Here is a 54,433-nt window from a genome sequence, read left to right as displayed (position 1 = left end):
GAGCCACCCTTTGGTACAGTCTGCAGATGCAGGATCCTTTCTAAAGCTGCAGTACAGTAGCATACTTTTTCAAAAACCTGTTTTTATTTTTTCCTCTAGAACGAGAAGATGACTGAAAACTAGCAGGTTTTGAAGCTGACATTGTAGGGAATCTGCAGTTCAAACAAGTAAAGTACCTGAAGAGTCTGTCAGATTCATGACGTGTTAATCATGCATTTAAAGTTCAAACTGCAAAGTTAGAACTCTGAAAATATCTACAACATCATGCAAATATATCGCACTAAATCTGGTTAAGGATGTTATATATTTGTTTCTTTCTCCATCCTGATAGGCTCAAACTAACAGGTTATGAAGTCTTTGTGTTATTTGACAGTGTTCGAGGTTACATTAGGGAATGATGAGTCTTATTCATTTCCATAGTTCAGGCCTCCTATGTGGCTTATTAGAAGAGCACCCCTGATACGCAGCCTCAGAAGTTAAAGAACCCCTGAAAACAATCCATAAAAATAAAAACATTAGAACTTATTTTATTTGTCAAGCCAGTCATTACAAAAGCTGAAAAATATCAGTCTCCATATGTGTTTTTTCCAGGTCATTGCAATCGAATTTCACAGACACTAAAATGTTTTCTTGGCAGAAGACAAAACGTGAATTATTGTCCCGGCAATTATTTTCTTCTCCTTTGTCAACTTCAGACATTAATGTGGTGGAAAAGCTGTTACCTTTTGATATACACTCGTACTACCAGAAGTCGTCAACATGGGTTTATGTCGAAAGTGACAGGAACACCTGATCGTAATTTATCTTTGAATTAACAGCCATGCTTTTCTTGAATTTGCTTTTAGCTCGTTGCACCATCTTACCGAAGGGAAAGTGTCATTTAAAGTTTGAAGCGACCATGAGATTTAAAAATAGCATAACTGCAGTTTAGGTATAATGATGACAAATGGTGAAAGGCAACTGTAAAATAAATCTTTAGACTGGATCTAAAAACGTCACCACCTTTGTCCAGTTCATGTCTGTGAAACTGCCCTCCAGAACCCGGGGCAAGTTGAATATTTGACTGTTCGCAGGCCCTCTCCAAGCACTGCTGAACCAAGTGCAACGTAATTCACCAGGCTGTGATTCACTGGCTGATCCTGAAGTCAGAAACCCGGTCATTAATAAATAAGTTATGTGGTGGGGTTTTATCTTTTTTTTTCTTCTTTTTTTTTTTCTTTGTAAGTATAACTCTGTATTCCCATGTGGACCAATCTCATGAGTCAAAACATGGTATGTGTGATCTTTTATTGTGCAATAAAAGATGACTTTCAACTTTCTGTTGTCCGTGGAGAGTAATTAACTAACTAAACATGGATATTTTAGCTGATATCCTTATGTAATTCTGGTGTTTTTGCTTTTCTTTTTTAGTTTATAGACTGTTCTTGCTCAGCTTTCTGCACATTGTGTACTCGGAAAGATGCATTGGCCTTGTAATGCTGTTGTATTAGTTAGCAGCAATGTGAAAATATGTTTGCTGCTGGTGTTGTGTAAGGGAAGACCTTCCACTTAAGTCATATCTAAAGGATTCAATAGTGAGAAGTACTTAGACTGATATAGGAACAAATATGTAATCAGGAAAACAACATTTTGACATTGTGACTTTGGGTATTAGTAAAAACCCTTAAAAATATTTACAGCAGATGAACACTATCTGGATGTCATATTCTGGAAAAATGACCTGATACAGGACCTGAAAGATTTATCTGGCCCTTCATGGTCTAAGTGGAAAATTGGCTGCTGAGAAGCAACACTTAAGGAAAAAGCAGGAAGAAAAGGCTGAGGTTACACTAGAACTGGACTGAAAATCAGTGGCAACAGGTCTTATGGAGTGAGGAGTCCAAATTGGAAACTTTTAGTTCAACTTTTATGAAGGACATCAGGAGAGAGTTATAAAAGTGAGTGCCATCTTTAAAACACGGTGGAGGCTTTGTCATGGTTTGGGTTGCATGGCAGCCAGGAGTGTTTGGGATCTTGTCAAGATTGATAGAGTTATTGTCACAGAAAAGTACTGTCTGATCCAACATGCAGTACCATCTGGAAGGCAACAGTTTCATATTTCAGTCTCAATCACACAGCAGAACAGATAATGGAACACTATCAGTCATGGTTTGGCCTCCCCAAAGCCTGGACCTTAACATTATTTAAGCACTTTTTGATCATCTCAACAGAGAATGGAAGGGAAAAGGTGGCCAACATCCAGAGAAGAGCTCTGAATGTCCTTCAAGAAGCCCGGAGAACTGTTCCTGTAGACAAAGAGACTTCAGTCTGTTAAAGGTGAACAATATAACATGAAGATTTCTATTAGATACTTTGAGTGGACAAAAGATCTCACTCAAACAGATCAACTCAATTTAAAACTGCACAATGGATGCCGCATCAAAATAAACATTTATTGAAAGGTACACTCGTGCTGTGGATAAAAAAAAAAAAATACCACTTTGTCCTTGAAATATTGATAAATACATGCAAGCAAGCTGTTAAAAGACAAAGCCATTTATCAGCTCTGGAGAAAAAAGAAAAAAAAACAGAAGAAATACCCACATATTCAATCTTGCTACACCAACTATGCATACCAAGGTATACTTGTGCATATCAGACAAGCCAGGGGAAAATAAAAGAAAGAAGCTGGCATATAACTAAATAAAATTCATAGTGTGAGGTTAAACTCTGTAGTAACAAGCTTGAATATGTGGGACTTCTAAAGCTTTTTTAATTTTATAGAGATAGTTTGGTTTTCATGTTCAGGCTGCTGTGACAGTAATTTCCCAACTGCTGAGATAAATAAAGCAAGTCTTATCATTTTTAGGTTCACTGGAATAGCAACTTTAGAAACTGCAGAAGAAAAAGAAGCAAAGAACAATTTGTGCTCTTGCTAACATTATTTTCTGTTGGATACTGACAGCTTTGTTGTGGTTATCGTAGCTATTTTCTTAAACTGATTCAAGTTACAGTTATATTAGTTTTATCATGATAATGAATAACAGACACTTTATACACAGTCTTCAGGAGCTCAAATGCAAGTAAAGTAAATAATTTGTAGGCAATGTTAGCCTAAACTCTGGAAATAATGCCCATCACTTTTTTAAAAAGCCTGATATTTATGTCATGCTTTTTGCTTTTATAACATCTGTCTTCAGTTTTTACTTTGTGAGCTTCAGAAACGTCTGGGTTGCTTCTGCTGCATTTGGCTAAATATGAGTAGAAAGTACTGCTCTACACACATCAGAGTTCAGTAAATACTGATGACCACGGGAAGCAAAAGCACACCTTTTGCACATTATATTGCAGGTACACTTATGAGCCATTCCAAGCTTTTGACGTGCTCTTTTCTTCACAAATTTCATATAAATAAAATTGAACTGAATATTTTTGCAGTCCAATTTGATCCAAGTTTCTGTCCGGTCTGTCTGTACTAGAGCTGCTCTGGCTTTTGTCGTCTGTCTCTTCTTGGGGCTGATGGGTAGTTTCTGGTTATTTCTCTCATGTAATCTTCTCTTTGTGCTTGGATGATGATATGCCCACCTCCTGTTCTTTACTTAGCTGGATGCTGTTTGTCTTTACTATTTAATAATCCTTTGCTCACCAGCCACTGCTCCTTTCTATGCACGACCAGGACTTTAAGCTTCTGAGTTATGTTGGGGGGGGTTGGGGGGTTGTTTGGGGTAGGGTGTGATTTATTTTTAAGCCCCTTAATTTATTAATAAATACTGAAGAAAAGTCAAAACTGTACATGAAACTTAAACCTACATAAAATAGGTCATCTGTAATTCCTATGGTATTTTACTTCAACCTCTAAAATTAAATCTGCACTCAATATTAATTATATAACTGTAACTTGAAATTTCTGCTAAACTGATGAAATGACCAGAGAAAATGTAGCTGTGAAACAATCTGTGGCTATAAAATCACTAAAAGATAATTATTTGAAAATCTGATTGAGAGATGGTGTTACGGCCCTAGCAGGGCCTCCTCCTGAAGGTGCCTGTGTGGGCGTGTCACACTACCTCTTCTGCCTGAGGTGCCACCTTTCCCTTTTGTGCAGCTGACTCTCGTCAGTAATCAAGGAGATTTAAGCCCAGGGAAAGGTGAGCTCTGGGCCAGAGTGCCATTTGTGTGGTTTACAGCTAGTGAGCTGAGTGTTTTTGTGGTGTTTCCAGCTGGTGAGCTGTGTTTTGTGGTTGTCAGCTAGTGAGCTGCGTTTTCCTTTTGACTTTTTGCCTTACTGACCGACGCCTGAGTTTTTGTTTGTTTCTTTTATGGTGATAACGGCTTGTCCGTCTCTTTTAGTTGAATTACTTCAATAAAACTGTTTTATTTAACTGTTTTGCCTCCCTGACTCCTTTTTCTGACCCGGTCACTTTTGTTACTTCCCCCTCCCCGCCTAGACCCCTCAGGGGAACGTAACAGATGGTTCATATGTTGCTCCTGCATGGGAAGCTTGAAATTAGCAAATTTTTTTTTTTTTTTTTTTTTTTTTTTTTTTTTTTGGGAGGATTTCAGTCCAAGGAGGCAGGTTAATGGTTGCTTTACCTGGTGAAGGGAGAGTTTTCCTCGCACCAAGCTGCTACTTTAGACAGTTTTAATACACTAGTGAAAAGCACGACCTCTTAGGAACTTTTAGTTCAGTCTCGATTTATGCTTCTGACCGCTTGGAAACGATACGGATTTATGACATATTTTCATATATGTTCCATGTTACATCGTGTCTGTCTCCCCCTCAGGGATCTCCATGATGTCTTTGCTCCCCTGTGGTTGTTCTGTTTCTTGAGTTGCCAACGCTGTCGCTGGTGTGCAGTCGTAGCCGTTTTCGTTCCTTCTTCTTTCCAAGTCCTCCTTTTTTATTCCGTCTTCTTTCTGACAGATAAAAAATATAAAACAAGTCAACATGAAACATTAAATATCACACATGGCACATCTGCATTTCAGATTAGTTGTCTACATGCATATTTTTTTATCATAATTAAAAGAAAAACTTTATTTAATAACATATATGCATGTGTATATACATATTTATGAGTATATTTAGTGAATAACACACTAGACAGCTAAAGTAAATGGAAGGATTTTTTTTCTCCTGTTCATCATAATTTAGACATTTATAAATAAATCCAGTTATTCAGTCATAGTCTGTGTTGAAGGTGAAGAGAATACTTTTAAATCTATATCAAGCTAATTTTGATGCCTTATTTAGATGAAAATGTCATCATGTTTTTATCTTAAAACACACTAAAGTAACCAATAACAGTTTTTGCAACTCCTGAATCGAAAGGTTAATAATTCCATTATAAGACACTTACTAAACGTCAGCATTGTTTTAGTGAAAAGTGTCTAAATAATACTGCAATAGAAGAAATAAAACTTGAAGAAATCTGAGCTTGGTGATTGGAAAAAGAGCAGAACCTAAAAGCTTTTACATCTAATAACTTTTTGCACTCCTAAATGTTTCAGAACTGTTTTCCATCTTTCCATCCATTGTGTTTGGTTTAAAGTGAAAATTAAAAAAAGGCTTTTTGAGGTGTCCTTAAACACAATCGGTTTGGAAATCACTACAGTAAAAAAGAACACTTTTATGTTGCAGTGTGACTTATCAGACAGTAGTTTGTCTTCTACCTTAGAAACCCATCAGGCTGTCTTAAACCTAAACAGCTTGATTCATCTTCCCAGTTGGTCTCCACTGGCTAACCCTTCCAGCTTTGTTAATAATTTACTTAATGTGTGTGTAAAATGTTCTGGTCTTGGACAATTACTGTATTCTGTGACCTGATGCTCTGAGGTTCTGTTGGCTGACGGTCCACATCAGGCAGGTTTCAGTAAAATGTTCTTAGTGATGTTTAGCTGCTTTGATAATGGGCCGTATGTTTACAGAGACAGGAGAAAGCTTTTAATGCTCTTCAGCACTGATCTGATGCATTATCTGCTGTGGACACACATGCATCATATGTAATGTCATTTATTTTAAAGACCCGAGGACTTTAAATGAAACTTCAGTGGGTCTGAACACAATGAACAAATGTTTTGGTATTTCAAAATACATCATGACATATTAGTTTAAAACTTAACCATAGATCTCATATAGCTGTCTCATGCTGTTAAGGTAAAGTTTAGCTTAGATAGAAAATGTGGTTTTAATGTTCAGGAAAGGAGAGGGGAGCTTCAGTATCTCTGGCATAAGCTTAAAGGTGGAATCATTTTCTGTCATATATAGCACTGATGTTGATTTAGAGCTTGGTTGGACATCAGAGTAAAAACAACTGCACGCAGAGAGGCAGTAAAAGAAGAAAGGAAGCAAACCCCAAGAAACATACTCTCGTGGTCACACCAGCGTTTATAAAGAATCTTTCTGCCCCACCTGCCAAAAATAAAAAATATATCTCTAACTTAACAAGTAATCCATTTCATATCTATTAATATGTGCTCACTAGCCAATCTCTAATGAGCCACATGGTCAAGAAGACCTGCTCGAACTGATCATCAGAATGAGGAAGAAAATAGATTTAAGTGACTTAGAACATGGCTTGTTTTTGGTGACGGATGGGTTGCTGACCTGCTGGGATTTTCCCGCACAAACATCTTTACAGAGAACGATCTGAAAGGATATCCAGTCTGCCTCGTTGAGGAGAATGGCCAGACTGCTTCAAGCTGATAAGAAGGCAACAGTAACTCAAAAAACCGCTTATTGAAACCAAGTTATGTAGAAGAATGTGTCTGAACACACAACATGTGGAGCCTTGAAACGGAGGAACATACAGGCTGCCACAAGCTAAGAACAGGAAACTAAGACTACAATAGAAGCAATAAAAGCATTAAGGCTTCAGTTGGATTTCTATGGGACTGCATATAACAGTGTTAAAACGTTCTTTTTTTATGTGCAATGTAATTATTCTGCACTACTCAGTATAAACCCTGAATCAAAGAGACATTTTTAATTCATTCACTTTATTTAACCTCTTGAGCTCAACATTTATAAAGACAGACCGACCACGAAAAGACGCCATTACAAGGATGCAAAACTAAAATTAAGCAGTGACATGAAAACTGAGTGTCAGCCATATAACATACAAACCTGTTTATAATTTTATGTTATAATAAAAGTATTCCTTAAAAGTCAGTGAAACAAACGGGCTGTTTGTCACTCACTTCTAAGCAACTGTTTTTGACGCAATGCTGTTTGCTCCTTAATAAATCTGGCATGTCAAATAGCTGGTAGAATTTCCAATTATTAAGAATTGATTTTTAGTAGAATTAATGCAAAAGAAAAGTATTTTGGTGGGTTAATAAATGTATTTCGTAAGGCTTGGTAAGGACTTGTTTTTAAATTTGAAAGGTTTTTCTTTTCTCTTCTTATTACTTCATTGGTAAGTTGGGTTTCACGCTGGGTTGAAAAAGGCTAAAGTGAACTCGAAAACTGATGCTCAGAAAAAACACAAACAATTCAAATAGAATTACAATTCCTTTCTTTTCTTTTGGCCGTCGTTCCTTTTGTTTTCGCTCCATCTCATTCCATCCAAAACATTTGGACGTGCGCCGCGCACATTACACAGATGAAGAAAATACAGATGGTGCTTTCACTGTGTCATGCACACAAAATCACATCCATCAATTCAAACTGCTGGTTGCCTTTGCGCAGCTCCACAGCGGCACGGTGGTGTTGTAACTGCCTTGTTCAGCAGAACATCCCTTGCATTTTTGGGGCAATCCTGGAGTTTCTACTTTCTTCCCACAAACCAATCCAGATATCTCAGACTGGCGGTCTCTAAGTCAGCTGTGTGTGTGGTGTTTTTGAGGCAGTGGCAGTGAAACCAATTCATCTTCGTAGGTTAGTTACATATTGACGCTCACACTTTGTTTTTACTGATATTTAGTTATATTTCTGTCACGTCAACAGCTAAAGTGATGAAAAGAACGTTTAATACTGTGTTCAATACTTTCACCCCCCACTGCTGTCATCTGCCCCTCATTAGTAATAAGAGCGTATCCTCACAGATTGGACTTTTTAAATCCACACTGTCTCTTCTCCTTATATTCTTCTTAAAACTCAATTCCTCTTTCCCCTCTCCATGCACTTCTTCTCTCCTTTCCCCCCCTTGACATCTCTTCATTTTTTTAATCTGTCCTTCATTAGTGCTGTCACAAAGTGTTTTATTTTGGAAGCTGTGTTGATGATTGAGAATAAGGGCAGGTTGTCCCAAAATGCCTCTGTACTATCTGTGTGTCTACATTATACACACTAATTCTTAAAACTGAAACCCTGTGGTGACTATTAAAACGTGCATATGAACATGCACGCGTTACATTTGAATTTGTGTGAGTGATAATGGTGTAAGTTCACAATCCAGACTTACTTTTCTTTTAATAACTACAGATTCTATAAATCTTGGTAAGATAGGAGGTTAACGGCTACATTGACTGAATCAGCTGACTTGGAATAGTTTGCATGCGAGCTTGTTTCTGCTGCTGAAACGTTTTTATTTTTTTCCACCCATAACTCGAAATTTCAAGTTAATACGTCAAGATATAATAACTTCAAATTTCACGTTCCACTCTGCCTATCAGGAACTGCTGTGAGGTTACATCATGTCGTTGCTTCAGATGGTGGAAGGCGTCAGCTACCAGTGCTACAGCTGCAAGGTCACGAATGAACGAACTGCAGAGTGCTTTCAGTGTGGTGGCACAAATGATGAAATCCTTGTGCTACTAGCTGAACCGTGTGGCGTTGTTATCAGTACAACAGCAATTTGTTCATGTTTACTATACATTGTTAGCTCACTGATGCGATTTTGAGTCTGCCTCTACATCCGTTTCTGGGTAACAAGGAAACGATGTAATTCATGGAAGAAAATAACTCAAACTATGAGCACTATAGTAAAGTCTGAAAAACATATTTACTTTTTGGATCTGGGATAGTTTTATGTTATGGATAAGGGTGTGCATCAACTCTACACTGAGTAAACTTATAGCCATAGATGATTACACAACAGGACTATCTATCATAACTATCATTTTCCTGGACCCCACTTCTTATCTTCTCACTGTGCTTCCACACTTAAAGAAAGACCTTTTGGTTGTAGCTCTGCGAGAAAGATCACTACTCGCCACATTTATCCAGACTATGTATGAAAGTACCCAGATAATGCACCACTCCATTACTATTCCTCTGCTTCTGCAGAGCTTGGACATCATCTCTGTTGCTGTGAAGTGTTTACCTTTGACTGTAATTACTGTGGATTATTTATTCTTCCAATATTACAAACAAAAATTGCACTTCGTTTTCTCTCCCCCCGGGCTTTTAGCACGCAGAGCTGAGTCAAAGTGCTTTCTGTGTGAGTATCTCAGAACTTTTGATCTATTATTTTAGTGGTTGCTTAGTTTTAAGCTATCTTGTTTGTTGCAATGTAAAGTACAGAATCAGCTGCAACCTGTGATGTGTGCATCATAACCCGATTCCTGTAAGCGCAGAACCCTCAGCCACACACACCTTGACCACATATGTGAGTTGGAGAAGACCTGTTTCTGCCTGCAAGTAAAAAAAAAATCTTTATATGCAACAGCGTTCACCCTTTTTCTCCTGCTCTAGGTGTTTCTTTTCTCTCTCTCTCTCACACACTCTCTCTCACACACACACACACACACACACACACACACGCACAAAAGAAAAAATGGAGACAGCGAACCACATGTGTTGGAAGCTGGTATGTCATGAGAGTGGAATATCTCCCAGCCATCTTAACTGAATCAAGCATAGTGCTGGAAAACTCCCCTGCTCATCCCATAACAATCTGACCACAGGAAGACTACAAACACACACGCAAACATAAACGTTCACATTCACAGTTAGTGTGCAGACACAGAAATACAAATGTTGCCCTGGTGATTATTCTACTGAATTCCATCTTTGCACTAAAACCATGACATTAAAAAATGCGACCACATCACAAACTCTTTTGGAGAATTTCTCCACTTTTATGTTAAACAATGAAAACAGACATCAAACTCTTACATGTGTCGCCAGTAAACTGTTGACCTGAACACACCAAGCCAAAACTTCTGAATGTCTCCGCTTCATGTGGGAATTTTTACACTACAGTTTTTGGGCACAGTTTCTTGATTGTTTTCCCAAATTGACAGACTTTTCTATGAAAAATACCAGATTGGATTTATTAGTGATGATATCATCAGAACACAGACTGATGGATATTGTTTTCCTGCATTAGTGTAAAATAAAGTATACTTAATTCTTCTTCTTCTTTTTTTGTAATTACAGATTTTTAAAAGGTTAGATAAAAAATGTTTTGTCATTTATTTATTGGAATGTGTAGCCTTGAAATGACTGTAGTTGGTCTAAACTTCCCGTGTTGGGCCCTGGGTCATTAATCAAACAACCTAATTTTGATGAAAGTGGCAGCGCCGAGCTCAGATTCTTTTTTAGCCAAACCACTAAAACGAAGCGATGTTATTCACAAGATGTTTACCATCAATGTGGAACACAAGAACAACATGTCAGTTCATTTTAGAATTTTAGTTTTGTGAAGTGATGACAATCTATTCTCCCATTTTGGTATGAACACTCATGTGTGAGTGAGGCACAATGACTTTGTTTACTTCGGGTCTGTAAGAGAAAATGTGTAGTGGCCATTTAAATCCAGATAATATCCCAGTGAGATGTGGCCATATCTCAAATGGCTCTCATTTACTAAACAAGGATAAAAAAGATCAAATTTTATGGTTTTATGCTCTTGAGCCTATACTGACTCCTTGCACAACTCGGTTATAATCAGAGCCACATGTTGTGAAAGAAAAAAGAAGCACATACATCAGCATAATGGATGACAAATCAGCATGCAGCCCTTTTGGGTGTGCACACATCCTCAGAATAGTGAAACCAACTAACACGTACAAGTGGTACAGCTGAGCAATGACACAAGTTACTTAAAAAATAGACGTTTCCATGCTTGAATTATGGTCGAAAATATCTATGAGGAACATTTTTGACTGGAGCTTCACTGAGACTGGTGAGTGTCCATTCTGTTAGGAAGATTCCAGTGGTGACAGTATTACTGCATGACTTTGTATGATTGTGAAAAGGAATGCTTTAGTTTTAAATTCCTCACCAGATGGAGGGTTGGATAACTATCCAATGTTAGTTCAGTCTACAAGTGGTATGTGGAACGTCAACATGGTCCAATCAAATGCAGTCACGGCAAACAAAGGAATAAACTCAAAATGAGACGGTAATGGGTGGTGCAAGTAGGAACATCCATCCATCCATCATGAATCACAGAACCAATCTCGGGGTCCATGACCCCGCGCTTCACTCGGACTTTCTGACCACGTCATGATCCACCTAATCCCCGCGTACAGACAGAGGCTGAAGCTCTCCAAACCTGTCGTGAGGACTAAAAAACTGTGGAGCAACGAGGCTGTGGAGGAGCTTCGCACGTGTTTGGAGACCACAGACTGGGACACATTGAAGGCTGCTTCTAACAGCTTGGACGAGTTTACGGACACTGTCACCTCCTATATCCACTTCTGTGAGGACAGCATTGTGCCATCACGCACCAGGGTGAGTTATAACAATGACAAACCCTGGTTTACTCCTAAACTCAAAAAGCTGTGGCTGGAAAAGAGAAAGGCGTTCAGAAGCGGAGACAGGGACTGCTACAGAGAGGCCAAGTACAGGTTCACTAAAGAAGTGGACATTGCTAAACATCAGCACTCTGAGAAGATGCAGCAGCAGATCTCAGAGAATGACTCGGCCTCTGTGTGGAAAGGTTTTAGGAATATCACAAACTACAAGCCTAAAACCCCCCACTCCACTGATGACTTGCTCTTAGCCAACACCCTTAACGACTTTTACTGCCGTTTTGACGAGCCATCAGGCAGCCTTCACACCTCCAACGGCCCCAACAATAAAGGCACTTTGGACACTAATTCCCCCACCTCTCCCCCCTCCATAGAGCCATCACCACCTTCAAACTGTTCACCTACAACACCCCCCTCCTCACCCCACACAAAAGAGGATTTCACACCACCTCCTCCCACCACAACTCTTCATATTCATGAAGCAGATGTGAGGAAGCAGTTTAAGAACCTGAATGCTCGGAAAGCTCCCGGCCCAGACGGCGTGTCTCCTGCCACCCTCAGACACTGTGCAAACGAGCTGGCCCCAGTGTTTTCTGGCATTTTCAACTCCTCACTGCAGGCATGTCATGTGCCTGCCTGCTTCAAGTCCTCCACCATAATCCCTGTCCCCAAGAAACCTAGGATCACTGGACTAAATGACTACAGACCCGTGGCTCTGACATCTGTGGTCATGAAGTCATTTGAGCGCCTAGTTCTCTCCCATCTCAGGACCCTCACGGCCCCCCTCCTGGACCCCCTGCAGTTTGCATATAGAGCCAACAGGTCTGTAGACGACGCCATCAACATGGCCCTACACTTCATCCTGCAGCATCTGGACTCCCCAGGAACCTACGCCAGGATCCTGTTTGTGGACTTCAGCTCTGCCTTCAACACCATCCTTCCAGACCATCTCCGAGACAAGCTTTCCCAGATGAATGTGCCTGATCCCATCTGCCGGTGGATCACTGACTTCCTGACGGACAGGAAGCAGCACGTGAGGCTGGGATAGAATGTCTCGGACTCCCGGACCATCAGCACCGGCTCCCCTCAGGGCTGTGTTCTTTCTCCTCTGCTCTTCTCCCTGTACACCAACTGCTGCACCTCCACCCACCAGTCTGTCAAGCTAATCAAGTTTGCAGATGATACCACCGTTATTGGACTCATCTCGGACGGGGATGAGTCTGCCTACAGGAGGGAGGTTGAACGTCTGGTGTCCTGGTGCAGCCACAACAACCTGGTGCTGAATGCCCAGAAGACAGTGGAGATTATTGTGGACTTCAGGAAGCACACAGCCCCACTCCCCCCCATCATCCTGACTGACACCCCCATCACCTCTGTGGACTCATTCCGCTTCCTGGGTACCACCATCACCCAGGACCTGAAGTGGGAGCCCACCATCACCTCCGTCATCAAGAAAGCCCAGCAGAGGATGTACTTCCTGAGGCAGCTGAAGAAATTCAACCTGCCAACACGGACGATGATGCAGTTCTACACTGCAATCATCGAGTCCATCCTCACCTCCTCCATCACCGTGTGGTACGCTGGAGCCACTATCAGGGACAAACAGAGACTGCAGCGTGTTGTGCGCTCTGCTGAGAAGGTGATTGGCTGCAGACTCCCATCTCTGCAGGACCTGTACACCTCCAGGACATTGCGGCGTGCAGCTCGGATCTCAGCTGACCCTTCTCACCCTGGACACAGTCTGTTTGACCTGCTCCCCTCAGGCAGGAGGCTCCGGTCCATTCGCACCAGAACCTCTCGCCATAAGAACAGTTTCTTCCCCTCTGCTGTTGGACACATGAACAATAACCATATGACTGTCCCCGCCACTAACACATGACCCTACGCTGTGTCACTGCATCATTCCATGTTTGGCACTGATCACCATCTGCACTCATGTATATATCTTTCAACGTAGCACTCTTAATTCTTATTCTCATGTATATATCTCATGTATATCTCATGCACATATCTTTCTACGTAGCACTTTTAATTCTTATCCCTACTTTTATTTTTTTCATGTCTATTTAAGTGCTATTTATGACACTATGTTTGCACTCAAGCACCGCAGCAATTTCCTAATGTTGTAAACCTGCTCAACATTTGGCAATAAACCCCTTTCTGATTCTGATTCTGATTCTTAAACCATATCTTAAACAGCTATACTGAAAAGTAAAAAAAAACACTCTGTCGCCTAATCCACAGCTTCCACATACAAATCCCCTACCCTATAGCAAAAATAGGGAAATATAGCTACTGTCAAAAGTACACCGAAAGCTAAAAAAAAAGCTTGAGTAAAAGTTGAACATCAGGTACAGTGAGAACAATTGCGTGTGTAGGTAGCTTTAACTTTCAGGCACATCGCGGAGGATGTCGTGCAGGAAACTGCTGTAGATCCTTAAGGACAAAAGATGCCTGCTAGTTGCAAAATTAGTACTGAAGCGGAACATTGGGGCATCTTTGATACATTCACTGTATACAAGGACCACCTGTGCAGCTCACTAGATGTCCAAATCTCAATAATCTTATAAAGATGTTAGAAAAGTACATTGAAATTGGTTGAATCCTGCCAAATTGAATCAGTCACACTAACACAAAACCTCATGAAAATGTTTGGAAACCACCTAAGAACACACTTTTTTCATCTCTGCCCACAGACTGAAGGGCAGTCTGAAAGAATGCGTGAAAGTTTCATTACTTGCTTTCTTCACTTTCTGCCTTTAAAAATGCTTTAACCTCCTAGGACCTGGCATCCACATATGTGGACATCATATTTTGGGTTACTTAGACCAAAATACTCAATTTTGCTCTACAAGGGCCTGATATCCACTTACGAGGACATTATACTGCTACTGTTCTATCGAAATTTTAAATGAATATCCTCATATGTGGCTCTCATTTTTCTTAGAAACTAAAATTAGGTTAAAAAAAAATAAAAATCTGCTAATTCTTTGTTTTTACATTTATCAGGCCCCAATCAGCCCATATATCAAAGAGAAATTAAAAATGCATGCCGTGGAAGAGTTCGGGGGTTAAAGACATCTAAGAAATGAAAGTGAGAGAATGAGACACTGTGGAGCAAACTTACTCCTTAAAAAGTACCTGTTGTCCAGGGTTTAGCTGCCCCGAGGCTACCTCTGCACTGTTCAATGTGCAGTAACTTAATACATGTGGTACTTGGAAAAAAGCACTTTAGCTCACTGTCTGTGTTGGGTTACACTGCAACTTTACCCAGATCCATATGTTATGGGATGAGAGGGCACACTGAGTTCTGTACTGTACAGACCAAAGTAGCAGCGTTTGAAATTGAAATCTAAAATAACTCCCTCTGAGTGAGGATGGTATACAATCCAACGCATCACAGCTAGAATTTTCCTTTTATCCTCAAAAAATGAGAGAAAAAACAAACTGAAAGTCTGACAATTGAATACTTATAAAAGCCTACAGAAGTATATTCTCAAGTGTGTTTGGTTGAAGGTAAAATCACACATTACTTCAAAACGTGTAAAGTAAGAAACATGATCGGCATGTGTGAAATTTCACGATGAGGCTGCTAAAAGAACATCGCATAAACAAGCCATACTTTCCATTTTAACAAATATAATTATCTAATCTGAGAGGTGTAATAATACCAAACTGAAACTAACGATTAGCCATATAATGATTTTGTTTTTCATTTGACAGCGGCTGACAGGACGTTTGTGGTCTTTTTGACGTCTTACTTGCATCACAATTAGCCAAATTCTCTTGTTGTGCCAGACCAGTAAATGAGCTCACATCCTGATATAAAATGATCTGGATAATATCCCCGTGTCGCCTCAAAAGTCCCTTTATAAATGTCACACATGGTCTCTATTAATTGACAGTGGGCCCAGTCCAGAACATGTCTCTTGTCAACATCATGGAGTAGAAAAAAATGTTTCATTCCGAAAGCGAGCAAACGAGTTATAGATGGGGTCAGCAAACCACTTTGGTTTTATAATTATGTAAAGTACTGCGGCACTGATGGAAAAATAATGAGAAATGGACCTTTGACAGGGAAGTTCAACCACAGTTGTTTTTGTCTGTTGTAATACAGATGCAAGACAGATGCATGCTGCTGGACTTCAACCATAGAAGTTTCCTTCCAGTTTACATTTGCGTTGCACTGCATCATAAAACACTAGCTATGCAGCCACTTTCAATTTTACGGCAGAGGAAATACATTAAGGCCTAAATAGGGGCTATGCTGCTGCTTTCCCTTTTTTAAATGCAAGCTGAGTAAATCAGTCTGACTTGGGGAGATTATCACCACCATAAATACAATTTAATGTTTTCATGCTAATGGCAAGCATGTGTCTGTAGCCACAAAGCCCTTTCACAAATACATACATGCAGACCCAACTTATGGAAAGATTGTTTGAGTTATCCACATGCAGATGAAATACAGATCACTCAGCTTGTGATTAGATTTTCCCCCCTCACTCATGCAGGTTAGGGTTACAACCAGCTGATTTTCGGTCGCTTAGTTTACAAGTTGATGCAAAAATGCACAAAAATACCTCGACTATTTTTGGTTTCTTAAATGGTGGTTAAATCCTGGTTAATTGAAGCACCCACACATAATCCACACTTTGACTGGGGAATGTGTACAATTAAGTGATAAGTAAAAACTCAAGGTGTACTTTTAGTGCCTTGGGTGTTTGTGAAGTACTGACATGATTTTCTCTATGTAGTACTTGGATCATCTAGCCTCATTTTTGTCACATACATTTAAGTTCATGAATATTTGGACAATAAAACACTTTTTTGTAATTTTGCCTCTGTACACTACCACAGCTGATTTGAAATCAGACAATCAAGATGTTTCACGGGCTCAAAAGTAAGTGGAAAAACTAACATAATAATATAAGGTCTGTTTTTAATACTTGATTTGGATAAAAACTTGGTTGGAATCTCTTGCAGTTACTGACTGCCTGGCATCTAAAACCTATGCACATCACTATGTACATGTCCTTCATATGCTCCGCAGGCCTTTAGTGTAACTGCCTTCTGCAATTCCACAAGAATTCTGAAAGCATGCTCTATAGAACCACAGCTTTTGACCATGCAAGAATAATCCATTTCCTTACCTAGATTCTGTGAAGGTTCTCAGTCATCCAGGTCATCGTAGTCAAAGGAGCTTGCAAAGAAAAGCATCTGGACTTCTTTAAGTTGCTTGAAGACGTTTCACCTCTCATCCGAGAAGCTTCTTCAGTTCTAAGGTCAAATGGCGGAGAGTCCCAGATTTAAACCCAGTGGGAGTTTCCCCCCAAAGTGGGACAAAAGGACGCCCCGATGATCCATTGTTAAGTCTGTGTTTTGGAGTTTTGTCTTTCGGGTGAACCAGTTTTTGTCTGAGTGTGTTGTTGGGTCTGAAGTAAACTGGGATGTCGTGCTTGGAGAAAAAAAAATAAAGTTATAGCTTGCCTTCAAGACTTTGAAAAGGACAAAATCATTGACCGCCTCACATATCACTGCCTTTATCCAGGGGATGCCATACCCTGCATTTATGGACTTCCTAAAATCCACAAGGAAGGGGTCCCACTCAGACCCATAGTCAGTAGCATAAACTCAGCCACTTACAACATTGCAAAACACCTTGCTACCATCCTTGGACCTCTCGTGGGGAACACCCCACACCACATCAAGAACTCCACCGACTTCACCGACAAGGTCCAGAAACTTACCCTGGATCCAGATGAAACCATGGTGTCCTTTGATGTAGTCTCTCTCTTCACTTGCATACCCACCACGGAGGCAGTGGAGACTGTCAGAAAACGACTACAAGAAGACAGCTCCTTGGAGGACAGGACCAACTTCACACCCGATCAGATTTGCACACTGTTAGACCTCTGCCTCACCATTACATATTTCAAATACAACGAAGGCTTCTACAGACAAAAACATGGCTGTGCCATGGGCTCCCCCGTGTCACCTATTGTAGCCAACCTTTACATGGAGGAAGTGGAAAGGAAGGCTCTTGGCTCTTTCAAAGGAAGAGTACCCAGCCACTGGTACAGATATGTAGACAACACCTGAGTCAAAATCAAGACACAAGAAGTGTAATCCTTCGCTGCGCACATTAACGCTGTGGATAAAAACATCAAGTTCACCAGGGAAGACACAAAGGACGACTGTTTGCCTTTCCTGGACTGCGCTGTGCACATTGAAGAGAACGGCAACCTCAACATTGAAGTTTACCGGAAGCCCACACACACGGACCAGTACCTCCTGTTTGACTCCCACCTCCCTCTGGAACAAAAACTTGGGGTAACAGAAAAGAAGATCAGACACCAGCGAGGGAGGATAAGAAAGACAGATGCAACAACATTGTCATCCCCTATGTGGCCGGTGTATCAGAAAAATTCAGGAGAGTTTTCTCTAAGCACAACATCCCAGTTTACTTCAGCAACACACTCAGACAAAAACTGGTTCACCCGAAAGACAAAACGCCAAAACACAGACTTAATAATGTAGTGTATACTGTACAGTGCAGCGAGAAATGCCCAGACCTCTACATCGGAGAGACCAAACAGCCACTTCATAAGCGCATGGCACAACACAGAAGAGCCACCTCCACAGGACAAGACTCAGCAGTCCATCTGCATCTTAAGGTTAAAGGTCACTCTTTCGAGGATGCCAATGTTCACATTTTGGACAGAGAGGACAGATGATTTGAAAGAGGAGTGAAAGAAGCCATCTATGTCCACTGTGAGCGACCATCTTTGAACAGAGGCGGTGGTTTACGACACCAACTGTCTGCCATCTATAATCCAGTTTTGAGTTCCCTTCCCAAACGCCTTAACGCCCACTCACATCCTGGGCCATCTGATCTCAGGAATTCGCATGATAGGGTGGGGCCAGGTTTCACAATGAGCTCACCCGAAACCCTGGCTGATTGGGACCCACACCCGTTTTCACACCTTGGCTCATGTGATTAGAGGATCATCAGGGGGTCCTTTTGTCCCTCTTTGGGGGGAAACTCCCACTGGGTTTAAATCTGGGACTCTCTGCCATTTGACCTTAGAACTGAAAAAGCTTCTTGGATGAGAGGTGAAACGTCTTCAAGCAACTTAAAGAAGTCCAGACGCTTTTCTTTGCAAGCTCCTTTGACTCCTTAGCTAGAGAAACTCTTTGGTTGCTTTTGGAATATGCTTTGGGTCATTATCCATTTGCACTGTAAAGCACGGTCAGATCACTTTTGCAGTTCTGTTTGAATGAATCTGAGCAGAGAGTATAGCCCTGTACACTTCAAAATCCAGCAGTCACATGAACAATGGACACTGAATCCACTGGCAGTCTTAACACTGACAGACATAAGGAAATGAGGAACTGTCTTTACAAATCGGTGCAATTCTTATATAAATAATAATAATAATAAAAAAATAAAAATAGCTGTAATTACAGTAACTGTAATTAACACAGTTACTGCAATACTTTGTTAAGTCTGATTTGAAACTGAAAGTGCCTTCAGTCACATCTGGACTGTTTCAAAAACACTGTAATGGTATAAAGAGAGAAAATTACAAGAAAAGGGTCATTGTCCAAATATGTAATGATTGTAAAAAATAATATAACTACATATTTAGTTAATGTTCTCACAACTGAAAGCACTCACAATAAATACAAGACTGAGAATATTAGAGCATTAGTTTAGTTGACAGCCTCACATTAACCACAGAAATTCCAAGCAAGAAAGGATGACTGCTTTCTATTTTTAATGGTGAGCTTATTACATTAAGTAAGTAAAAAAAAAACCCTCAACATTAAAGATGCATTCATTTGTCATACAAGTTTACATTTGCTCTTTGCATACATTAAACGTGGAATCACAAAAGCACAAATATATCTGATCTTAAGGGGCTTTCAGGCAAAAGTCAAATAACAGCAGCACTGGAAGCCGTGCTTCACAAGGATGCACCCTGATGGGGGAGATCTGCCAAAGTTATATCTATAGTTCTTTTATTTTGTTTAAGCTTTTTTCTTTGCCATGGCAGTGTCAGTCACTCTGTGTTTGAACATGTTCTGTCTCAGACCTTGGGCACCACAGTTAATGCTGATAAGTTAATAAGAAAAAGAATGAAAAGCGACAGAATAGTCTAGCCAACACATTTTCTGACAACGTAACATCCTAACTGCCTATGTCAGATGTTTCTAAATTGCCAGGAAAAGGAGAAACATATCTTCGTTCGCCCATGACAGTTTGCTGCCTTTGGTGAAAACAGAGGGGAGAGCAGGGTTGGGAGACGAGACCCACGTCCTTCCCCATCATCTGAAAACAATAAGACAACATGAAACTGGGCATTAAAAGACTAGAGCTGTCTAATCTGGGACACCGGAGGAATGCTAGGGAGATGCCACAGCACTCTTTTATCCCAGATGTGTGCTATTAGGTCCAGGAGCTTGATCCCTGCTCCAGACTCTTCTGGATCAGATTTCTTCCTCTGCTAATACCACCAGACATACGATCTGACAATGATAATGATAATTACTTCAAATGACATGCCTTCCATTGTGGAAGAAATGGAAAATACACAGCATTGTGCACAGACACACTAAGATTTGCAGCTCTAAACAGAAATTAGTGTTGGCTTAGAAAAGTTAAGCCCTATGCATGTGCATTGTTTTTGATTTGCTGTCTTTATTGAACTTTTTCACAGCTTCAAGTGTTGATTGTACACGAAGGAGAAATTACGCGGCAAGAAAAAAAGTCACAACAACTTTTTTTACTTGATGGCAGAAACTGTTGCCAAGTTTGGTTCATAATGTTTTGGATATGAACCATTAATAGAAGAGCCAGGGACCGACTCCAGTACAATAGTTCTAATCAAGGCCCAAGAACAAGGGACTAAATGCAGTTTTAACGAGTAGTGACAGCATTTCCACAACGCGGGAGCTCCAAAATCTTTATTTATTTTTTTATGCTTTGCAGTGGAGTCTATTTTCAGGTTCCCTTGGACTCTCATAAACAAAAACACATGATGAGCTTTAAGCCCTGGGCGTGATCATCGGTCTATCTCCACACCAAATTCAAGAGGTTCAATTTCACTGGGTGAAAGCAGCCTGAATGCACAAACCTCTGATGTAGCTGAGGATGTGTGATGTTTTAAGATGTAAGCTTGCTGCGGTGGGGCCAAGATAAAGAAACACAAGCACATTTTTAGCCACAGGGAGCAAAGCAAGCTGGACATACTAGAGGTTCTCACTTTTATCTATGTTATGTTAAAGGGAAATCCTCAATAACAGGCCATAGATGCATGTTTCAGGGTATTTCGTATAGAATGAAACTCATCTCATCTGTCTTCAAGATTGTCCAGCCCAAAAAAAGAAAAAAGAAAAACAATTCTCCAAACTGACGTAGGTTTCTATTAATGCAACAAACCCTTCTAGTCACTGACTAGAAGCTATCAGAAGCAACAGAGCAAGTCCAGAAACTTAGGCACAAAATTATCTGATTTTTCATGATGTTCGCTATTTGTTTTCCATTTCCTACAGACACTTAAACATTAATCATATTCTTAAAAAGCTAACCACGACGATGTTTAATCAAAAAACCAATATTTTGTCATTCGTAAGATTGGGTGCACATTAGAGACAAATTGTGGTGTCATGCTGATAAACACATTAGATTAAAAAAGGATTATCGGTGATCTTCTAAGGAAAAATCATTGTGAAGGAATGCTTTTGTGTTTTATGGTTAACGGGGGGCAGTGGGCTGCTTGTTCTTGAGTTTTAGCTTATCCTGTAATTTGACTATGAAGTCCCCAGCACAGAAGCAATAAAGGACAGGAGTCATTAAACAGAAATGCTATGAAACCCCAAAACTAGCTACAGGTAATTATAATATAAATAAATATTTGTAAAAAAAAAGTACACCCGATTTAAAAATTAAGGTTTTACGTATCAGAACATAACAAAATAATCTGGTCCTTAGTAGGTTTGCAAATGTAAATACAACCTAAGATAAATAAAAAAATGACATATTTATTTAACAGAAACTAAGCCAATTAATTGGAGAAGCAGTGTGTGCAAAAAAACTTTTTTACAGCTTCCATAGAAATTAAGAGGTTAAGGAGGGGCCAGGTTTTGCTAGTCAAATGCAGTTGATTAACTGATCCTTGATTAACTGAACCGTGGCCACCTCTTTAAAAAAATTATTTTTTGCCATTTGACACCAACAGTTATCTTAGAGAAGCAACTGTTGCTAGCTTATGAATGCAGGAAGGGTTATAAGTCCATTTCAAAACAATCTGAAGGATATTATTCTGCACTGATGAAGTGGAAAACATTCAGGACAGGCGCCAATCTTCCCAGGAGTGGATGTTCCAGAAAATTAACTCCAATGACACTGTAGTGCTCAGAGAAACAGCAAAAATCCCAAGAGCTACACCTCAAAAGAAAGAATTTGCATGTCGTGATGACCCAGCCAAGACCTCAACTCAATCGAAATGCTGCACTGGGACCTTAAGAGAGTTGTGCATGAACCAGTGCCTGCAGCTTTGTAAACAAGGGTAGACCAGAATGATGTGAGTAAGTCATACAGTAAGCAAATACAGTACTTGAATTTTCTTCAAGTTATTGCTGCCACAGGTCGTACAAGCTATCCGGTTGTTCAGTGATGACGCGACGAATCCTACTTCCGGGCCTAAAGTAGTCTGCGTTTAATATGGCTTTTGTGTTGTTAACATGTTTAATGTTATGTATTTTCTTCTATTTGATCTCAAAAAGCTCCTAAAACAGTCAGTGATCACTGTTGACCTCCCTCGGCTTTTATTACCGCTAATCATTTATTTAAGCTCAGTTTTTAAAACCTTAGGATGTAACTACAGCCCAGCCCATGCAGCAGTATATGAATGACTAACCTCGTATTGTGGATGGATTATCTCAGTTGTTCTCCTGGCTGAAGTTTGGTCCTTTTACAGCATCCTGCCATGCGATTACATTTGTTCCTGACCACCGAGAACACTCACGTTAACTTTTATGGAGTGGGAAAAAAGTTAGCTTGTTTATATTATGCTAACATAGCTGTGTCGCTAGCGGTCACGTAGCACATCATTATATACCAGCTAGCCCAACTTCAGTAACCCTACAAACGTCACTGCTGTTTAGTTTTCTGTCTTCATTTATGCTGGAAGTGATAGCAGAGCTGTACGTTTTAATTTGTTTCCAAAACCCTGCAGTCAGGACATGCTATATTGTATTTAGATAGAAGCTAGCGAGCTAACTCCCTGCTAACTTCTAACTCCGTTAAATGTCATAAATTCAGTTTTCATGGATGCCTGGATGTTAAACTCAATTGTTACACTTGGTAGAGCAGAATGCTGATCATTTTATTAAAGATGAAAGACTTTAGACAGTTTTTCAACTCTCAGTAATGCCATAGTGATCGTTTGATATATGGACCTGCAGCGGAGTTTAGGTCCAGACACGGCTAGTGACGTCAGACTGAACAACCGGATTGAATCGTGTGTGTAAATTTTTCAGACAATGACTTAGTTTTTTTTTATTTTTTTTATGTCACAATCTAATATGTCCGACAGACATACTCTGATTAAATTTGATTTTACCATTAATGTAAATCACATATATTTAGCCAAGGTTCACTATTAATTCCCTAGTGGTGCACAACTTTTCTGGAGAGCCTCTGAAAACTTGCTATTTGGGCCCAACTCGCGGTTAAAGAACCACTGCAATAACCTGCAAAACCCTGACCACGACACTGACTTCAGCATTAATCAAAGACTGCCCTGTACAAATTAATGCTTTATTGTATCCACTTAGACTCTTCTAAGCAATGCAAATAAAAAACTCTGAATCTTTAAATTAACTTTTGCTTCCATTCATCCCCACAACATATGCCCCATAGCTGTCCCTTTCATTCTACACTCCTAGATTATGCTGCAGGGACTAGAAAACTAGTAACGTCTGCCTACAAGTGTTAATTAGAAGTAGCACATGTTGGAATATTTTATAGGGTTCATTCTCCCCCACTTGGCATTATAAAGTGCACAAGTGTGTCAACAACACAGAACAGAACACAATACCAAACACCACAGGGAATTCCACATGTTGGCAGCCCAACATAATAAATAAAGCAGCTAAATGATCAGTGGCATCCGACTTATTAGAAGCAGATGATAGAATCTGTTGTTGTTTCTTAAACCCATTAACCGCTAAATCTTTCAGCCCAGAGTGCACCTACTGTTCGCACCTGTAATTGCCATCCTTCTTACTGGTTCGTATCCTTTCTCACCTGTGGTACACTTTTTTTTCATCCTGCACCTCTGTGTCTCGCTGTGAGGTGGGCAGATTGGTGCTGCTTTATCGTCAGGCGTTTTCCCGGTCTGGCCACCCACCCGAGTCCTCGTCTGCTTACCCCACCTGAAACCACAGGTGACGCCATCCCGGAGACAGACGCTCCACTCGCTCCACTCTCCCACTGGAGCTAGGACACAGTTTTCTAATGGAAGAAATAGAAAAACCTCATCAAAAAGAGTGTTTTAACACAAAACAGACTGTAATTGTCAGTACCAATACAGTAAAAATAATGGCACCAGTAAAGGGTCTGACAATGATTTCATCCCAATATCTAACAGCAGCCTAAACTGTAGAGGTCTGTGTGTCTCTTCGTAGATATTCTTCCTCAGCCGATCTCTGACCCACCATCAAACCAGTCATGCTGAATGTTGTTACAAAAGTGTAACAATGTTATGGCTTCTATAGCGCTTTTGTGTTTGTCACGTGTTGAGAGTGAACCTGCTCTCATATGTGAAAAGCACAGTGCACCAGTGGTGGACCTGCCTATTCTTGTATTCTATAGCAATTGCCATTTGGGTTCCACAGTAACTGTCTGGCAACTGTCTGTTTCAAATTTTTTGGTCATAGACATTCACACCTAGTGCCCTGTCGAGGACATTTTGTAGCTTTGACACTAATTATCCTGTTCTTACTTGAACAAAGGAGCAAATACCGGTCCTTCTGATGGGTTAAGCATCTTCTACGGCCCTGTCCAGCTCTCCTAGAGTAACTGCCTGTCTCCTGGAATCTCCTCTTTGCTCTTCAGGCTTTGCTGGATGATAAAGCAAACCTTCTTGCAATGGTACTTACTGAAGTACCTTCCTGGAGGAGCTAAATTACCAATGATTAGCTGTACGTTGGCTTCCAGGCTCTCAATTTACACGTCGATCTACGTCCCTACCCTCACCTATGGCCACGAGCTGTGGGTAGTGACCGAAAGAATGAGATCGCGGATACAAGCAGCGGAAATGAGCTTCCTCTGAAGGGTGACTGGTCTCTCCCTTAGAGATAGGGTGAGAAGTTCAGCCATCCGGGAGGGGCTCAGAGTAGAGCCGCTGCTCCTCCACATCGAAAGGAGCCAGTTGAGGTAGTTTGGGCATCTGACAAGGATGCCTCCTGGGTGAGGTGTTCTGGGCATGTCCCACCGGGAGGAGGCCCCGGGGCAGACCCAGGACAGACTGGAGAGATTATATCTCTCGGCTGGCCTGGGAATGCCTTGGTGTTCCCCCGGATAAGCTAGAGGTGGTGGTTGGGGAGAGGGAGGTCTGGGCTTCTCTGCTTAGGCTGCTGCCCCTGCGACCCGGCCCCGGATAACGTGGAAGAAGATGGATGGATGGATGGATGGATGGATGGATGGATGGGGCCCAGGTATCACTTTATGCTACCAATAGTGATACTGACCTAGCCAAATGCAAAACTAGTGAAAAAACAGATGAAGTGCTACTAAACTGACCTGATCAATATTGCAGAAGTTTAACTGACTTGATGCTATACTCTGATCAAAATGTGTTCCTTTAATTTTTTTGAGCAGTTTATATTAAGACTAACATTTTATTTCAGACCCTTACAAACACGTTGCTATAATCAAAGGTAGATGAATGCTAGATGAAGAGTTACTACAGTGGTCATTACACTTGCAGTAACTGGCTGAATGGTGAGTGATGTCACCCTCAAAATCAGCTGCTGCAAAAATTTCCAGACAGACCACAAAGGAAAATCTGTAACCTTTGCCAAAACGGAGCAACAATTGGAAATCATTATCATTATCACTGTCAGATTTGAAATAAAGAGATTTCCAGAGACTGTTTTCTGCAGTTGCTTGAGGTGTGTACTAACAGTCAGACATGAAACCCTAACACTGATATGAAAAACAGATGTGGACTCGATGCCAAGAAGCAACAGTAGCTGCAGATGGTGTCTGTAGAAGGCAGAGGAATATCGACCAGTGTCAAATGATGAGTGAGCTCTACAATACATCTCACTTAGTCAGAAGGCAGAGATGATACACAATGAGATATGAAGATAAATTCTAAAACCTCTTTGAAGACCTTTAATATGAATCGTGTGTTGCATTCTGGTTTGACTCCATCAAAAAGAATTTCACTGGGATGAGAAAGAAAGGGAGTAGAGGAGTGTAAGACATGTTCTAGAGGAAGGTAGATTTTCCCCCCTTTAAATGTAGCAGTCATGCTGTCATCTTCATTTAATGTGATAAACAGTTTGAAATTCTGTTAATGCCACATCCTTTGCATGTGAAACAAAAGGTACAGGTCAAATTCAGTTTAGCAAAATTATTAGGCAAATTTCAGTGAGATAAAACTCCCGCAAACCACAGATAATCAAATACTCACTCAATCACACATGAAACACAGTAGAGATGTGGCCACAGAGCCAGAGAAGTAGATAAAAGGAGATGAGCTTGGAAGAACAGGCCTGCTGTTGATTAAACCTTTCAGATTAGTTTCACTAATGTGTCCATTGCACAGCAGACCCTCATTTGTTATAGCTGGAGTCAGGAAAGCTTTAGTTAATACACTTCATACAGTAAGTTAGAACAAGAAATAAGATAGGAAACAATATGTTTATTTTAGTTGTACTGCTTAAGAGGTTTTCCGTCAAAAAGTGTTGTAGCAAAAGTGAAATTCATTTGCAATTTCTTTTTTTGTAATTTCAAAAGCAGCCTTGTAGACAATAGTAAATCAGTGTTCATGTTTGTTAGAAATAGAAATAGAAACACATACCTGCTAACTAGCACTTAGTAAACGTAATAAAATACAACAATTTTACTAACAACAGATGAAACACAGTCATTTGGATAGTCTGTACCACACAGTCCAAGAAGCAGTGGAGCTAGTAGTAGCTAGTCAATGTATGGATGCATTCTGCCCTGAATCCGGTGTGAGAGGAAGATGAAATGCCTGCCTAGAAGCAGAAGAAGTCCTAATACAAATGTGGAAAGACAGATATTATAGTGAATGGGACTGCAAACAATGGCTTGTGTCCTAGGGAAGCAATCCTTCAAATCAACCCTTTAAACTAGCTTTGTACACTGGAGACAGCTCTTGGAGAGTGAAGGAACTCACTCTAAATTGGTGAGATCAAAGCTGTTACTACAATTTATTTTTTTACATGAAGCAATAGCTTTTTACCTACCTAATGTCAATAACAGTGCTAATAGGATTTTAGTCAGGGTGCAGTGAGGAGAGAGACTGACCGAAGGGTGAATGGGTCACCAATCTATTTTAGAGTTGATGTAGAGAAAGACAACCATTCACTCTCAACATTCATTCATTTATTAGTGCTATATTACTATATATTATTATACTATATTAATGCTTATTCCGTTTTCTAGAGGCCATTATCTGTAATAATAATCATGTCAAAATACATTTTTCTCAGGATCACAAACAGAGGGACAAAGGATTTGACTTATTAAGTTACAAATGATATCAAAAGTGTAACTTACCAAGGCAGTCTGTCTGGTGGGCACGAGTTCCCTCTGGGCAGTGGGTCAGACACTTGCCTTTGTAAAGCTGGAAGCCAGGCTTACACTTGGTGCAGAAGTCTCGGCTGAAACATTGCTCACAGTCTGAAGAACGGCACTCTGAGAGGAAACAGATTATCACACACAACGTAGAGTACTTGGGTATTCATTGTTACATGAAAAAGTCAATTTTTCACCTGGTCACACATATTTTCATTTTAGCTGAGAGGGTGAACACAATAATTAAAAAGCTGAATTTGTCCAGTGAGAGCAAAGCTGCTGAAAACTAAAGGTGAAAAAAGAGAGTAGCATCTTTGCTTCCTGAATATCATATGTTTCCTACTGAAACCTGCTGTTATGTCAGGAAACGCAGGAACAGTTAAAACCAATTCACTTTCAGAGAGGTGATTTGTATTTTGCTTTAGTCTTGTTTGCCTTAAGCAGACAGAACGTGTTCTTTTGTGTGCTTGACAGATACAGATTGTGCAATACGTGCATCCAACAAAAACAAACTTTGTGCTGATGACATTTTGAGATGCCAAGCAACTGATTTGTTGTATCTAGAATCTTTATATATTAATATTAGAAGTCACGGTTCACAGAGCAGTCAGGGAAGATTGTGTGCTCTTTCACTGTTTCTCCGAGGTAAGGGCAAATCAGAAAGGATTTTAATATTGCATTTTGTGCTAAGGTTAAGGGGAGTCAGTGATAGTAAATATGTTTGGAAAAGAAATAAAGTGAACTATTGTGGAATCTTTGATTTTCCCAGTAAATGAGACAGAAACTATGTGCTGTTGGGTAAAGTTTTCTTTTCATTTATTAGGACAGCATGTTTCTGGAAAGAATTAAGCAAGGTGCATCTTGAAAAGAAAGAGAAAGAAGAAGTGGTCTGGGACTGCAGACTCTGTGTATGAGTACTGTCGGTTGTTTTTCATTATTTCAGACCTCAAGACAGTTAAGTCATACGTGCTAATGTGAGTAAGACTATCAGCAAATATTTAGTCAGAGATCACAGTCAGAGATCTCTGCAGGGGAAAGTAAAAAAACAAAACGCACTCATGCAGCGGTTGACATCCTTTCCTCTCTGTCCGTAGTGTCCTGCAGGGCAGGCGTGGAGACAAGTTCCATGGTGAGATATCCCCTCCCTCTGCAGGAACAGGAAGAGTCGCTCTGGGCAACGCACGCAGCCGTTGTCCCGGGAACACTCCAAACAGCTCCGACAGTCCTCTGATGTTTCTCTCTGAGCTGCAGGAGACAATAGGAAGACGATTAAGCCAGAGCTGCATTCAGGAGAGGAGTTATTAAAGTAAAAGTAGAGGAGGGAGCGAGTAAGGAATAAATAAAAGCCAGGAAGCGAGAGGATGAGGAAGGAAAGGAGAGACCAAAAATCCTCAAGATACCAAGAGAATTTCGGGAAAGATCCACTGCTGAAAATCAACACATTACCAGGAACTCTATAAAAATCATGCATCGAAGCGTTACAGTATTTCACTCCATCAAATAGTTGTAGTAATTGCTTTCGTAATGGCACACACTTCTTTTTGAGGTTCAGCATCTTTGATATTTCTTAGTTTGCTGCCTTGTTAGCTCGAATAGAGAAGAGCACAGAGTGTGATGCTGTGTCTATATGTCCTTTTAGCTAACTCCTTACATGTACATTACCAGGTGCACAAAGGAAGTTGTGTCCTGAGAAAGCTTACATGTCACTCTGACGATGCACTCCTGATGACTTGATAGTCTAACACTTTCTTGGTATGAGTAGCTCTTTAGAAACTGTAGGTCGCTGATAATGAGTAGGCTTACGTTTAGTATGAAATATTCTTTATTTGACATGAAAACAGCACCAACGCTCTTTTTATTCATCGAGGACTCCCTGCTACTGCAGAGGTTACAGACTGAAGCACTGATCAGTAACTCAACTTATAACTTATAATGACTAATAGTGGGATTTTTCTTTCATAAAAATAAAATTTAGCTCTACAACGTTTTGATAAATATATTATTATCACATATTATTAAGTGACATATGTCAACAGGTAGATATTTTAATCTATTTCTATCCCAAAAATGTGATATGTACTGTAACAGTGAGGTACAGTATGACAGTCAAGCTTAGATCTAAGCCAAGGTAAGTCTTATATTATAACAAAAGCAAGTGGCTGTGTCTGCTTCCAGGTACAGAGAAGACTCGACAAAGAAAGAAAGAATGCTTTCAATCCATCGGGGATAAGGAGGGATATGGAAAGACAAGCAAGGTAGGATGGAAATTTGGATTGAGCAGCAGACAGCGAGTGTGCGTGAGTCTGAGCAATCACACTCTGATCCTTGTGGGTCACTACATTCACCTTGTTATGTGTGGCTGTGGTTTAGGATGTGTTTGTGTGCAAAAGCAAAAGTGAAACCTGTCTTAAAAAGTTTTCAAAAACCCAAATCATGTTATTCGTTCATAGATAAAGACACAGAAGATCATGTAACGTCAAGGCAACTATGAAAACATTTAATCGTGTATAGTCTTGTTTAGTTTCTCATTAAATGTTGACCTTTTTTTGACTGTCAAATCAAGAGTTACGAACAGCTTTTTAACAGTTTTTTCTTATAATCATTCAAGGGTTGGAGCTGGCGTTTTAAGTTTTGTGCATAATTATCTTTAGTTTTTAATTTTTGGTTTTCTTTGGATTGTAAATTGGTGAAATCTAGCTTTCTTTTCAGTTCTGAGCTTTAGTTACTGATTTGAGGGTTGTATTTGGCTAGTTCCCCTGTCGGTTTCCATTCTGTTCCTCCTTCTGTCTCATCTGTATTTGTTTCCTCATCACTGTCCCATGCCTCACTCTCAATATTTCTGTCTGTTTTCTTTAGTTACTTCCTGTGTTTACTTTGAGGTTTAGTTTTCCTAAATCATGGGATGTGCAGCTTTTCTTCCTGTCCCTGCTTTGATTGTCTTTAGTTGTGTTTTGGTCCCCAGCTGTTTCCTCTTTCCTTAATTCCTCTTCTGTATATATCAGTCTTTTAGTGCCATCCACATTAGTGTGGGTTCCCCTTTGCTTTTCCTTTCCTGCGGGTTTTTTTCTTTTCTGGATTAACAGATTTCTTTAATAGGTGTCCTGTTAGTTTAGATGAGAAGCAGTGAAACTAGTTGGAAAAACGTGTCCTGTGAACTCTTTCATCTTTCAAGAAAGGGCAAAGATTTCATTTTAGAGCTTCTGTTAATTATTAGGACTATGATTTTTTTTTTAAGTGAAATAGAAATAAAACGATTAGTTAAAAAGCTCAGAAACATTTAAAAAGTGGACTACATTATGAAAAGTTTAAAATTATTTTTTTTGTACGTATGTATGTTCTCATACATATAAAATCTTTAACTGCACCTGATACCATAAAAAGACATTTTGTGACAAACTATCAGTCTATTAATGGCATACGTCCAGTCAAAAATAAGCTGTTCCTCTCACGTCTGTCAATAGTCCGTTTATAACCATAGACTTTATAAGAAGAGTGATCCAGCACCTGTTTGCAGTCTGCTGTTTTGAAGGCACTATTTAATCATTGTATCTGTCACCATCTTTAATTTTTAGAAACAGAGCTCACCATATCTGAATGAGATAGTGGAGCTAAATTAATGCATTCACACTATTATCATTAGTTATTATTAATCTCTGGCACTCTTCCATTGTGTGTCTTTGGTCCTCCCATCACCCTCAGCATGTCGTGGCAGATGACACGTTCTGCATGAGGTTCCTGCTAAAAGAGTTTTTCCTTCCCACAGTCGCCTAATGTTTGCTCACAGGGGACTCATTTTTGGCATTTCTCTTAATTATCGTATCAAGTGCCTCGAGGTGACTTTGGTTGAGAACTGAATATAATTGCATCGCAAAGATATACAAGCTACATGGATTTAGCAAATAAGGTTAACTTGTCTTAACCATCATATAAATAAAATAATGGAATTTCATTCACCAAAATTTGAGCAGAATGCAAAATGTATATAATATATATTCTGTTTTCATATATATATTTCACCTATGAAAACATCTACATGACAATAGTGCTTTGGTAATTTTTTTTATTTTTATAAAACACTAAATCAAATGTAATAGGTTCTACTCCTTTGAAAAGGTAATTAAAATTTCTGGTGTTGAAGATTTGTTTTCAAGTGATCTTGGCAGAGTTACTAAAGATAACAGATTTCCAAAGACAGAGTTTTCAACTCCAGTGCAGAGTGGAACAGAGCAGATTTCCCCAGAATAACTCAGTGATCCATTTGGGTTTTGAGACCCGCTGAGCGCTCAGCTCATTGTCTGAAAAACAGTTCTCTACACATATGCTATCGATCTGCAGGCTTAAGGGACTTACAGAGGAGCGGCAGGTTAAGGTAGCGTAAAACGCTAAACTTTGACCTCGTATGGGATTGCCCTGGGTTTTTAACAAGCACCAGGTGTAACAAGATCTGTTGGGGTTTCAGGGAAAGATGTTAACATTTTGGAAAGAGCTTACACCCTAAAACACAATTCACAAAACTGGAGTATTTAAGGAAAGTGACGGCATAACGATCACTGAGATTAGTAAGTTTAAATAGGAAAAATAAGGAAACAATATTGTATAATGGTTTTGAAGCTAACAAGTTCTCCAACTTGTCATATCCATATGAGCAGTTTGTTCCTGATGTCTGAAATTTCAGCTTGCAGCTGAGTTGACATATGATGCTGTTTATTTGTGTGTAAGTTAAGAACTTTAAAAAAAATGCAATGAACCCTATAATGAAAATCTAAGTTGTGTTTCTTTACATGGTATATGTAATCTAGTTAAAAAACCCAATCAAAAAACAAACAAATCCTGGTTATGCTATAAGTTTATATATTTAAGTTAAAATGATCACATCTATTTTAAAATATATTCTTAACAGGAACAGATATGTTTCAACAGTGCTCCATAATGTGTACATTAACTAGAAAAAGGTGGAGATGCACACTAAAAAAACACAAGCTGTAGGGGTGCTACCGTCATGTCCCAATGTCCAGACACTTGACAGCAGCCGAGTCAAAAATGTGCTGCAATTTAACATCTTTTTCACCTCTTGATCTCCCAGCTTGTGTTACATTTTCATCTACTTTCTACTAGCTTTAAATGTTGTTATGGAGCCCCTGGAGATCTGTAAAACCTTCATAAGGTGTTTGCACAACATTATTGATTTGAGTGCATAAAACTGTTACCTTATGTGACATTAGAGCTCTGCATGATGGTCCTGATAGGCTGTTTTGTCTTCTGATGCAGCTTTGTTTTTAATTGTTTTTATGTTAACTATAATAAATGGGAAATATAAGGAGACTCTGTAGATTTTTCTCTTTATATGTTATACTTGTTTTGATTACTGTCTGTTTTCAGTGCAATGATGCAATGTTCTTCATCTTCTATGCTGTTTCAAAGAAGGTTGCTCAATAATTAGTCAGACTTTTCTTGCAGATGTAGCAGCAATTGCTTAATATTGACTGATGATTTCATGTTTAATGCTGCTACACACACTTTGATGAACAGGGGCATTGATTCAGTAGTTTTCTAAAACATAATGCTCCCCCCCCAATTTCCTGGGGCTCGTTTTTAAAGATTTTGACTCTTTAAAATTCTTTGACTTTATTCTTTACCTATTTATGTTTTCCCAAAAGGCAAAATCATTTAGCCAAAATTGTTGGTGAACAGACATGGATCACTAGTAGCATCCAAGTGGCAGTCTTAGAAAGTGAAACATAAAGCCTTTGCAGAACCTCCACCAACTGTACTGCTGGTACCAAAAAATGAGCCATTCCCTGTAGACTCCCATGTTAAAACGCTTAACTTTACAGCATGACAAATAGTTTTGGTCTCTGTAACTATTTTACCAATCGTAACGACTGTATGTGTTATGATTTTTTCCTGTAACTCACTGATTTCTGTTGTATTAATGATTAAAGATATGCATTACTGGGGGGGCGACTTTGAGTTTTGGGTTGCAAACCAGACCAATAACTATCAAAGAAGTCTGTGCTTTATATAGTATTTGCATATTTGTGGTGCTGCTATTAATGCACATTTAAAGAGGTTTGGACCTCTGCAGCTACTGCACCATTCCCTTCAGCAAGCCTGCTCTGTAACGTTACGTGGTCTGCCACTTTACGGCTGAGTTGCTGTGGTTCCTAAATGCTTCCACTTTCCCATAATGCCACTTAGAGTCTGAGAGAAGAAATTTCATAAACTGACTTGTTGCAATGATGGCATCCTATCAGAATACCAAACTCATTTTTTAGCAACAATTTGTAAAGGCAGACTTGGTGCTCATTTTTATACACCTGTAACAATCGGACCAGAAACACCAGAATTAAAAAATTAAGATGCGTGGCTCACCCCTTAATGTATAATCATAAATGTGTAGCCAGTGAGAAAAGTACTAACTACTTTCAAAGTTCCCAGTGCCATTGCTACAGTATAAAATATAAAACATTGGGTAAACAACTTCTCTAACACCTGTGCCCACAAAGTCTTTACTTTGAGTAATACAGACAGACCTGGTAGATGCAGACAGGCAATGATTTGACTAAAACTCAGTGTGCTGCTCAAAAAAGGCTTAAGTCATCCAAACTTAAATGGTACTTTGCTTCATTGCACATTACAGACTTGGATGATGTGTCTCATAATAATGGTGCAGTTCTTACTTATTTTGCAAGTTGTTATGCTGTCATATTAAGTCTTTTGAGTGTGTGAGAGGAGTAGGTGGAAGCATTTTTCTACAATTTTCTGTTGTTTTTTCCCCCATTGAGTGTTTTTTTTTTTTACTACAGTCGGTCATAAACATGAATACTGATAGAGTGAGGGATAATTGCAGGAGAAAAAAGAGCAAACAAGGAATGAAGAGAAAAGACAGATTAAAATTAAGCTACTTTCTGCTGCTCCCTAATTCACAAGTGGTCGTCCCAGCTGGTAGCTCCTCATGTTTGATTTGACAGAGTTTTACGTGGGATGCCCTCCCTTTCCTGACACAACCCCTGAGGAATTTGTGCCTCCTCCCGGGAAGGAAAAATCAAATGACAGCATAAATCTCCGTGGTAAAAAGAGATGAATGCTGACAGCAGGTCAAGCAGTCATTCCAACAGCTAGCATTTAACCCTTTAGACCTATAAATGCAATCCAACATTAACCTGTTCTAAGGTATTAGCATCAAATGTCATCCAGTATGCAATGTTCAGCTCGTATAATGTATTACTTTTTAAGTAGGACTTTTTATAAGTCATTATAACTTGCATATTTTACAGGCTATCTTCTAATGTGTTTGGTTAATGTTCTTGCCTAATTTGGGAAACATTGAGGATTAAAGATTCCACTTTAGGAATTGCATGAAGTTGTTTACATATGCTGTACAGTAGTAGCCATTTTGTGGCAATGATTTAATTTTAAATGTGAAACATGATAAAGATGACTAAATAATAAATTATTCATGTGTCATGTTACCATCTGTGTGCGTCCAGTGCCATCACATGTTTATCATACGCACATGACAGAATTAAGATTTTGAAAATGTATCTCTCGTTCTTTCAATTTGCCTTTTCACTACCTGAATTGGAAGCGCATAAACCTGAGTGAGTGTTAGTGGCAACTGATGGCTTTATGAAGCCCCTATAATTATTATCTTAACACTTGACCTCTAGGTGGGTGATGGGGGCAGAGAGAAAAATGTTACAAGCCAGAATGTTGGTCTAATTGAGACCGGATCCCCCTCTATTAGTCTCTGATTTCTTAGGAAATACCAGACACCGGTGAGCATGAGGGTTACCACAGACCTGTGTGGCTGTGGTCTGGACTGTTTTCAGAGGGATTGGATAAGAAAGTGATTAGAGACAAATCTGGATCTGGAGATAATTCCCAAACACTGTGACTATATGCTGGTACAGAGTTTAACAAGAAAAGACAGGCTAGTTTATACACTGAATACCGAGGAAATAAAGTAATTCGTGGAAATAAAAAGTGATTCTTATTTAAAAGAAATAATCTATGTACGATAAGTTCTGTAGAATGTTTCTGAAATACTTGTTTTGTGGGTTTCTGGAGTAATTAACATAAAAATGGATCTTTCTGTGTTAGGTGATTTAATTAGACCAGATAAATATCATTATGATGATGATAAAGTTATATGAGAGCTGTGTAAACAAGAACTGCATCAACCTAAGCTTCTTTAATGACACCTGCTCTCTAGTGTAAGCATGTCCTAAATGATAATGATGATGATGATGATGATGAATAAATATATATTTGTATCGTTTGTCTGTATCGTTACGTTTTTAAAATAATGCACAAGTATCTCCAGTTGGTTCCTGTTTTGTTGTACATGTGGAACATAAGTTCATTTGTTAAGAAAGTGGGAAAAAATTGAAACTGCTGTAATTGCTGTTGTAATGCTATCATGCTAACAGCCTCTTTGTGGTCTTTTCATGGTGTACTCACCACTTTGCTTCTGCATGATGCCGGACCCCATCCTGATCACTTCACATAACAAAGACATCACAAGGAGTGGCAAATGCATCTGGGCTGCTGGTAAGCACCCGTTTCAGTGCCGGGTTGCGGACATCTGCAAAGACTCCAGGGTTTCAGTTGAAAATATAGTTCCACTGTGAGGCACAGAAAGAAACGAGAATAGAAAGGGGCAAAGACTCAGGGTTTAAAAGACGTAGGGGTGGATGGAGATGAAGGGAAGAAGATAAACGTGAGGGACCAAAGCAGAAATAAGAATGAGTGCTGACGTGAGAGAAGAGAGGAAACACAAGGAAAAAAATCCTTTTTCTCTTTGTCCTGTTTCGCAGAGATGATTTAGGGCTGAGATGATGAGACAGGCAGCCATAGACAACAAAGAAGAGCACAGGAGAGAGACGGATAGGTGGTGAAGAAAGCAGAGAGGCTTGTCTGCTTCCTCAGACTGGCAGATTGGAGGGAAAACTCTACATTTAACTACCACTGTCAAATTTGCGATAAACGAGCTCCACTTATCCCACAACCATCTTTAACCCTTTAAGGCTGCACTCTCAGCCCTAAGTGGTTCCATATTTCCAGCTTGATCTTTAGCCTCCTCCTCCTGGCTCAGTCTATTGTTGTTCAGTCTCTTTTTTTTTATTATCCCTGTTTATTTATTTTTGTGCAAGTACTGGGCAGCTTTGTTTTCTATGGCAAAGTCAGTAAACTTAATTTGACCACCTTGAAAAAAAAAAGCAGCTGGAAACAGCAGAGCTAAGACTCTAAAATGTGATTATAGCCTGCCACGTTTTGGCAATTGATTCGTTGTGCCTGTTTGGGTAAGTAGTCAGGTAAGTGGGCAAGGGCAGGGCAAATTCATCTCTTTGGTGGACCCCAAACCTCAGTCGCTGGGAATTTGTTTTGATTATACAAATATATGACAAAATACATCACTACACCCATTTTTGTTAGTCTGTCTGATTTGGTAGGTTTTTAACTTAATATAAAATATAGAATCCACCATTTGGATTTTAGGATGTTTTAACAGCAAGTCAGCCCTGGTCAAAATTACTGCACTAGTTGCTAATATGTTTGGCATCAACATGTTTTGCAACTTACACATCATACTAATAAAAAACATTATCCAGTCTTTCAAAACATGCTTCCCTTTTTCTAATTATTGGTGTAAAATGTTATAATAATATGACATTAAGAGACACTGTCACCATAAAAATTATTCATTTGTTTTCTAGATGTAGACTAGAAAGAATGGCTTATTTTATTTAATACACATTTATATTTCACAATATTAAGCCCTTCTAAAAAAGAAACAAAAAAATCCCACTGCATGGCCGGCAGTGTTGTGGCTTTGACTCACATGTTGCATGCTATTCCCTTTTGTTTGTTCTGTTTTTTTTTTCATCCTGTTTATTAAGAACAACCTTAATGTTTCATGTCATGTCTCTATTTAGACTAATTGTCTTTTAAACTGAAGCTGATTTAAAGACTGACTCAGAGCAGCCTTAATTACTAGATCAAAGATACAGATTTATGTAGCAGAGAAAATCTTTTTGTTTTTTTACAGTCTAGAAAAGAAAACAGTTATGGTGATTTGGATTTGTTGCTGGCACCAGTGGATGAACCCCATTGCTCACTGGCAAATTTCTTATGGGAAAGAATTACATATTAAAAATATTTTTAAATCCTCATACTGCCTACCACTGATAAACAACTTTATGTCTCTGAGACGGAGCTTTTTCCAGCAGTTTGGACGATCTAAGAACCCATCAGTGAAAGGTTACATGTTTAAATGTACTGGCAGCTAACAGATCCAAATCTTAAGACTAGTAAGATACTAAATTCAGAACCTCCTTAAAACCACAGATGTGTATTTGTCCCGTCTCTCTCTCTCTTCACCCGGTTCTCCCTGAGCCTGGTTCGACAAGAGGCTTCTTCCCATTAAAAGAAGGTTTTTCCATCCCTTTGTCATCAAGTGCTCGCTCAAAGGGGGTCAGCTAATTGTTGGAATTTTCTCTGTATTATTGTAGGGTATTTATCTTATAATATAAATAGCCTTGAGAGAACTGTAATTGTGATTTGATGAAAAAGTGAATTGAAAATGTTTAAAATGAATGCGAGTAGCCATGATAGTAAAATAGTTTGCAAGGATTCAGCTGTATTTAAACAATTTCCTTTTTAGAATTTGGTTCTCATATAGAGCTTTTCTATTCCACCTGAGCACTTTATACAACCTGCTGCATTCACACCTCCATATACCTTTTATCTAACTCACACATGTTTATGCTCCAGTGAACACACTGGAGAACAACCTGGGGTTAGTATCTTGCCCAAGGATATTTGACATGCAGACCAGAGCAACCAGGGATTGAACCACCAACCTTCCAATTAGTAGGTGACCTGCCCTACCTCCTCAGCTACCTCCTATTCTATGCCACTGCTTTTAATTTTAATTTAATAACAGATTTTCTCTAATGGCATCAACCAATCAATATAATGTTTACAATGAATCAAGAGTCATACAAATTATTTAGACTTGGACTGTTAGTTTGACAAAATAAAATCAGTGATGTGACCGAACTATGAAAACAAATAATTTTGGGATTCTAGAATCTGCTTTAATAGACAAACCACTGAAATGTTAAAAACAAAAGCTTTCAGTCTGTAAAAATAGAATTTGTTTTTCTTGAGGTCCAGTAGAGATGACTCTATGGAGATACAAGGTTTTAATTCGTTTCCCTCTGCACACATTTAGCAATACTGCAATCCCTCGATTGACTGTCAGGCTTCCACATTAAGATGTTTTCAGACCACAGCCTTTTTACAGAGTTGGACAGAGTAAACCGTGGCTTGTGGTGAAATTAGAAGAAGACAGACATCAAGTAAGAAGAATTGGTGTCTGAAGCTCTGCCCGTGTTTGCACTGATGATGGTAAGTTTAGTCTTGATTTGAGATTTATTTGTTCTAAACATGTTCAGCAGGGTGTTAGTTAGTGTCCCACTATGTACACATACATGGTGAACTGTAAAACAGCCTCTAATTAAATTACTTGAAATTATACGCCTTGAATATACTGGTTTTAGAGAATTTACTGTCTACTGTGTGCTTCATCTGTCTGCTGAAGGGGTCCTCTGTGCCATTTCAATTCTGACATCACTATTGAGAAAAACTCCCAGATGGCAACAAACTTTTCCTGAAGGCACACAAAGCACGATAGTGCTGTCACAGTGTTGCAACAACAACTAGTAAACCTTTGCTGTCAAGAGAAAATCTGCTGACTAAAGCTGCTTTTCAACCCAAAGAACTTTTAAAAGAACCAAAAAGTTTATTGGATTGTTTACTGTGGTTTCAGAATGTTGGGCACAATATTTGATAAAAATATGAAACATGAAATGTGAAACATAATAAGATGAAACAGAGTAGCCTCTAAAAAGCAGATCGTTTTTCATGTGTTAACTTTCTGCTGCAAAAACACTAAGTTAAGGAAATTAGCAGTAGCAATAATTTTATTAGATAATTTTATTAGACAATAGCATTAGCTTTTTATGATAACAGCCTGAGTTTTCCATAGAATTTTGAAGTGAGACACTATAACAAGCTGCCCCTGTCCTGTAGGTTGTGTTAATGCATCTAGTGGACTAATATGTTGAACAACTACTGATGACATGTAACAAGGATGCTGTCAGGTCTTTAGATTCATTCTAGGTTATGGTGAGTTTTGGTTTTAAGCTAAACACAGAGGAGAATGGGCCATTGTGATTGCTGTGACTACACTATGGAACAGTCTGCCCATTTAAATTAGGATCTCTCCAAACCCTTGACATTTTAAAATCCCATCTGAAAACACATCTTGACTCCCTAGCTTTTAATTGTGACTGAGTTTTGGTTTTGTTCTCTTTGTGTGTGCTATATTCCTAGTATCTCTGATTTTTATTATCTATATTTCCAGGTCACAGGTTCTAGTTTTTTGTTAGTTTCCCTTTGTTTCCAGTCTGTGATTTTCATTAAATTATGTCATTTTTAGTTATTATCTTTTGTGTTCCCTTTCTCTGTCTCCCCAGTCAATCATGTCTTCATGTTTATCTCCCGTCTCTGTATTAAGTTCATGTGTCTTGGTTCTCGTCTCAGTGTTTGTTACTTCCTTTTTCGTAGTAAATAAATAAGTAACAAAGGAAGTAACAAAGAAGTGTTTGTTACGTCCTTTGTTACTAATTCTGATAGTCCCTTGTCTTGTTTTGCTTCCTCTTGTCTCTTAGCTTAACTCCATTCAGCTGTATTCTCTTGCGTTTCCTATCTTTCTAATTATCTGGTGTATGTATATATTGTCTCAGTCTTTCCTTGACCTTTGTTGAGTTCTCACTCTTAGTTGTGTCTGTCCTAGTTCTGTGTTTTCTATAAAAAGTGAAGGTTTCTGGTTTTTGCTCCTGGCTTACTTATCTTTGTATTGTTTTTTAGAGTTTGCAACAAAGCCGAATTTGAGTTTTACTTTGTACTTTGGAGTTCTGCTGCACAGACACCTTGAATGAGATATTGTTCAAATGTAACAAAGGATGAGAGTGAGGGTGTGCCGTTGTTGATCTTGGTTTACTGCTTTCCAAAGTGGGATAAGATGAGCATTGTCAATAAATTGGACTTAAACACCCAAAATGCTAGGCTTAAAGTAAACAAACAGGTTTTAAAAGCTATTGTAAAATAAAATGAAAAACTAGAAGGTATATGATGGGTATAGAATATTTCCCCCAAACTTCCCTGTCCCCTCTATTTTAGATCTGAATTTTGTAGACGGCTTAGTTACATGCATTTCTTTTTAGTTACCATATAGCCAACTATGCATTCTCCTCCGTTTATCCAATTCATTAAGATTATGTATTAGCATAATTATACTAAGACCGAATGGATCCCAAAAATAAAAATAAAGTATGAGAACCAGAAAAGATTACAGAAAAAGATCCTATTAAGTAGAATTTGAAAGGAAAAACTACTATACTGGAAGTATGCTAGCTATATTTACATTAAAATATTTAATAGAAAAATATTCCCTTGTGTTACTAAAATGATCAAGTCTAAACAAATGCACTGATATTAGGTTTCCCTGCTTCATGCCTACTCCTGGTAGGCAGTGCTGTGTAGCTCTCCATCATCTATAAAAGAAAAAAAAATCTGGAATGTCATTTGATAATGGGGAAAATATGTTTTATAGAGGAGCGAGCTCAAAAAACATATAAACAACTCACTGAAGTATGCAGAGTACCAGGTATTAGAGTCCAAAAAACAATTAGGTGAGCGACCATAAAAGGGTCTGCATGTTTAGCAAAAAGAAAAATGGTATTTTGATCTGTTTCAGAAATGCTTCATTGCACGCATTTCCTGACTCTCAAAGCTAAGGAACGCTGTAAACTTTTACTCAAAAGAAAGGCCATCAAAGAAATGGCAGAGTGGAAAGTTTGCTGTTCCTCACAGGTGCTGCTTTTATCAGGAATGTGCAAAGTAAATGGGTTTAATTCCTTTGTAAACTGCACAACATGAATCTGTCACTATCAACAACTAAACAACTAAATGTGTTAGAAAATGTTTTTTTAACAGTCAATGTGAGGTGGTGTGTGTTTAAGCAAATGATACTTTGATCTTAAAAGTCAGTCATGAGTCATGACCAACTTATCACCACAACTGACTGCACAGAGTCTTCCATCATGGTAACTGAGGCAGGCTATTAAAATGTCAAACTGCTGTTTTTTATTGACTGACCAACCTTTATTTATCCTACAGACACAAACTTAACCAGCTGCTGACAGACTGCCACTAAACACATTGTTAGCACACACTCAACACAGATACACACAGTTAGCGCTGGTTTGGGCATTGGGAGTTGGAGGGTGAAAATATTTTCTTCACTGTAGTAGTATTTCACTAACAGTCAGTCACCACAATGTGATGTAGTGAGTAAATGGGTGCTTTGCACATTTAGAATACTTAGATTCATAGTTATGTGAAAAATACACTCACCAGTAGAGATGTGAAATGATAAGAAATTAGCAATTAGCAGGTATCAGTTTGATTCCTTATTTATTCTCACTGGATCTGCTTTGAGAGTAAAGCAGCTAAGGAGCATATTAAAGACATTACATTCTGCAGTTAATTAATTGCATGCTGTGTGGTTAAATGTTTTCACATGTTTGGGGTAGTGCTGTCAGTGTTAATCTCGTTAAAATGATGTTAAAGCCATAACCGCATTAACGTGGCAAATCTCGTTAGCAAGTTAGCACGAATCGCCCCGTGCATGGGGCTGCACGGCGTCAACGCGTTAGCGCCATTTTAATGAGATTAGCACTGACAGCACTAGTTTGCAGTATTTCACCATATTATTGCGATCAGTGTTGGGGTCATCGCTCAAACAGTAATGACCCCAAGTAATGTATGACACATATTACACACTTTTCTTAAAAGTAATGCAGTATGTTACTTAGTTACTCAGAGGCAAAAGTAATTCATTATAATACTTGTTAAAATACTTTCGTGTTATCAGCCTAGATGCTTGCAAAGAGCCAAAGTTGTGTTAGTTGCATAATGCTGTTTTTTCTTTCCTGGATGCAGTTTCCACTTTAACATTGCACTTTTGTCATTCTGTGCAATAATAATAAAAGTAACATCCATATCCATGCTATAGACTGTGCCACTCTATCCCTCCTGCAACACGCACTGAAATCAGCTGTAGTAGCACAAGTGCAAGTGAAACTAATTGATAAGCAAGCAGACTAACATTTCCAAGGAATTGAAATACTGTTAACGGTTTCTGTAGGGAACCAGTTTTCAATTCTCATCCCTACTCACCATTCACTTGGGAAAAACTACACCTACATGTAGACTGAAGTGCTCATAAATATTAAATTAGCCAATCACGAGGCAGGAAGGCATGTACAGTGTTGGTCAGATATTTGCATTCACCCTGTCAAAGGAAAATTGTTTTTATATAATGTGATCAGCTCCATGAAATGTGCTTTTTATTGATCACTAAGCAATCTACATGTCTACGTGACTTTTCACCTAATAACTTTTGTAATGAACTTATTCAGCTACTAACCGCTTCCTGTTTTCAGAGAACAGTTAGATGTAGAAAAGGGAAAAACCTGTTGCTCTGAGTGACGTTGTTATTTTTGTACACACACACACACACACACACACACACACACACACACACACACACACGCACACACACACAGAAAAGTATAAATAAAGAACGCAGACAGTGATGAGACGCAGGTCGCAGGTCGTGCGTCTATGACTGCCCTCACGAGTAAAAGACAACTGCAGTGTTTGTGTTTTCTAACTCAGGTGTCTTAGCTGAAGAACTATGGGGTGATTTAAAGAAATCCCCTGTCACACCCATCATGGGTATTGTTAAGGTTTTACTTTTTTTAATCTTTGGCTTAGGCTCCCAGAGGTCCTGCTTTCACAGTTGGGGTTTCATTCCACTGAGACGAACAGTCTAACCGCCAAACACCTCTATCTAATTTCTGTTCATCAAAAAATCATGTTCATTCTTTCTAATGATCTCTCCTTATTGAAATTGTTTTCTCAGTTCTGCAAAAGGATATTGTTTGTAGTGACTAGGTGTTTATTACTAACTGCATTTTTGTTGTGTCAGATGGCACGATTAAAATAGCATCATGGATTTCAAATAGCGTCATATTAAAGTTCCTGAGCAATCTAGTTTGTAGTTTCTAAAATACATGTTTTACTTTTTATTTCTGAATTTGAAAAACAAAAGGATCAACAACCAAATCACAGGAATCAGCATCAAACAAACTGATGGGAGTAGCTATTCTCCAAAATATTCTTTTTTTTCAACTAACATTTTAAGACACAAGCTATGTTCAATATCAGAATTAAACTTTTCATCAATTTTGATAGGATCCAAATCTCTCCAGCTGGCATACCAGAGGTGTGGACTCGAGTCACATGACTTGGACTCGAGTCAGACTTGAGTCATTAATTTTATGACTTTAGACTTGACTTGAAAAAATGTTCTAAGACTTGTGACTTGACTTGGACTTTTACACCAATGACTTGGGACTTGAATTGGACTTGAACCGGTTTACTTGAAAAGACTTGATATTTTACCCCAAATATAAAATTTAACATGCATATTATATAGAGATTGAAAATGTGACGTCATTCACGGGTAGAACCGCAAAGGATTCTGGGAACTCGTGGCAAGCGGTACTAGCGCACGCAGGCTTTCAATTAAAATCAGTTACACAGCGATAAAAAGAAACACAAAAATGGCAAGAAGCTGTTGTATTATTAACTGCAATAGCCGGTCGCATGACAGCCACGGGAAGCCGACGGGTAAAGAGATCGGTTGTTATCGGATTACGTCGTTGAAGAGAAATTGTTCAGCCATGTTTCCGAAGTAACAAAGAGGCGACGGATGGCCTGGATTGCAGCCATTCTAAGACCAAATATAACGTCCCAGAACACTCCAGCTCACAGGTTAGTCTGCTCCAAGCATTTACACGAAGGTCAGTGTTTTTTAGTAGTTAATACGTCATTTTCATAACATAATTAGTGATATAGGTTACAAGCAAGTCTGGCGCTGAACAGAAATTGTCGCGCTATGCTCCTTTATTTATTGTGCATAAATAGTGAATTGTCCTGACACAATATTGCGTTTCGCTTCTGTTATTATGGTACATTGACAAAAACATATACTTTTATTCACAGGATAAAACAGGTTTTTTGTATCACTAATTGCCCAGTACGATTACAGCATACAATATTATTGTCACTGCTACATTTCTGTGATGGTACCAGAAATTATTTCCACTGCTAATTAATTACCGTTGAGCTCAAAGGTCCTATTAATAAACGGTTAACGAATGTGTATTTATGAAGACAATTTGTGAGACTGGTAAACTTATGATACGTACGATGGTCTTTCGTTCTACACGGTGCATTTCAAGGTCCTGTACCCATCCGTCGGTAAACTGTACCTGGGCTTGTTGCAGTGACCTGAAGTTACTAAACTTCATGAGTGTATGCACTCACTCCAAGAACCGTATGATTATAAATATGCATATAAATATGCTACAATGAGATAGCTGACTTCATCTAACTAGCAAATGTTGTCCAGGCTACGTTGGTGATACAGTTTTTTTTAATGTGTATGATATTTTTGTCATGCGATTTTAAAGCCGGTCCTACAACCGCATCCAAGAATAACATGCAGCTTATCTCAGAACTGTCGGTGAAAATTATTCTTGGAGCTAAGTTTAATTGAGCTGCATTTTAAAGAGGTGCAATTTCACAATTTGTGTATATTTTCTAAGTTCACTATTTTGTCATGTGTTGAGAAAAACACAGATTTAAAATTACATGGTCTAATATTTACATTTAGCATATAACTGCAACATTATTTTTTCGTTGTTTTTTTTTTAAAGACTCGAAAGGACTTGAAATTCAAAGTTTCAGACTTGTGACTTGACTCGGACTTTTACACCAGTGACTTGAGACTCGACTCTGACTTGCCTGACATTACTTGAGACTTGAGGATAAAGACTTGAGACTTACTTGAGACTTGCAAAACAATGACTTGGTCCCACCTCTGTGGCATACCATACAAAGATGGGCCTCCAAGTCCCCCGAACCTCGTAACCCCACATGCTCACCAAAAAAACAGAAAAAAAAAGAATGGGATTTCTGACTGTATGCATTGCGTGCATTGACTTGAGTTGGTCTGACCGGGGGAAAAAAGTGGCAAAAAAGAAGAAAACCAAGCCCTCTCTGTGATTGTAACCATTTCCCTCACAGCGGGTAGATGAATGAAACCACCAACAGAAGAGGAATTCTGAGGCAAGGTCACATGAAGTTCACTTGTAGGGGTGTATATGTGTGAAACCAATTGAAAATGTGTTTTTGTGGCTTTAATCCCTAATCAGATAAAGAGCTGCTGTGAAGGCTTGGAATGTGTCCACAAGTGGACACATTGTTTCGGATGTTCTTTGAAGCCGTTTCTCTGTAGAAGTTTGATGAAATTTTATTTCATCAGGAAGTAAATGGAGAAAAAAATAGGAGTACTATACCTCCGAATGGGTAAGGAGTGGCAGGATGGTTTAATCCATATAGGCAGATATCCCTTTTTTCTAAACCAAGCACAAAGAATTATCTAACTGTGATTACAAGCACGTTTACTCTTTAGCGGTAATGTACTTTGTGTAGTCATAGTGTCCTAGCATGCAGCGGCTGGGGCAAACCACTGACTGCTTGACGTCATTTGTGCCCGTGTGCTATACAGTCTAATCATTTGGCTCTGATGTTGTCCCCTTGCTTTATCTTAGCAACTCTAGCTTAGTATGATTTGTTAAGGTATACAATAAAGAAAACTATATTTGAATAACATTACGTCAAACATAATTGTACCAAAGTTGGAAGGATACGATTGTCTAAAATTTTTATTGCTGGAAAAAAGATTCAGGCATAGGAAATAGTTCAAGTTACTGTTTACGTTTGATATTTTTACAGATGAAATTGCTCAGATAAGTTACAGATAACACCAGCAGAGAATAAAGGCTTCTCAAACGTTCCTTACTCCTAGTTTTAGATACAAATTCTCATAATTTGAGTATTAAATAAAAGAGGGAAACACAGGCCATCTGATAATGGGAGGATGAGAAACTGAGACACAGGCTGGTCTTTGGAAAACACGAGTCCTGCAAAAGAGAAAGACAAGAACCCAAGGGGCTCTGCAAGGCCATGACCACAGGGTAAATATGCAACAGATGCTAAAATTGTATATCAAATTTATATTCTGCTTAGCATGCCATGGCAACAGGAGTTTATTTGCACATCGTGTCTCCGACACACAACCGTTATCCTGAAGACCAACATCTTTGGTCAAACACAAATGAGGGTTAAATAGATGATAAATTGTTATAAAAAGACACATAAATAACACAGAGAGTTTTTTTTGACACAGAACTGCTAAAATAGCTTAACGTATCTTCATGAGCTTTTGTTTATTTTTTTCACCAGCATCAGATTAGCACCCGAAAATACTGTATATCTGTTCTGGGTACTTCCCACCCTCTTTTTTTTCCCTATCAGGAGCTCCAAGGAAGGTTTGAACACTAAGGTCATTTTCTGTGGAGATATGAGAGGCATGCGGCAGCGATAAAAACCTCCACATGGTGGACTGTTGTTGCTGTTCTACATTTTTCACAGACTTTTGAGCACCAAGAAGTAAACTTGGGTCAGTGCTACGCATCTGCTGGAATGAGCTGTCAGATGTTTCTGTGCATCTAAACACTTTGCTCGTATGGGTTGTATTTTTTATGTAACCGGCCAGTTACATTCAGATAAATTGGTCCAACATTGAAAACTACATAAAATAAAGAAACTGCTTTTGGCTGCTCCCTTATTCATCAGGGCTCACCACAACAGGTAGATCCACATGTTTTATCTGGCAGATTTTTTACACCAGATGCCCGTCCTGAAGCAACCCCAAAGGGTTTTGTGTCTTCTCCCAGGATTAAACTAGGGATCATTCACTTTATTAGGTGACTGTGTAAACTACTACACCATGGAGCTACTGTTTTGAAATATACATTATTATTTTAAAATGGGAACTGTCTTGATTTGCATTTTGTTTCATGGACTTTTTGATTTTATTTATTTAGTCTGGGTTTTTTTTTCACATCTTCCTCTCTGTTTGGAACTAGCACTCCCGCTACAGCCACCTGCTTACTGCCTGAACCATCAACCTACCTGGACCCTACTCACCTGTTTCCACTCTGCTAAACATTCCCCCCCGCATTTGTTAAATTTTCTGTGTGCTTCTCATGTCTGTCCAACATGATGCTGCATTGGTTCCACACAAAGCTTTGCAGATGTAAGTCTACTTTTTCTAACTGTCAGCTGCCTCTCAAAGGCAGTATCATAAATATGGGAACAATAAAAAATAAGGGCTAATCTTATTCATATTTATAGCTTTGCTTTGTCTTGTGAAAAACTTATTTTCAGTGGAATTTGATTATATTGCAATTCTCCTTCTCTGGTCTTCACTGTGTTCCTTGGTTATTTGTGTCAAAAAATTCATTTTATGCTGACAAAGAGAAACTACCAGTTGTAGTCAATCGCAGTCCCTAATGAGAAGTTAATAGGCTTTGGCGTTGTCAAGTTGAAACACAATATAAAATCTTCAGCACCACTTGTTAAAGGATGGAAGTGAGTGTGTACATACGTTAACATGTCTGCAAGCTTTTGATCCTTGGTGGAATAGAGACTATCCAAAGTTGTGCAACCAGTTCATTAAATCATTTGTTTGTTGTACAATTATTCCAAGGGGGGGCAGTTTAGAGAAATCATTAAAAGCCCAAAATATTCTGTGATGAATAATTTCTGACCACAGCTGCAGACACTGTTAAGATGAAATACGGACAAACTACATCATTCACCCAATAACTGTTTCCACATATCCTTTACTATGGTCTAGTTTCAGTTACGCATTTTCTGACTTGAAACCCTATTTTGAAGATTAAGAATAAACTGCATCAATTGTAAAATATTCTAGATAACTTTCCATGACTTGTTTATGTTGACTGAAATAGGCGGTCTGTGTTTTGAAGGAAAAAAAGAAATGTGTGAAGTAGAAAGCCTGCATGAACAAATGAAAAGCTTGCAAGCAAACGATCGTGATTTACATTAACTCTGATTATGGTTTTCATAGTTTTTCAAGCCAACACAAAGCTGTGAATTATATAATTGTAAATTAGAAAGCTGAGTTGAACACCTGCACTTTTGTATGTTCCATGATTTTTAACTTGATTTAATTTCAGTGACTCACCATCACCACGGAGCAGATTAGAGCTCTAGAAAATCTCTAAATCTCAAGTACACAATAGGTTACACCAGTGTTTCCCAACCTTTTGGAGCCACGGCACATATTTCACATTAGAAAAATGATCCGGCACACCGCCAAACAAAAATGTCACAAAAAGCGTATTGATAATTTTTCCCTGTGAACCAGGCAGAGCGGAAGTGGCTCGGTTTGTCCCCAGTATACTTTTGTTGTTGTTGTTGCTTTATTTTGACCACTACTTGGTCTTGGTCTCAAGACTTCTTTTCCGTGGTCTTGGTCTTATCTTCGTCTAGACGGACTTTGGTCTCGGTCTTGTCTTGGTCTCGCTGTCTCGGTCTTGCTGTCTCAGATCGGAGTCAACAGTATCCATGACACACAACGTAACGTTCGATAATGTGTCATGTGCAAAAGCATCAGCTCTAAGAGCCGTGCTTAGAGTACTTTGTAGTGAATCAGAAGAGTCGACTCCCATTGAGCGAGAGCCGGCTCCTCACAGTGGCTCAGCTTGCGCCAATGCCTCCATATTGTGGTCAATCACATGCAAGGATATAGGGTAATATCATTATGTGAAAAACAGAAAGGGTGAGTGATGCAACAGTCAAATGGAGCATGTGTCTGTCCTCTCAGTAAGTGAGTGAGACATTAGACAGCGGTGAGGAGGGCTGTGCGAGTGTATCGCATAAACACATAAATATGCCTGACACCCGTAAACAAAGCAGCATCTGGCTGCAGTTTAAAGACTTTTTTTGTCTCGGTCTTGGTCTCGTCTGAACATTTTCTTGGTGTTGACTCGGTCTGTCTTGGTCTTGTCTTGGTCTCGATACCCTCTGGTCTTGGTCTTGTCTTGGTCTCGATACCCTCTGGTCTTGGTCTTAGTTTAGGCGGTCTTGACTATAAGTCTACTACTCATGCTAGGGCCTTCACCTGGGTTGAACTTTGTCCAGGACCCAGGTCAGATTGACTTCTTTTCAAATATTTATCTATTGCTATTACATGTTGCTATTACTGCCCTCTTGTGGAAGAGAATATAATTGTTCTGCTTGTTACTCACACTGGTCGCTTGGAGTACTAAATAGGTGAAACCAGATAATCTTCGATGGCGCACCTATGTGCCGTGGCACAGTGGTTGGGAAACAATGGGTTACACAATATGGTAAAAAACACTTCTCAATAATGCCCTGCTGTTTTACAAAAAAAATGCAAGCAAATATTTATCATTTTAATAAAAAAAAAAACTCAACACAACACAACCAGGTAGGTCTCATCGTGTGTTGCTCATTTTTGTGAGCCTTTGGACAGTCAACTGTTTTTTGCCCTACCTGCCAGGATGACACAGTGGTTTAGTTGTTGGCAGTGGTTTACATCTGCTATCTGAGGACTAGTCTTTCACTTTTTTTGGTATGTCTTGAGCACATTTAATCAAGGTTGCAAATTACATAGTTTTAAGGGGTTAAATGAAACTGTTTACATAGGAGTCTAAATCCAATCATCATAACTGCGATAACCTGTAGTGTTATGATAATGGCAAACATATCACACAATAACTACAAACGCACCAAAACTAGAATATTTGCCTGTTAAGGCACTGGAGGGTAGATAACAGCGCCTACTGAAATTCACTACTAGTACCTGCCTACCAAACTGGAAACCAGCGTATCAGTCACCTATTCATTATTCAAAGGGACCAATAAAAACATGTTGTTTTCTAATTAAAAATATATGGAACAAATTAGATTCTTGGTGCGATGACTCAGTTTGTGCTCAATGGCAAGCCGAGCTCCCATGGTGTCTCCCGATCCTGATTCCTCTTGTGTCGGCAAAACAAGCTTGACTCAGTCATCTCAGCAGGAAATAAAGGGGCATCACGCAACAGTCTCCACACAGGTTTCATGACAACAGCAAGAGAGGAACAAAGTAACTGCATGCTGTTCAGAGGTCGGAAGAAACAAACAAGCTTGATGTAATCATTTTAGCAGCAGGATTGCTGCAGATTTTCCTTTGCTTAAGGGTACACAGGCTCAACAGTTGCAGCTGCTACAGAGATTCAACCATCATGCATGAATACCCAACCTGAAATTCTACAGAAATTATTAGGTTTTATAGTTTTACGGCATTATTGCACATAATATAAAATTCAATTAGAATCCTTTTTTTCGTCATGACACCACCTCTAATGAGGTGAACCATGCTTTTGCTTTTTGCTTTTGCTGTTTTATAGCTAGCGGTTAAAGAGTATGAGAGTGAGCAGAGAAACATGCAGGGCCAGATGTGTACTTCCATATTCGTGGTTAGCGTTTTAACCTCTGAGTCACGAAGAGACTACCTGTTACTCTATGTAAACAGCTGTCCGCTTAACGTGGTTTCAGGCTCTTCAAAGGCAAGACATGAAAAGAAAGCCAGAAATGTTTTATGCTGAAGACAAACTAAAAGAAGATGGTATCCATGCGTTGTAGGATTTCTCTATGACTCCACGGAGCTTCTTCACAGAGATGGTGGTTTCAGGTCTCTTTTGAACAACTGATATCATGTAGCTTTTATACGATACACAATCAAACTTTGACTTTTTAGGACAAGAGGTTTTACCTGTGAGTGTTCAGTGCTGGAACCACGCCTGTAAAAAGCATATTGAGAAGACACAGATGATCACAGGTGCATCAAATGTGACTGGATAGCTGAATTGAATAGCTGTTGTAAATCTGCTTGAGTCAACTCCTTTAAGCACACGGTTTAAAACATGCATTCTGATCCACGAATCACTGACTTCTCTTTGTCTCCTCCTCCTCAGTTGTTTTCTTGATTTTACTTCTGGGCCATCTGGGTCAGGTCTCTCTGCCCATTTTTGCCTCCTTTTCTCTTTCTTTGTACCCTTTTGTTTTCCTTTTCACATGTTATATCTTGTTTATTTCTCTCTATTTTTGATCTACTATGTGATTTCTTGTGCTGCTTTTCTCTTTTCTTTGACATATTTATCTAAATAAGCCATGGGATATACAGTATTCCTGTGTGGAGGAGTTTTCGGTATTTGACCGGGTTGTTTTCCGGGTGACTCACTTGTCCACATGGGGGGTCAGAGAGGAGGAGGATTGGGTTAAGCAAAATTCGAAAAGTGGATGGATCTTTTGAATTCAGTGAAGAAGGGGTAAATCACGTTATGCTTAAGTTTTCAACTTAAAGTTTGCTATTATTGGATATGAGAGCAAAGCTATTCCTGATGTGGAAACTGAACTTGATAACCTTAAAAACTTAAAGGCAGTTTTGCCATATGGTGATTTGGTGGTTTGACAGCTGAAGCTATTTGTGGTTTCTTACATAAGTAGAGCAGTGACAAGTGATAATATTCCCTCCCCATCTCCAGCTGCCTCCCTCTTCCCGCTCCACCACAACCACCCACACATGCAGGGCCTTGGAGTAGGGGTATGTCACCAGGGTGCAGAGGAGGCTACCCCCCCCTCTGTCCCCTTCTGGCTGCCTCTGCCTCAATTTTATCCCACAACTTAGACATTCACATTACTCACACTCTCATTACACATACATATAGGATCTTGGGGGTGGGCACGATACACGGAGTCCAAAGTACCATCAGGGTGTACACCCCACCCCTGGCATCGTTGCCCACCTCTCAATTTTAAATACACGTAGACATTGAGGGCTAGCAGGAGGGACCATGCGCTTACCTGCTGCTCTCTGGCAGGTAGCTCCAAGCCCTCCTGGGTTTTAAATGCACCTTAGAACACACATGCATCAACATTACAATGAGCGGGTGGAGGGAGGTTTGGAGTCTTCTCTCACCCCCGTTCTCTGCGACCTGCTGGAGCAGGGGGGCTAGGAGGAGGAGTTGGCCGTCCGACTGCGGTCTGGAGTGTGGAGCCTTCCTGCTGCTGCGGAGTCGGGGCGGTCTGCCTCCCCCCACCGCAGGGAAAAGGGAAACACCACCTGGGTCTGGGTGCAGTTCCCCCCTCCAGGGGCGAGGGCACCTAGACCCGGTTTGTAGAGTACGCTTGGGGAGTGTGATCGTGTGTACAACGTCTCTTTATGTCTGTCTCCACGTTGGTTGAGTGTGGAGTAAGTGCATATGAGAGCATGAGGGTGGGAATGGATGTTTGTATCTGTGTGTGCCTGTATGTCTGTGTCTATATGTCAGGTTGGGTGTCAGGCGCCACCTCTCTGGGGACATCTCAGGCCCTCCAAGGTTTGGAGGCCTATCTCCCCCTACCACCACTTCCCCTGCCAGTGGCGGACCCCCTCAGACATCGGTGCATTGGTGGTTCTTTGTGTCCGGGGATGGGCGTCCGGGTACACACCGGCTCACTCCTTGGCGGCCGCTTATCGGGGCCTGGAGCCTGGGGCTCGCTCGGGCCACTTCGGAGGTGGGGTGCCCCCGGCCTCTCGGCCTGGGGCTCGGTCACTCAGGCGCAGCTGGCTGCCGGCGGAGCTCACGGGCGCGTCACTGCAACTCCCCCTGGCTTCTGCTCCGCGGCTGCTGAGTGAGCCCTCATCTGGGACTCTCCTCAGCTCTTTCCGGGACAGTGGCGCAGCTGCCCCTCTGTTGGTCTTCCTTGGTCTCTTGTGTTCTGGGGGCCTCTGGATGTCTGGAGTTTTGATCTCCTCCACACCTGCTTCACGCCCTGGAGGACGGGGCTGTGGCCCCCCCACACCCTCTAGCAGATTATTACATGAAGGAACCTTTTAAAAAAAACAAAAAACAAGCGCGTCCATGCTCACAGGTGTACACACGGGTGATCACACCCACAAACTACACCCTTTTTGGCTCCTACCTCAAAGCACACTGTGTTCTGTTGATCTTATGTGCTGCACAATAATGTTTAACATTTAGTATTTACTGTCATATTCCCATATATCATTGTGATGTTGTTTATTCTATTACTCTTGTTCTCTTCTGCTTGCTTTCTTTTTTCTTTCTCAGCAGGTGATCCAGGTGATTGATATATGCATTTTTTTTCTCTGCCCGTTCTGTTGGTTTTTGTCTTTTGCCCTTCTCCCCCGTCCCTCTTCTCAGCTGTTTCTCTTTCCCTCTTTCTTTCTCCCCTTCTTTCCCCCAGTCAAGTCTGTCCCGTATTCAGTAAGTGAAAATAAAATAAACAATAAAAGGTGAATCAAATGGACCATTACGGCAAGGCTGGGATGGTCAGTTTGGTAAAGTAAATCCGTTGGGCATCTTTCTTTGCCTTTAGACAACAATTCTGATGGCAAAAGAGCCAAACGGGACAGGCCAAAAAAAAAAAAAAAAAAAAAAAAAAAAAGACAAGTGATAATATTGTTGACTCAACCCAAAGAATACTTTATCAAAAGAGACCATCAACAATGCCCTATCACAGTGATTGTTTAAATGGTGCTAAGTTTATATTTATCTTTGATATTATTTCATTTTTATTTCAACCACCTATTTTTTTTCATTGGAAATCACGATAATGCTCAGACTGAGTCTGTTTTTAGAGAAACCTTTCGATATTTTACATTAATATTGTACGTTCTACATTCACTATGATTTAGTTATAGTGACTAAACTGCTTCATTGAGTTTTAAGTGGACAGGTCTTTTACACTTTAATTGTTACATTTGAAGGTCCGACAAAAAACAGTGCCGAGTCATTCTGTAAGTAGTTTAAATGTGGG

General features: G+C 39.5%; 1 protein-coding gene across 1 annotated transcript; it reads right to left on the bottom strand.

Annotated features, from left to right (window-relative positions):
* Positions 1–4,759: 4,759 nt before the first annotated feature.
* On the bottom strand, positions 4,760–36,005 carry rspo4 (R-spondin 4). Its single transcript, XM_085354487.1, has 5 exons — positions 35,927–36,005; positions 28,520–28,708; positions 27,446–27,583; positions 23,936–24,142; positions 4,760–4,896 (listed from the first exon to the last, which is right to left on the bottom strand). The coding sequence occupies exons 1-5, from the start codon at positions 36,003–36,005 to the stop codon at positions 4,760–4,762; spliced, it is 750 nt and encodes a 249-aa protein (XP_085210613.1).
* Positions 36,006–54,433: the final 18,428 nt, after the last annotated feature.

Source organism: Diplotaxodon limnothrissa, linkage group LG5 (genome assembly GCF_057381915.1).
Source record: "Diplotaxodon limnothrissa isolate DT_005_m linkage group LG5, D_limnothrissa_male_GT1.1, whole genome shotgun sequence".
Lineage (NCBI taxonomy): Eukaryota > Metazoa > Chordata > Actinopteri > Cichliformes > Cichlidae > Diplotaxodon > Diplotaxodon limnothrissa.
The sequence above is the reverse complement of the archived record's forward strand: the minus strand, read 5'-3'. Positions and strand labels throughout refer to the sequence as shown.

What these genes read in the sequence shown, in the direction of transcription:
- rspo4 (XM_085354487.1), bottom strand. Translation starts at nt 36,005, where the DNA reads ATGCATTTGCCACTCCTTGTGATGTCTTTGTTATGTGAAGTGATCAGG. An exon ending in CCACCAGACAGACTGCCTTG is followed by an intron (nt 24,143 to 27,445) that starts GTAAGTTACACT and finishes TTCTTCCATTAG; the next exon opens with AAAACTGTGTCCTAGCTCCA. An exon ending in GAAAAAAAAGTGTACCACAG is followed by an intron (nt 4,897 to 23,935) that starts GTGAGAAAGGAT and finishes TTTATCTGTCAG; the next exon opens with AAAGAAGACGGAATAAAAAA.